General features: G+C 44.4%; 1 protein-coding gene and 1 pseudogene across 1 annotated transcript; one reads left to right on the top strand and one right to left on the bottom strand.

The window, feature by feature from the left end:
• Nucleotides 1-41,795: 41,795 nt before the first annotated feature.
• OPRK1 (opioid receptor kappa 1) lies at nt 41,796-68,727 on the bottom strand. The gene is made up of 3 exons (XM_066623816.1): nt 68,468-68,727; nt 50,812-51,164; nt 41,796-42,328 (listed from the first exon to the last, which is right to left on the bottom strand). Exons 1-3 carry the CDS (start codon nt 68,725-68,727, stop codon nt 41,796-41,798), a joined length of 1,146 nt encoding a protein of 381 aa, XP_066479913.1.
• Nucleotides 61,084-61,202, top strand: LOC136650269 (5S ribosomal RNA; annotated as a pseudogene).
• Nucleotides 68,728-72,089: the final 3,362 nt, after the last annotated feature.

Genomic DNA, 72,089 nt, shown 5'->3' with positions numbered 1-72,089 from the left:
ACTCTTTTGTAGCTTCTTTCCAGATTGGCTTACAGAACTTCCGGCAAGTAAAAGAGAAGGAGAAAGATCTTCTCTCCCTCCCTCCCTGGTTTGCTGACAAGAAATGGTTCCTGCTGATGCAAGGGAAGCATCTCCGATTGACTGGGAATGTTCAATGAATTTGTTTCATGAATTTTGAAGATTCATTACGGGGGCTCATTATGCCAATGTTTGGGAATCCTTGGCTTAATTCTCTAGTTCTCATTGTCGATGGGGGTCTATCTAAGCAGTGAAAGAATGTGCACCCACGTGCATGTAATGGTAGCCTGAAGGGTGTCATTGTTCTTTCTCCAGTGATACATTAATGTCAAATGAAGGTTTGCTGATAATGAACTTTCAGCCTCCACGTATGCCTTTACCTGCCGTTTGTGGTGCAGCCCAGACAGAGGTTTGCCACCTCAGTAAAAATGATAAGTGACATAACCCACAACTATATATATATATATATATAGCAAGTTCAAGGGATCTCTAAATATACAGTAGATGACAGACTCCTTTGGAGTGTGAGGCCGTCTGCCTGCCTGTTTGACCGTTGCCCAGCTTGGCTGATAAGAGCTGCCCGGGGTGGACTGGCTGAGTGGACGGGGAGGGTGGTCAACTCTTCTTTGGGGGAGGGGACATTGCCGCCTGCTTTGAAGCGGGCGGTGGTTCGCCCCCTCCTTAAGAAGCCCTCCCTGGATTCCACTGTGTTGAACAACTATCGGCCAGTCTCCAACATCCTGTTTCTGGGCAAGGTAATTGAGCGGGTGGTGGCGGCCCAACTCCAGAGGGTCTTGGATGAAGCGGATTATCTGGATCCTTTTCAATCTGGTTTCAGGCCAGGCTTTGGGACGGAAACTGCCTTGGTCGCCTTGGTGGATGACCTACGCCGGGGACTGGACAGGGGGAGTGCGTCCCTGTTGGTCCTGCTGGACCTCTCAGCGGCTTTCGATACCATCGACCATGTTATCCTTCTGGGCCGATTGGCCGAGCTGGGAGTTGGAGGCACTGTTTTGCGGTGGTTCCGCTCCTACTTGGAAGGTCGGTCCCAGATGGTGGTGCTGGGGGATGCCTGTTCGACACCCTGGCCACTGAGGTGCGGGGTGCCGCAGGGTTCAATTCTGTCCCCCATGCTATTTAATATCTACATGAAACCGCTGGGTGAGGTCATCCGGGGGTTTGGAGTGGGGTGTCATCAATACGCTGATGACACCCAGCTTTATCTCTCCTTTCCTCCAGACTCCAGGGTGGCGGTTGAGGGCCTGGAGCGCTGTCTGGAAGCAGTGAGGATCTGGATGGGGGCTAACAAGCTGAAATTAAATCCAGATAAGACAGAGGCTCTCCTGGTTCGGAAATCCTCAATGCAGGTGCTGGATTATCGGCTTGCTCTGAATGGGGTTGCACTCCCTCTAAAGGAGCAGGTCCGCAGCTTGGGGGTCCACCTGGACTCGCAGCTGCTCCTGGATTCCCAGGTGGCGGCTGTGGCTAGGGGGGCCTTTGCTCAGCTTCGGCTGGTGCGCCAGCTGCGTCCGTACTTGGATCGTGCAGACCTGGCCACGGTGATCCATGCTATGGTGACATCGAGGTTAGATTATTGTAACGCGCTTTATGTGGGGCTGCCCCTGAAGACGGTTCGGAAACTGCAATTAGTGCAGAATGCAGTGGCCCGTGTGGTCACTGGAGCTAGGCAGTTTGACTCTGTCAGCCTGCTTCTCCGGGGGCTGCATTGGCTGCTCATTCATTTCCGGGCCCAATTCAAGGTGCTGGTTTTGACCTTTAAAGCCCTATACTGCTCTGGGCCAGGTTATCTTAGAGATCGCCTACTCCCGCACAATCCGGCTCATCCTCTCAGGTCATCAGAGAAGGCCTTTTTACAAGTGCCGCCGCCCAAGGAGGTTCGTGGGGCGGCGGCAAGAAATAGGGCCTTCTCAGTAGTGGCACCAACGTTATGGAACTCCCTTCCCCTTGACTTGAGAATGGCTCCCTCTCTTGAGACCTTTCGGCGAGGCCTGAAGACCTTGTTGTTTAACCAAGCCTTCTGACTCTATGGCCTTTTTAACATCTTTTATACATCTTTTAGTTGCTTTTTTACAGGCCCGATTCCTCTAAGAACTGCTGTTTTATGCTCTTTTATTCTGACTTTTATCTGACTACTGTTTTTATGGGTTCTGCTAATGTGTTTTTTAATATGTTTTTATCTGTTGTGAAATTATGTTTCAATCTGTTTTATATGTTGTTAGCCGCCCTGGGTGCCTTTGGGGAGAAGGGCGGGATAAAAATAAAGTTGTTGTTGTTGTTGTTGTTGTTGTTGTTGTTGTTATTTTAATATACCCCTGACAGTGCATTAAAGATATTTCTTGGTGAAAATTGCACTTCTTGGTGAAAAGTTCATTTGGTGTTCTCAGAGCATGGAGTGGTGTTCCAAAGGTTACCTGCCTGAGCTGCACAACTCAAATTCATACTCAGGCATCAGTCATTTTTATTTTAGGAGCTAACGATCTTTTGCAATGGCTATTCCCAGTCCCCACACATGCCATGCCCCTCCACCTACAAAGAGGGCCTCTCCTGCCTTCCTATATTTCAAAGATTATGATTAATGCCTGCAAATTGTTGCTCAGGAAAATGTCACATCCCACCAGTTAACCTGCAGATTCAACTACATGTTTTCTTAGAACAGCCTCCAACATTCCCAAAATAGCTGGGTTAAGTTAAAACAACTATAGAATTTCTTTAAAAAATAAAATAAAATAAAAAACCTGAATTAAAGCGTCACTTTAAAGCAGACAGAAGGAAAAAGGTTGGTGGCTTTAAACTGTCTCAGTTTTATGTGAAAAGAATACTTCTGATTATGTAACTTGGACATTAGAGTAGCATTCTGATGCATGTTCACTGGCATGGTCCCTACTTCATCCTCACTAGAATCCTCTTCCCAACACTCTCTTCAAAGAGGTTGGACAGGCTGACACTGAAGAGAGAGTAGAAGGGGAATCCTTCCTCCATTTTCTCCCCAGGGTCTTCCTACCCAGCTTGTTTAGAAGACATTAGCTGGGTAAGAGGATTGTGGCAGGACCGAAGGAATAGGGAGGTCCCCGCCACCATGATCCTCTTCTCACCTGCTCGTTTCCCACAAAGGAGCAAAAGTAAGCGCATGATGTGATCTCTGTCGTACATTGGTGTACTCTCAGGGATGACAGAGAAAGAACATGAACATGCCATCATGTGTGAATATCATGTTAATTTTGCAGAATGTATATTTGTTGGTAGCAAAACTACAGTACAGTATATAGCAAGCTCACAGCAGAACCTTACCCAATGGGTTTATGCCTTACATGACAATGATCTTCACATAATAGTGTACATGACATTTTTCTACACCATTGTGCACACACTAGGATAGCAATCCTATACTCACTTACCAGGAAGTAAAACCCATTGAACTCAGTGGGACTTACTTCTAAGTAGACAAGCATAGGATTAGGCTGATAGAGAATAGACCTTGTATAAGGAAGATGGAAGCCAACACATTTTCAGTAGGAAGAAAGTTGTGTTCCTTAAAAATGTGCAGCACTTAACCTCACAAACACTAAATCAAAAGAGTTTTTCCCCAACTTATTACAAGAGGTGCAATCATTCCTAACATGACACAGAGCTATCAGTTCAGAATTCAAGAAGGGAGATCCACAGTAGACTGAAAGATTCATTGAGGGAGAGTTAATCCACTATCAATATTCTTCTCTTGGAGGTTTTTTTTAAATCTAACCCAACCCTCAGCATTATGAGGTTCACTGTGCTTCCAATAAGTCATTCATAAGTACATAAAATCCATTTGATGCAGGAGGTAATCAATCAGATGCTGAATCATCCATCAGTAGCCTCTCTGTGTAGGTTAATATTCTGGCAAAAGGCCTGAACCCAATGAAAATGCCACATCAAAGACAGCCAGACAGCCTGAACTTTACAATGTGACGGTGCACATATCCATTGACCTGAGAAGTCCTCATCCCATAGGCTGGTTTTAGGATCACAGCCAATGTTGAGTTCAATAGCGCCATTTTCTCAGTGCTCCCAGAGATCAAAGAAAGCTCTGCAGTACACATTACCCTGCTTGTTGCTTGTGTCATATTTCCAATGCAGTGACCTTGCACTTAGTGCCCTTTCCCACAATGATGTACCCATTTTCTTCCATTTTCACCCTATTGGGAGTTTGATGCTTTTGTTTATTTTATTGTTTTGTTTATTACTAATTGGTGCAATATATGGCTGAGAGGCTGGGCTGCAGATCAGAATTTCTCTGATTTGGATTTTGCTTCTGCCATGAATTCTGACTAGGTGGCCAAAGGCAAGTCACTCTCAGCTTCAGTCTTCCTCATCTGCAGTATGGGGGAAATAATAACGTTTACAGTGCAATCCAGTGCATATTTACTCAAAAGTAAGACCTTTTGAAATATTTTTCTTATTATACTCTACTAGTGGCTTTTTCAGTACACTCACTATCAGCCTACCTAACCCCTTCCCCCACCAATGCAGCTGGAATGCTACTTCTGGCAGTACAAGGCCCCACTAGGATTGGGCCATAAATTGTACTTTTAACTTTATACAGTTTTACCTTTAAGGAAGAAAGCCTTTACTTCAGCAAGCTGATCAATATACTGTCCCATAACGTCCAGCAAGTTCATTGTTTTGGCCTAATATAATTGTACAATGATCCAAACCTAGGGACCCTTCTGCACTCATTTTGGCCCAAAAGCAGAAATAAGGACACTATAAATGTAAACGCTTTTGTTTGGTATCAAGGTGAATTTGCACATTAGCTTTATGCACACAAATTGGTGTTGTCTTATGCGCATCATGTTCCCTACCATGAACACTGAGGCACCTGCAAAAGGGTTTGATTTTACAGCAGTTTTTGGTAAAACATTGACTGAAATCAAGCCAGCATGAAGTACATGAAGTACAGGGAGGGAGGTCTCTAATGTAGTAACTGCTAGCAGAAATACCTGCAGGCTTTCCACATTTCTCACTGTATGTAGTGAAGAGCACGATGCATGTAAAGTAAGTGGACTTTGGAGAAAAGGACCAGCAAATATTAAATTCTCTGTTGCGTCAGTTTATATTTAGTGACAACAAAACTACCACAATAGAAAAATCTTTCTTAGGGTGCAATTCAGACAAACGTGAGCCAGCTCGTACACTGTCGCAAATGTGCTGTAAGGCATGTCTCTGACCATTAGCGCAGGGCCAGAGTGGACACTGGGCCAGTACCGGTCAGGCGTTGGCAGACTGCTGCCTGGCACAAAGTGCCGGACAGTGGAGAGGTGAGAGGCGGTGGGGAGGAAGGCATGGGCAAGTGTTCCAGGACAGGGGAGGTGGGAGGGAAGGCAGGGAGGAGTGACCAGGAGAGGAGTGAGGCAGGAGGGGGTGGGACTGGTGGAGCTGAGCTCCACCAGATCCAGAGCCCTGTGTCAGGCCTTATGGCATGACATGAGGCATCTTTCTTCCTCTATGCTGGCCAAAGGACCAGCACAGAGTTGAATAGCCCATTGCTGGGTACTTTACTTACCCAGGGAAAGGGGACAAATATTCCCTTCCCTTGAGGAGCTGCCAGCGGCTGTCCAGCACACTCAGGCTTCTGCAGCAGCCATTTTTGGCACCACAACAGCCCCGTGCACCAGGCAGCTCAGGATCGGGCTATTAATCTGCCTGTCTATTTTTTTTTAACACCTGGTCAAATGTTTCACAACACAAAAGGTATAATAGTGACTCCAAATTGCAGCTGCTGGCATTTGTAACAGCTTTCAGTAACACATACACTGTGCCATGATTAAAGGACAGAATGGATAATTCTCTCTGCTGTTACATGAATTTGATTTTGCTCCTTCATTAGCCTGAGCGAGGCTATTCTTTACCCCTGTGCCTGGCCGCCAGTGATTTCATTTCACTGAGACTCAGATGTTAGGTTATTGGTTTTGAAACTTAGGAATGTGGCACTGGCAGAAATGAAATGTGACTTTCTAACTACAAAAACAAAGACCTGCACTTGGTATTATTTTGCCATATGCTATATAATCTGTTCATTGTTGCTATTTGATGCTTTTGTGTACATATTATGCCACACACCTCTTTCTTTTGTTATTATAAATTCTACATTGTGTCAAAATGCTCTAGAGTAGCCTTTTTCTACGTTTGTCCCCTGCAGTACCATTTTGCGTGATCCACATATTGGAAGTACCACTGGAAGTTATTTCGGTATTGGGAGGCCAGACGCAACATGACAAACACTGGTAAGAGACAGACAGGAGGGGTTTTTAGAGCATGCAAAAAGTGCACGCTGGAGCTCTGCCTGCCAAGCCAAACCTTCTAATGCTGCTTATTGTGTTGCATTATCGGTCTCACCGCCAGGTGATGGAGGTCTGGGGATCCTGCAAGTACCACCAGACAGTACCTCAAGCACCACCTCAAGTACCATGGTGGTACAAGTACCACTGGTTGAGAAACACTATTCTAGACCACCTTTTAGCCAATATGTTCAAGTCACTTAACACCGCAATACAATGAAACAATTTAGAAGCAGTGATTTTCTATAGGGCAGACTAATGCAACATAGGCCCCCGCCAAAGCAGGCATGCTGCATCCTGCGGAGGAGTTTTGAACACCAGAGGCCTCTTTGAGGTAAAGGAGGTTCCCTTGCCCCAAGCAATCCTCTGCTGCACTGATGGGTCTACTTGGATCCGTGCTAGCTATATGTGCAAGCAAGTCCAAGTAGACCTGGGTACGTTGATAGAGGCCAGGGATAGGGTATCGGCAGAGCCACTGCCACTGAAATCCACCTCCTTCCTGCCTTCAATACACATCCCTCTCTTGTTGCTTTGTACACCCATTGATGCAATCCTCTGGGTATAATGACTAGTTATGGCTAAGCATTTTTGAGTGATAACTTGGGTTGTTATGTTCCTGTACAAACTAGGATATCCCCATTTACTTCAAAGGAGAGAATTCAACACATCTAGATGGATGTATGCCTGGAGTTACCCACTGAAATGAATTGAATATTTAGCTCAAGCCTGGGATCAGTATGCACATCAGATTTGAAACACATGTGGCTTGGTCTGGGACCATAAAACCCTTACAAATGGAGTAAAAATGTAAAGGACACAAATGCTTTTAGTTTTATATTCATATTCCTAACTCCCCACATACACTGCAATAATACTGTAAAACCTAAGAGCAATAAAGGTTTCTTCGAAATGCTAATATGAATATTGATAACTGCAACGAAACCGGATAACCTTCAAAACTTATTTAATCAAAATATGAGTTAATTTTGTTTTCAAAGAACAAGCCATCAAATTAAGAAAAGATACAGTTGTCGTTAAGAATTTTTAATTTGCTTTCCATCTGATTATCCATCTTCTGCTTCTCAAAATTATGGTGAACATTTTAATTATATCCTGCCGTGCTTCGAGATGAATGTAGTACTAGCATCTACCCCCTTCAGCTGGCTAATTGAATCAGGATTGTTTGTGAGACCATTGCTGTTGAATGCTGCGAGCATAGAAGAGCTCTTTTGGATCAGGCCAAAGGTTCTCTGGTCCAGCATGTTGTTTCCATCAGCAGAAAAACAACCCAGTCACATGTAACCTTGAGAAAATGTTGGAAAGCTGTTGTTCATATTAGTGAAAGCCTTTAGAAGCAGTGAGAGCATAATGTGCTAACCGTGCAACCAACAGGTTTGCTGTGTCTGTGGTCTTTTTACACAGCATCTTCCTAGTGTGTTTGTGATAACGTTTAGATAAATGTGTGTACAAGTGTCAATATTTTGAACAGAGGATCAGTGTTACTGTTTTAGCAGGGGATGATACGGAATCAATCTGTTCCTTAAAACGAAATTACAGGTGTGGAGAATGTGAGTATGATGCCAACCATGGCATGTATTCTTCTAAAAATGGTTCTCCTACCTTGTGTCTGAGGAATAGCAGGGATTGAAATCTGATTGAAAGGTTTCCCAGCATTCCTTGGGCTGGAAGCACATGTGGAACATTGAGATGGCAGAGGCGGTTCTGTAGGGGGGGGGCGGCAGGGGGCAAAAGTTCCAGGTCCCGCAGCTGCCTCCATCTGCCATGCAGCCACCCCTGCCTGCCCTCCAGAGTTGTTCCACAGGTAGGCAAAGCCCCGCGCTGCATCTGCAGGGTGCCTTCTGCGGCCTCCAGGGTGTCCTTAAACAGTGCTTCTGATTGTCTTCCAAAAACCAGAAGTGCTGCTTAGGCCATTTCTGCCCAATGTTGCTTTTATGCAACAGGGACCAAATGCGTACACCTGTGGGCCACAATAAAATGGGTTAACGGTGCTCTGGAGGCCTCAGAAGGCTATTGGAGCGCCTAGGAATGTCACATGAGGCTCTGTAGGCTGGATAAGTATCCCCTGGGGGGGTGTTGTGGGGGAGTTGGCTTGTTGCAGTTCTGTGCCCCGGGGCAGCACAGGGGCCAGGTCTGCAATTGTGAGATGGGTTACCGATTTAATCCTTAAAGAGTTATGAAGCTTGGGAATATCTCTCTCTCTCTCTCTCTCTCTCTCTCTCTCTCTCTCTCTCTCTTTCTCTCTCCATGCAAAATATTGCTAAATATTTTTAGCAATTTATTTATTGCTAAATAAAAAATTTATTGATAAATGCTGTATTTGGATGACACTAGGTTAAACATAGCACAATATATTTTGTGTTGTGTGCTTAATCATCCTGCCTCCCTCCCAAGATACATTCACTATGATCTAGAAATTAGAGAACAGAAGTCACTTTTTTTGCTTGAAGTATCATTCTTAGCCTGGTAGAAGCCACGGGCAGACGCTCATGGTCTCTGCTGGCCTCAGAAGGCCCTCTAGAGGCAAGGGGAATGAAGCTTCCCGTGCCTCCGGAAGGGGCACGGGGGGAGGGGGGGTTGTGCAGACCTGATCTGTGGATAAATGAATCCACAGACACGGGATCTGTGGATACAGGGGGCCCCTATGCACACAAAGTTTTACTTTTCAAATGTTTCCTTAATTCAATCATTACAATAACCTGACAGCCCAATCCTATCTAGGGCTTCATGACAGCACAAGAATCTTCCTTTGTCATGAAACAGCTGCCAGTGTACTGTGCAGTGCTTCATCGCTGACCATTTTGGCATGGTTGGCAGCTTTCCAACCCCACTGCTGGACCCTGCTGTGGTCCAGGCAAAGCTGCTGACCTGGTACAGGTTTGAGGAGACCCATTGCAGAGCCGGAGGCCTGGGGGAGGGGGGTAAGGGGAAATAATTCCCATTTGCCCTCTGAAGCATCATGATCCCCCCATACAGTGTGCACCTTTTGGCATGGTTGTATTGTTGGGGGGGCTCCATAGTATATTAAAATACTCAGAATGATTTTTCAATGAATTTGTAAACAGAGCTTTGCAGAAGCCTGTGAGTTCATAGTTGCCACTGCCTGTTTTCTCAGATGTTATCAATATTCTAATGTGTGCATAAGATGTGCATAAGATGAAGGAAGAATTATTTCCCTGAAGCTGTTCCCCAGAACTGCAACATCAGTGGCAACTGGGTTTCTTTTCTGGGAGATTCATAAAACTGACATAATGGTATTCCTCATCTGCTTGCCCTTCCTCTTCCAAACTATCAACATCTTTTCATGGATTATTCTGGATTATGAGAGATGGAATATTCTTCATTTTTTTTCGGGTCTGACTATCTTATCTTTGATAACATAACCACAAAGGCTGGGGCCCAGTTAAGATCCTGAAAAGGGGTTGCCATGATCTTTCCAATCATTACAGCCACAACTGCCACATGGAAGCCATTATTCTCACCAGTGGTACCACGGTGCTATGGTTCACTGAATTAGTAACACACAGCCCCGTCCTTTGAGTAGCATTTCATTCATTGCACTTCCAATAATTCTTGGGATGCACAGATCTTAAGAGACAACATTTGTATTGACAGTACTTCATCTGTGAGTTCTATGCTGCAGACAATACAATGAGAACAAGGATCTGATGAATTAAGACAATAAACACATGAGACGGTAGGCACAGAGTCAAGAGATGCGTACACTTGAGAACACTCAAAATCCTGCCCTGGCATACATTTATCTCAGACTAAAGATGTTCAAAAGGAATAAAAGAATGCCTCTTCACATTTAAATTTCTACTAATTTGATGTTAAATAGGTAACATCAATCAAGTGAAAATGTTATATAATTGGAAATTATATAAAGATATTTAAGTCCTCATTCCTCCTTTGGCCCTTGACAGAGTACATGGGTTTTTGGTAAATCTCCCTAAGGTACAGCAGCATCACCTAACCTTTCTTCGCCACTATCAAGAGGTAGGGAGAGAGCATGAGTTTAACTCATGGACACAAATCGCCAAACTGCAATTTTCTGTTACTTGTGAACAGACAGCCCAATCTTATGCATGTCTACTCAGAAGGAAGTCCCATTATATTCAATGGGGCTTACTCCCAGGTAAGCATGGATAGGATTTCAGCCTAACAACCCAATCCTGAACTGCCCAGAGTGCAGGTTGCTGTGGCATTCTGAGTACAATCAGGCAGCTGCCAGCAGCTCCTGGGGGGAAGGGGATGCTTGTCTCCTTCCCCTGGGTAAGGAAAGGAGCTCCACAATGGGGTTACTTGATTCTGTGGTAGCTCTGGAGCTGCCACTGACTCAAAGAGTTCCATGTTGGGCCATGTGGCCCAGCCCAACACAGAGCTCAGGAATCTGGTGGAGCTTAACCCCCCTCCCATCCCACTCCCTCTTCCTGGCACGACTCCTCCCCACCCTCCTCCACCTACCTGCGCCTCCTTCCCGCCTCCCCCACTGACCTCTCCTCTGCCCTGCGGTTCAGTGACTGCCAAACGGTGGAGCACTGGCTTTCCACCAGCACTAACCCAGTTCTGGGCCACCAATAAGCCCCACAAACATGCCTTATGGCATGTTTTCAAAAGTGCGCATTGGCAGAGCTCAGGATTAGGCTCTGAGTCTCTGTGTTGAACTATTTTCAGAAAAGCTTATACAACACTAATTCACCAATGATTAGGGTTGCCAATCAGCCACAGTTTACGGTCCCAAACAAAACTGTACTTATGTATAAAGAGACGTATTTAAATTAATTTCTGCATTAAATCTTATAATTAAGTTTGAGACAAGGCATCAAGAAGCCATACAACACCCCCCCCCCCAAAAGCAGCAAGCATTTTTAATGTTTCAAAAATAGAGATTTCTCTCAACTTCTGATGAATCATCTCAATTACTACAAACAAAACTGAACAGCTTCATTATAATTAAATGACTAAGACAATGCATGAACAGAACCATCTGGTTCATCTGTTAGATCAATATCCTGCAGCTGCTTCAAAACTAAATATTTTTTCTCCAAGAAGTACAAACATAATACTGTATTTCCCTTCAAAACATTTTTGGTTAAAATGGGAAACCCCACTAACAGGCAATTCATTTCTACTGAAGCTGGGGAACAAAATGCCCTTGTATTTCCTAGACTATACTGCATGCTGATTGTTAAATAGTGGGTCCATGCGAATAAAGGAAGGCTAAGAGATAACAGCTCAACACATTTATTTCATCTTCAGAACAGAACCTGGCAATGAAAACACAAGGCAAACACCCCTGGCTTTGTACCCCTTAGCTCTGCCCAGATTCCACACAATTGGTGCTGTTGAAACTAGAGGGCCAATTGGATGGTTGGATTTTGATTCACCACCTGATTGGCCAGTCGTAAAACTGGGCCAATCGGTCATGCAGGATTTTGATCCTGCATAACATGCATACATAACACTGATGGTATCATTTTAATAATATCTTGCAGGATTTGAACCTCAGAGTACCATGTGCCAAGAATGTACTCCTCCACTAGGCCCTTGTCCTAAGCCCATCCACAATGAAGCCACATCCCACTAAAAGCCAATGGTTCAATTTTTTGTCTTCTCTTTTCCACCCTGGTTCTTTATCTTTTAACTTAGCCACAATCTTCCATCATTGCCTTACATTCATTTTGTTTCACAGGGCAGTTGAACCTGTTTGGATGTGCTGGGTGCCATCAATTAGTCCATGATAGAATAAATAACCAGCTTTTAAATGTCAGAACAGACTAAGAGATTTATTTATGGAGAAAGAGAGGTAGTATTTTATTTCAAACCTGATGAATGGTTCTGTTGCCTGAAGAACTTTGCGGCTGGGATATAAATAACACAAATTCAGAATGAAAAACTGTCGCCTTTGTCAGCGGCATTCCTACGTGCTGTAATTGAAAATTGCTAAGGGAACAAGTTTGAGGGAAATATTATGGGTTTAGATACTGTATGGCAGAATAACAAGTCAAGGACTTTTTCATCAAACTGAGTTTTGTGCTTAAATCCCTTAACTATTTGAAAAAAGCATTTTTTCACACATTTCAGCTGAATACATGGCTGGAGTGAACAGGATCATGCATCCGGCTTCACTCCTAACTTCCTCGTATTCAGCTGAACATGTGCAGGGATCCTACATAAAGGATGATTGGTCCACCTAGCTCAGTATTACCTATATGGGAGAGAAGTAACACTTCAGGGTTCCAAGCAACGACTTCTGCCTTCCCACTTATACTGGGGATTGAACCAGGGTCATTCTGCCTGCAAAACTTGCACATTTCCATGGTGTTGTGGTCCATTCTCCTCAGGGCTGGCCCAAGCCCTCCCTACACCCGAGGCAGCATGCCAAATGCTGTCCCCTTATCCAAGAAATGTGCCAGACTCTGTGCCTCTCACTTCCCAGTGTTCTAGCTCAGCACTCTGTCTCTTATTTCCTTTTCTAATAACGGAAGTGAAAAGCAGAGGAGAAGCAGTGGAGGCAAATAGGTGGACAGGAATGGGCACCCATACCAATCTGGTGTTGGCCTCACGTGTGGCCAGGCCCTGCAAGAATTTTCATGTGATTGGGAATCCAAGATTGCTGAGAGAGAGAGAGAGAGAGAGAGAGAGAGAGAGAGAGAGAGAGAGAGAGAGAGAGAGAGACTTTCATGCTAAATCTCCTTCAAACTGTATGCAAAGTGCATGAAATAGTATTCAGAACAGGGAGAAATCCAGCAAGTATAGCTCCTTGCTTCAGCAGTGTGGTAGGAGATGTCTCTGTTTTTAAATCTGGTGTGTTAACTTGGAACTGCTTTTATGTGGCTTAGCAAACGTATCATGTGGAGGGACACAACTACATAGGAAACTTTTGAAGCCAGCAAATTAGGAGAATCTCTGAACAGTACATTATGAGGGCCCCTTGAAGACCCACTTCTCCATTCACTGGAACACATAGAAATATGGCTCCTCCAATAAAACGCTTTTTCTATTTGGTAAGAAATTCACAGATACATCACTATACCCCCCTCCCCACATGCCCCCTTTCCCCAAACTACAGTCTCAGTACTGGCAAAGTAGAAAAAATGTTGGAATACTTGTTCCTGGCTGAAAGAACTTGGCCGAATTGACTGGGTCTTTATAAGAGATGTGCCTTCCTAGCTCGACTTTATGAATGCAGAGAGATTTAAAAAATAGAGGCCATAAAGTGTGTGCCTCATGAATGCTACATCATCATCTCACAGACATTCGAAAGGTCAATTGTCTTGTTTTATCTGATACCGTGTTATGAAAATCTACTTTTCAAAAGTTTCAAATGGACTGCCGTACATTTGCACTCAATTGATCATCAATATTATCTGTCATTCTTTGTGCTGTTGTGTAACTCTCCCTTCCAGAAAGCTGATATTTATAACTTTCACTGATGAAATGCCTGGGAATGGAAATCATGATGGATATCATCTTCGTGCTCGGTTTGCTCCCCCTCCATTGTATTGTCGGTGCACATAAAGATGTGCTTCAAAAGATGTTTCATTTCTTCTTGTAAATCTTTATCGTGGTAACATCTCTTTCACATTGGAAATCGTGTGTAATATGGATCACAGTGTTTCTGTCAGCATCAAATGTCTGCATATAATTGCTTTGCCAATCAGATGCCATTGAGCTGGTGGCTTAGTGGTTAGCTATTTAGTGGTTTCTTTTGCTATGTTTTTTGAGCATTTTTTGTTTAGAGTTAGGTTTATGAGTTTTGTTTTGTAGAGTAGAGTTTTGTTTAGAGTTAGGTTAGGTTCATACTGAGTCCATGCCCAATTCTATCCAACTTTCCAGCATGCTGCAGCCGCAGTGCAGCCCCAAACTGGGGGAACACATGTTCCCATACCTTGAGGAGGCCTCTGTGACTGCATCCCCACCAAAGGATGCAGTATATGCCCTCTTGGCACGGCTGCACCAGCATGGGAAAATTGGATAGGATTGGGTCCTCAGACCATTGATCCATCAAGCTCAGTATTGTCCACTCTGACTTTACAGCATCTTTCCAGGATTTCTGACAAGGAAAAGGACCTTTCACATCCCTTCCAGAAGATACTGAGGACTGGATCTGAGATTTTCTGCATGAAAGCATTTGCTCAACCACTGAGTGAGTCTCTCCTAAAGTAATTGTCTTCTGGTCCTGATTAGGGAGGTTGTGGGGGGAGGGGGGAGCCAGCAGCAATGGTGTGTACAGGATCATATTCCCTCTTTTGCAAGTCTCCTCATCCCCTTTTTCTCCTTGAACCTGCACCAGTTACAGAGATACAGAACTGGTTCAGGTCTAAGGAGACCCCCTGCAGAGCTGGAAGCTTACAGAGGAGAGAGGAGAAATTATTCCCCTTTACCCTGCCCTTTCTCTAATGGCAGTGAGTCTAGCTCCAGACATAATACTTAACATTTGTTTGGCACTTTTTTAGTGTGCAAGGTGTTTCATGTATATTATCTTGAGATAGATCCTACTTTCCGTTTCCTCTACTTCCCTTTCCCCTCTGAAGCTTCCTGATCTGCCCCCTCACTGGATACAGTGTGCCCTCTTTTGGTATGGCTGCATCAGCAAGGAGTAGAGAGGGTAGGATTGGGCCCTTACATAGTTTGTCCCTCCTCTTCCTCTTCCACCAGTGCTAGGTGAGAGCCAGGGTGGTGTAGTGGTTTGGGAGTTAGACCTGGAAGATCCAGGTTCAAATCCCCCCTCAGCCATGAAGTTTCCTGGGTGACCTTAGGCCAGTCACTTTATCTCAGCCTCACCTACCTCACAGGGTTGTTGTGAGGACAAAAGGGGAGCAGTTGTGTACACCGCCCTGAGCTCTTTGGAGAAGAAAAATGTGAATAAATAGGTGTCGTAAACGTGCCGTAAAGCATGTTTATGGCAGCCTCGGTGGAAGGAGCACCGTGCCAGATGGATCTTGCCTGGAGGAAGGTAAGAGCTCTGGATGGTCGTGCAGATTTTCAGGACAGGAGAAAGCATTCCAGGGACGGGAGAGGGTGGGCAGAGGGTGGGGAGAGGGTGGGGCAGGGGAAGGAATTTGCCTGGTAGGAGGTGGGACTGGTGGAAAAGTCCAACAAGGAGGTTCTCTCGTCTGAGCTGGTGCAGACGTGAGAAGCCCCATTGTGGGGCCTGGGGCCTTTCTCAGGGGAAGGGAACGAAAGCCAGCTTCCCAGCATTCACAGCAGCTTCCTGGTGCTCTCGAGATACAGGAGTTGCCACTGTTTCTCTGGGCACTGGGAAGGAAAAGATTGGGCTACCAGTACTATTATCCCCCTATTCAACTGAGCCTAAGGACTGGCTCATCTAAGGTCACCTAGTGATTTCATGGCATAGGCAAGATTTCAACCATGCAAGTTCTTATTGTAGCTCAGTACATTACAGTACGATCCTAACTTGCACTGGAACAGCTAGGCCAGCAGACCCGTACTGTATCCAGCACAAGTTTTTGGCTGTCTGAGGCTTGGCCTGAGGCAAGGGGAAACTTTTTCCCTTATCCTGGGGAGAGCCGCAGCAGTCCCAATGGGACTACTCAGATCTGTTCCACTGAAATCAGTGGCGCAAATCTGAGCAGCCCAAGACTGCCACAGGTCACCTAGGAACGGGGTTAGGATTCAGCATAAGTGCTGGATGCTGGCCCCGCCTCCTGCTCCGTGCCCACCCTGGGAATGCCCTCTGCCTGCCCTCCCTGCCCTGAAATGCCTCCCTCCTCTCCACCCTCCCCACACACCCCCAGACCCCTGCACCAGCTGATGCAAACTTACCCATCCCCAGGGTTTGCTTTGGTGTGGGGAAGCCGGTGCACATCCATGCACTGGCTTATCTCTCCATAGAATGGCGCGAAAGTGCTCTACAGCTCTTTTGCGACATTCTTCAGCCGGCCCAAGGGACTTGCACCAGCCAAAGGAGCACCAGCCCTTAGGTTCTAATCCTATCCAGCTTTCCAGCCTTGGTGTAGCTGTGCCAATGGGGTTTCACTGCATCCAGTGGTGGGAGGGTACTTATGAAAGTCTCCTCAAGGTAAAGAACGTTTTTTCCCTTATCTTGGGGCTGCATTGCAGCTGCACTGGGCTGGAAAGTTTGATAGGATTGGGCCCTCAGTCGCTATATCAGCTCTCGGATTAGCTATCTTTTAACTTCAGTTCAGAATGTGCAGTTGATATTGTGGCATGTATCTCAGGACAGAAGAAGAAGAAGAAGAAATTTGTTATAAGCTACAGTGACATTTTCTAAATTTCCGACTAGCACATAAATGTCATCATGATTTGATGCAGCTTCTTATTTCCTCTCAACATTTGTTCATTAAATATATCACTGCATAGGAAAACAAAGCCTCGTGTTCTGTTTCCGTTACCAAGTAACATATTTTTGCTAAGGGACAAGTGGTATGTAGTGCTTCTATTTTCTTTACGGTATTATGGACTCAAGTTACCTTGACTTTTCCTTTACGAAATGCACATTGTTTCTGCTCAACAGGGCTCTCAAACTTCTGCCTAAACAGTAACCTTGGAGTTGAAAACCTTAGTTATTATGCAACCAGAAAGAAATGCCAGTCAGAGAAGACAGATTATCACACTGATGGAATCTGTCCAGCATCTGGCATACTTGTTGAATGCCATTATTGTCATTCCAGAGATAAAACACAGGTAGGTATTTGATGAATAGCGCACCAGGAGGAATAACTACAAATATGACACATGTTTATTTTTAATTATGTATATTTTTCCCACATCTTCACAAATATCATTTGACAAGTTGGACACAATGCATAGTCCCTGATCAGTTTTTTGTCTCCATGTAGGGAAAAAGAATATTTTGACTACCTTTACACTGGAATGAATTTGAAAAAAAAGTAAAAAATAAAATAAAATTGGGAGTGTTGTTACCACAGACAGGCAACGAAGCATAAAACACAACTGACAATATATGTTTTGAAAATCTTAACAAGGCTTAATCAAGTCTAGCAGTTAGAGCAATTATTAGGAAACATGATCCTGGATTTTATTCCCAGTTCTCACAATGACACAGACAGCCCAATCTTATTCTTTCTGCCCCCAATTGAGGTAGGAAAATGGTGACCACTGCATCCTATGGTGAGGGAGCAGTTGCGGAAGCCTCCATGGCTAGGGAGGGCTATTCAGACCTGCAACAGCTAAATACTGTTGCAAGACTACATTGACTCATGCCGCAGGATCAAGACCACCACCGCTGGTCCTGCCTCCCTCCCAGGACTGATCTGCCGAAACCCTACCCCTACCCTTCCCCTGAACCTTCCCCTCCCACCCACCCAACTCCGGCCTTCTGCCACCCTTCCCACCTCACTCTCTGACTTACCTGCTCTGATGATTGGTAGGAGATATGATACAGGCAGGAAGGCACAGGTGTTCCTGCCACTATTTTCAGCAGTGCGCTAAGTAGCGTACAGATGGAGTGCCTTTTGCAACTGGCACTGACTTCTCTATAGCAATCAGCACCTGCAGGGGACCAGGCGCAATGATGGCGGGAACGTTTAAGATTGGGCTATAAGCGGTATTATATTGATTTCTGGTCATCTGCCATCTTGTTCACAGTGTCAATCGTCTCTGCTTTTATACTAAGTAGAGCTCTACACAGTGATGAAAAAGCATCTTTTCAAGATAACTGCTGGGCAGTAACAAAAAGACATTTTATTATTTTATTTATTTAATCACATTTACCCCAAATATCTGCCTGAATGGGCCCATAAGGTGGTTTTGAATCAAACAATGAAAATATTCAATCTAAAACAATTCATTTGATAGCATTCAAAAGACTTCAAATTTCTATACAGTTACAGAGTTTCCTCACATTCATGTGGAAAACTAGCACACAATGGCCCCTTAAAACAAAGGAGCTTAACTTTCTTTCAAAAAATCAATAGGGAGTTGAGCCTATAGGGTTTGGGGTGAGGTGAGCATTCAGTAAATAAGATGTTGCTGCTAAAAAGATCCTCATCCACATTCACCTAGGAAGGCACCTACAGGGGACCCCATCTGAAGTGCTTAATACTCAGGGAGACATATATGGCATCCTCTAACTCAGGACTTTCCAAACCTTTTAGCACTGGGACCCACTTTTCAAAATGACAATCTATCACAACCCACTAGACAAAAATAATATATTTGGAAAATAATATTTATTTTTGGGGCATATTAATATTTATATTTATATGCCCCAATATTAATATTTTGGGGCATAATTAATATTAAATAATATTAATATCTGGGGCATTTGGTGGGCCGCTGTGAGATACAGGAAGCTGGACTAGATGGGCCTATGGCCTGATCCAGTGGGGCTGTTCTTATGTTCTTATGTTCTTATGTTCTTATGTTGGCAACCTTCAGTCTCGGAAGACTATGGTATTGCGCTCTGGATGGTGGTTCTGGCACAGCGTCTAGTGTGGCTGAAAAGGCCGATTCGGGAGTGACAATCCCTTCCACACTGGGAGCAAGTGCAGTCTGTCACTGGTCTGTCTCCCTGGCTATGGGCCTTCCTTCTTTGCCTCTTTGCCTCAGACTGCTGGCCAAGTGTCTCTTCAAACTGGGAAAGGCCATGCTGCACAGCCTGCCTCCAAGCGGGCCGCTCAGAGGCCAGGGTTTCCCACCTGTTGAGGTCCACTCCTAAGGACTTCAGATCCCTCTTGCAGATGTCCTTGTATCGCAGCTGTGGTCTAGCTGTAGGGCACTTTCCTTGCACGAGTTCTCCATAGAGGAGATCCTTTGGGATCCGGCCATCATCCATTCTCACAACATGACCAAGCCAACGCAGGTGTCTCAGTTTCAGCAGTGCATACATGCTAGGGATTCCAGCTCGTTCCAGGACTGTGTTGTTTGGAACTTTGTCCTGCCAGGTGATGCCGAGGATGCATCAGAGGCAGCGCATTTGGAATGCGTTCAGTTTCCTCTCCTGTTGTGAGCGAAGAGTCCATGACTCGCTGCAGTACAGAAGTGTACTCAGGACGCAAGCTTCGTAGACTTGGATCTTGGTATGTTCCGTCAGCTTCTTGTTGGACCAGACTCTCTTTGTGAGTCTGGAAAACGTGATAGCTACTTTACCTATGCGTTTGTTTAGCTCGGTATCGAGAGAAAGTGTCGGAGATCGTTGAGCCAAGGTACACAAAGTCATGGACAACCTCCAGTTCATGCTCAGAGATTGTAATGCAGGGAGGTGAGTCCACATCCTGAACCATGACCTGTGTTTTCTTCAGGCTGATCGTCAGTCCAAAATCTTGGCAGGCCTTGCTAAAATGATCCATGAGCTGCTGGAGATCTTTGGCAGAGTGGGTAGTGACAGCTGCATCGTCGGCAAAGAGGAAGTCACGCAGACATTTCAGCTGGACTTTGGACTTTGCTCTCAGTCTGGAGAGGTTGAAGAGCTTTCAGTCTGATCTGGTCCGGAGATAGATGCCTTCTGTTGCAGTTCCAAAGGCCTGCTTCAGCAGGACAGCGAAGAAAATCCCAAACAAGGTTGGCGCAAGAACACAGCCATGCTTCACTCCGCTTCGGATGTCAAAGGGGTCTGATGTGGAGCCATCGAAGACAACAGTGCCCTTCATGTCCTTGTGGAATGATGATGCTGAGGAGCCTGGGTGGAAATCCGATCTTGGGGAGAATCTTGAAGAGGCCGTCTCTGCTGACCTGTTCGAAAGCCTTCATGAGATCTATGAAGGCTATAAAGAATTATTATTAATAATCACAAACAAATAAGAATCAGGGTCCTTTGTTCCTGAGGATGTTAAAGATCTTACATTTAGTCTCTGTGTGTAGACATTTGCTAGACTCTCCCTAGAATCTGAATTTAAGAGCTGTTCCCCCAAACTTTTACAGTCGTTGCAGGATACCCAGAAGGCTAAACTGCACAGCAAGACGTTCAGTTAGGGACGTTGAGGTCAGACAAAAGGCCGAAACTGGATTCACTCATGATCTACAGCAAGATTATTCTACAGTCTCGTATCCCTCCCAATACCATTTGATTGTATTCTGGCAACAGCCAGGATCCATCCTATTTTTGGCAGCATTTATCGGGAGAAAACCAAACATTCAATTCTATTTCTTTGGAAGAAGTATACATTACAATTGGACAGAAGCTGACTTTTCCTGCCTGTCATTAGTGCTTAGAATGATGCTTTTGGCCATGAAGGCCATTTCTCTGGTTTCATTAAATGGACCAAAAATATTGGATGCAAAGGGATGACAACCAAAAGGAAACTGCTCAGAGGATAAAAGGCTTGTGGTGCCTTTCTCTTAAATATATATTGGTAGACAATGTTTACTATTTCCACTGCTGAATGTGGAAGGTTCCGAAATGAATGGTTAGTAATCCCTACCCGCATTTATTATTTTTCTTATTCATTCACACATTCACATTCATGTTTATAGCAAATTAAATAGTTACAGATACACAATGGTATGTATGTTTAATTATTGTGTGAGGATGTGCATAAGTGGAATTTCTTTTGTGGTTTTTTAATATCAAAATGCATTAAAATGTTCAATAGAATGTAGTTGCGGATGCATGGAAAATCTTAATCAGGTCTTGCTTTGGTCTGTGTCAATCATCTTGTATTTGGGGTACTTCTAGAGGGTTATACTCTCTGAGGGCCCAATCCTATTGAACTTTTGAGCTCTGGTGTAGCTACAGTGTAGCCCCAAGGTAAGGGAACACATGTTCCCATACCTTGAGAAGGCCCCAATGACTACCCCTCCACCACTGGATGCAGTGCACACCCCACTGGCACAACTGCACCAGCACTAGAAACTTGGATAGGATTGGGCCCTGAGTTGCTTTTCTTCCCCTCCACCCATAAATGACTTCACGCAGTTCTGGTAGCTTCTTGGATCTGACCATCATTTCATCATTCCACTCTCAAGGAGGTTTTCTAGGAAGCTGGAGGTTTCTTGCTGCAGTTGTCTCTCCAAGGGATTTGCCTCATCACATATTAGCATGGGCCCTTTAACAAGCCACTATTTCCTCTTTTGTGATTTAGAGGAATGATTTCAAAAAAATCATTTTTTTATCATTTTTACTTTAAAAAAATGATTTAAAAAATCTCTTTTCACTCAAGATTGATGGCTCCACATCAGACCCCTTTGACATCCAAAGTGGCATGAAGCAGGGCTGTGTTCTTGCACCAACCTTGTTTGGGATTTTCTTCGCTGTCCTGCTGAAGCATGCCTTTGGAACTGCAACAGAAGGCATCTATCTCCGGACCAGATCAGACAGAAAGCTCTTCAACCTCTCCAGACTGAGAGCAAAGTCCAAAGTCCAGCTGAAATGTCTGCGTGACTTCCTCTTTGCCGACGATGCAGCTGTCACTACCCACTCTGCCAAAGATCTCCAGCAGCTCATGGATCATTTTAGCAAGGCCTGCCAAGATTTTGGACTGACGATCAGCCTGAAGAAAACACAGGTCATGGTTCAGGATGTGGACTCACCTCCCTGCATTACAATCTCTGAGCATGAACTGGAGGTTGTCCATGACTTTGTGTACCTTGGCTCAACGATCTCTGACACTCTCTCGATACTGAGCTAAACAAACGCATCGGTAAAGCAGCTACCACGTTTTCCAGACTCACAAAGAGAGTCTGGTCCAACAAGAAGCTGATGGAACATACCAAGATCCAGGTCTACAGAGCTTGCATCCTGAGTACACTTCTGTACTGCAGCGAGTCATGGACTCTTCGCTCACAACAGGAGAGGAAACTGAGCGCTTTCCACATGCGCTGCCTCCGACGCATTCTCAGCATCACCTGGCAAGACAAAGTTCCAAACAACACAGTCCTGGAATGTGCTGGAATCCCTAGCATGTATGCACTGCTGAAACTGAGACACCTGCGTTGCTCGGTCATGTTGTGAGAATGGATGATGGCCGGATCCCAAAGGATCTCCTCTATGGAGAACTCATGCAAGGAAAGCACCCTACAGGTAGACCACAGCTGCCATACAAGGACATCTGCAAGAGGGATCTGAAGGCCTTAGGAGTGGACCTCAACAGGTGGGAAACCCTGGCCTCTGAGCGGCCCGCTTGGAGGCAGGCTGTGCAGCATGGCCTTTGAAGAGACACTTGGCCAGCAGTCTGAGGCAAAGAGGCAAAGAAGGAAGGCCCATAGCCAGGGAGACAGACCAGTGACAGACTGCACTTGCTCCCAGTGTGGAAGGGATTGTCACTCCCGAATTGGCCTTTTCAGCCACACTAGACGCTGTTCCAGAACCACCATTCAGAGCATGATACCATAGTCTTTTGAGACTGAAGGTTGCCAACGTAGTCAGGAGACTGGTATTCAGAAACATTATTAAAAAGATTGAATTGAAGACTTCAGCAAAGCAAACCTTTGATTGGATTCCAGAATGTGCAGCTGTGACATGCGGAAATCAAACAAGCACAAAATGAAAATGGGCAGATGAGGAGAATAAGTGGTTTCTGAAGTGTGGAATGAGTGTGATTTCTATGATGAGGGTAAACATACCTAGTGCCAAGGAATAGCAATTGACAACTTTGTGATAGTAAGGGTTCTACCTGGCTGACCCCAGGGAAAATGGAGCTCCAATCTTTCTATCCAGCCTAGTCCTCTTCCAGGTTTCTTTCTCAAGTGAAGAGAGTAGGACTGTCTCCTTCATCTCCATCACAGATCATCTTCAGTTCCTCCATTACTTCTATTTCCATACTTAAGTGGCTTCTACCTATCTCTTCTATTTTTTCAATATGACTACAAGATTCACATTACCATATCATGATCATAAGTGACTTCCAATTTTCTCCACACCAAGAGAAAGATGTGGCTAGACCCCTTTTAGGGCAGAGAATGATAGGATAGTAGAAAGGACAGTTGCAAAGATGCCAATATCAGTACAGGTTGAGCATCCCTTATGCAAATCTTTTAAAATTTAATGCTGTGTCTCTAACAGCGTAATCCGATCTAAATCTCTGTGCATTGCAATGCAGTGCAAATTGTCAATGCAGTGGTGTCCTGCAGGGGATTTTCAGATGCTGGAAGTCTCCTCGGGGCAAGGGGATATCAGTTCCCTTGTCTGGGGTAAGCCTTAGCAGCTGCTATGGGTAAACTCAGACATGTGCCATCTCACTTTGCAAGTCTGCATTGACCCAGAAAAGTGGATCAGACCCAGGAAGGGGGTCAAGATTTGGTATGCACAACTGCTGCCAATCCCACCCAGGCCTGTTCTGCCTTTCCTCCACCACCATCTCTGCCCTGTTCTGCCCACCACCTCCGCATTCTGCCCAATTCTTGCCCTGTTCAACCCCCTCCCTGCCTCCCTCCAACCCCTTGTATAGGCTTACCTGCTCTGTTGGGTCTCCATTGATCTGCCGGTGAATGGAAAGTCACTTTGCCTCCTTACAGCAGGCCAGCTGCACAGGTTGGAAGAAGCTGCTTTGCAACTGCCATGTCTCTAAGTAGCCTCCACCAGCACAATTAGTTACATCTGCATGAGAGGGGGGAATAGGATTGGGCCATAAGTTCTGAACTTCCCTCTCTCTATCTATTGCTGATAGACTGTCTTTGTCCTTTCATGGATAAGTTCCTGACCCCTCTTGCTTGCTTGCTTGCCTTCCTTCTTCTGGCAGGATCTTCTTTGGTTAACTCACAGCCTATTCTATTCAAATCCCCCCCCCCCACCAATGCTGCCATGCCAATGGAGTGTGTGCTGTATCTTGTGAGGAGGCAGTCCAGAGCTTTCCTCAAGGTAAGGAAACTTCCATTCCTTACTCAGGGGTCTCAGTGGGTCTCCTTGGATCTGTACCCACTATTTTCCTTGTGCATGTCTGAGGAGAGTAAGGGGAAGGGAAGAGGGAATGGAGTTAGGAACTGGCACAAGCTGGTGCCACAAGGATCCACCCTCCCTCCTGCCCACCCATCCCACCCCCAAAACTCCATTATTCCTTACCCCCCCCCCGTCCTGCTCACTGCCAGAGGTAGCTGGTAATGGCAGCAGGCCTCCACCACTGCCACTGTTTTCAGCAGCAGACCCAAAAGGTCAGTAGCAGTGTGTGCAGCACACTGCTGTATGACCATTTATGACAGCAGAACTGTGTTCCTTTGTCAAAAAGGGGCAGCCTAGTCCTGGGTAGGATTGGGCTGTCAGCTAAGCTCACCTTACTTGCCTAAGGCTGCAATCCTAACCACACTTTCCTGAGAGTAAGCCCCATTGAACAAAATAGGACTTACTTCTGAGTAGACCTGGTTAGGCTTGGGCCCTAATTCTCGCTAATTTAGTAAACGCTGACCTCTCTGAAAGGAAAGCCTATAGGATGTAATTCTCCCCAGCATCCACTGCCCTTTCTTGGCAAACATTTCCGCCTATAATTAGGCTTTTCATCACTTTGTTACTCAACGTTTCTGAACAAACTACATTATATAGTAATTTTAGCACTTGTCAACAAATAAAATGATTTCTAAAAAAACTTACCCAACACATATTTTTTCCATTCCTATTTAATCCTTCCAAATGCCACTCTTACCCTGTCCTCCAAAACAGCCATTAAAAACAATGGACACTTCTTTTTTATGATGAGCTGTTTGCACTTCTAATTGTCATTCATATTTCAAACACACACAAGAAAGAGGCAATCAGATAAGAAGGAAAGGCTGATCAAGTAAATGAGAGGGAAGGGGAGAGAATAGAAAAAAATTAAAGAAAGAAAAGAAAACTGATTCTTTTAAACCCTTCTTTTTGTTGCATACATTTGCAAAATATCCCAGTATTTCTTTATAGCTTCTCTTCATGCCTGATTTTTATATTCTACTTCTTCTTTGGCTGCTAGACCCAGACATACTGATATTCAGATATTTATGTCCAGTTTAGCAATTAATGATCTGCCGAACTGCCTTAATGAAAATAACTCTTTGAACTGATATGGGAATAACAACCTTCTGTGTGCAGTGCTTGGCTTGTGATGGGTTATTCACACACACAACTCACCATTGTGATATTGTGTCTTATCACCCCAAATATAACTAGGTATAACCATCTCCCTTCACATTCTGATATATACACAGACACGGACACACAGACATACACACTGGGATTTTTGTACTTCTTGTAGCACCCTCTGACATTCATGTCTGGTGAATATATGCTAGGGCAAAACCAAGGAAAGTTAGAGGAAGAGACCTGTTAGTCTAAATCCCTCTGAAGTCATTTGAGAATCAAAACCTAAAAAGTGCTTTGTTTCTGAGCTGATAAGAGATTCTATGGTGATGCTATGAAATGAGCCACATGAATGCAAGGGAGGCATACTTTCAACCAGAAGGACACCTGCTTTTTAAAAAAAACAAAAAACAAAACACTGTGAGAAGTCGAATTCTGATTGAAACTGTGATGTCAAGCAAGGGAAACTCAACTCTCTTCCTATGTTTGCTTTCCAGCTGAATATCATCTCAAAGGCTTTTTGCTCCCAGGATGGCTACATAAGAACATAAGAACAGCCCCACTGGATCAGGCCTTAGGCCCATCTAGTCCAGCTTCCTGTATCTCACAGCGGCCCACCAAATGCCCCAGGGAGCACACCAGATAACAAGAGACCTCATCCTGGTGTCCTCCCTTTCATCTGGCATTCTGACATAACCCATTTCTAAAATCAGGAGGCTGCACATACACATCAGGGCTTGTACCCCATAATGGATTTTTCCTTTAGAAACTTGTCCATTCCCCTTTTAAAGGCATCTAGGCTAGACGCCAGCACCACATCCTGTGGCAAGGAGTTCCACAGACCGACCACACGCTGAATAAAGAAATATTTTCTTTTGTCTGTCCTAACCCACCCAACACTCAATTTTAGTGGATGTCCCCTGGTTCTGGTGTTAGGTAAGAGTGTAAAGAGCATCTCCCTATCCACTCTGTCCATCCCTGCATAATTTTGTATGTCTCAATCATGTCCCCCCTCAGGCGCCTCTTTTCTAGGCTGAAGAGGCCCAAACGCCGAAGCCTTTCCTCATAAGGAAGGTGCCCCAGCCCCGAAATCATCTTAGTCGCTCTCTTTTGCACCTTTTCCATTTCCACTATGTCTTTTTTGAGATGCGGCAACCAGAACTGGACACAATACTCCAGGTGTGGCCTTACCATTGATTTGTACAACGGCATTATAATATTAGCCGTTTTGTTCTCAATACCCTTCCTAATGATCCCAAGCATAGAATTGGCCTTCTTCACTGCTGCCGCACATTGGGTCGACACTTTCATTGAGTTGTCCACCACCACCCCAAGATCTCTCTCCTGATCTGTCACAGACAGCTCAGAACCCATCAGCCTATATCTAAAGTTTTGATTTTTTGCCCCAATGTGCATGACTTTACACTTACTGACATTGAAGCGCATCTGCCATTTTGCTGCCCATTCTGCCAGTCTGGAGAGATCCTTCTGGAGCTCCTCACAATCACTTCTGGTCTTCACCACTCAGAAAAGTTTGGTGTTGTCTGCAAACTTTGCCACTTCACTGCTCAACCCTGTCTCCAGGTCATTTATTAAGAGGTTGAAAAGCACCGGTCCCAGGACAGATCCTTGGGGCACACCGCTTTTCACCTCTCTCCATTGTGAAAATTACCCATTGACACCCACTCTCTGCTTCCTGGCCTCCAACCAATTCTCAATCCATGAGAGGACCTGTCTCTAATTCCCTGACTGTGGAGTTTTTTCAATAGCCTTTGGTGAGGGACCGTGTCAAACGCCTTCTGAAAGTCCAGATATATAATGTCCACGGGTTCTCCCACATCCACATGCCTGTTGACCTTTTCAAAGAATTCTATAAGGTTCGTGAGGCAAGACTTACCCTTACAGAAGCCATGCTGACTCTCCCTCAGCAAGGCCTGTTCGTCTATGTGTTTTGAGATCCTATCTTTGATGAGGCATTCCACCATCTTACCCGGTATGGATGTTAGGCTGACCAGCCTATAGTTTCCCAGGTCCCCCCCCTTTCCCTTTTTAAAAATAGGTGTGACATTTGCTATCCTCCAATCCTCTGGCACCATGGCCGTTTTGAGGGACAAGTTGCATATTTTAGTCAAGAGATCTGCAACTTCATTCTTCAATTCCTTAATGACTCTTGGGTGGATGCCATCAGGGCCCGGTGACATTGATCTTTAATTTATCAATGAGGTCTGAAACATCTTTTCTTTTAACCTCTATCTGACTTAACTCCTCGGTCAGGAGGGGCCGTTCGGGCAGTGGTATCAGCCCGAGGTCTTCTGCCGTGAAGACAGATGCAAAGAACTCATTTAATTTCTCTGCCATCTCTAAGTCTCCTTTTATCTCCCCTTTCCCTCCCTCACCATCCAGAGGGCCAACCATCAATCCTCTGCAGTTTTCCAACTGTGGCCTCAGTTCATCTGAAGTTTATTATTAACAGTATTTATTAACAGTATTTATATACCACTTTTCAACTAAAGTTCATAAAGCGGTTTACAGAGAAAAAGCAAATAACTAAATGGCACCCTGTCCCAACAGGGCTCACAATCTAAAAAGATGCAAATGAATACCAGCAGACAGCCACTAGAACGGACACTACTGGGGTGAGATGGGCCAGTTACTCTCCCCCTGCTAAAAAAAGGAGCACCCACTTGAAAAAGTGCCTCTTACCCAGTTAGCAGGGGTTATCAAAGGTTTTGCACTAAGACAATCAGTAACAGTGTCAGAAGTTCCACTGAAATACATCTTTCCCACTACTATGGATATTCAATATATGCATATTCATATATTTCCCTTCAATATATGCAGCAGCATTAGAAGTGCTAGGGATGGCCCATAGCTCAGTGATAGAGCATGTTTGTTGTGTTGGATGCAGAAGGTTCAATTCCAGGCATTTCCAGATAAGACTTTTTGTCTGCAGTCCTGGAGAACTGATGCCGACCAGCGCAGAGGAGACAGTGTTGGCCAAGATAAATCAGTGGTGTGACTCAATGGAAGCTTGTAATTCTCAGTCAATATGGAAGGACTAATACTGTCGGTATTTATATACCACCTTTTCTGTTTTTTAGACAGCATTAAGGCATTTTACATACTAAGCCACCATTTTTCAATGGGATATTTGCAATATGGTCCGTGGAAGACTCATAGAGCCCTCAGTCACCAGATGTTGCTTTCACACTGTGATTTTCTCTTCTGGCTCTGTACCATCAAGCTTCAGCAGGCAATCATATATTATCAAGCCTGGACAGATCCTTCAAAGCTTTTTCTGTTCTTTGCCGGCTGACCTTCACAAACTCCCAGTAGCTAATCACCTCATTAGCTGGTACAGCGGCTTGTTCAGTCTCCCGTCCAGAAACAAGACCACAGTTTCTCCTGTTTAGCTCTTCAAGCGGAACCAACTCAACCATCAGACCACACCTCCTGCCCAAGGAACTTTTTTCATGACAATGGTGCCACTCTTCAGGCTTCCAATGATAAATGACTGATTAAGAACATAAGAACAGCCCCAATGGATCAGGCCATAGGCCCATCTAGTCCAGCATCCTATATCTCACAGTGGCCCACCAAATGCCCCAGGGAGCACACCAGATAACAAAAGACCTGCATCCTGATGCCCTCCCTTATATCTGGCATTCTGACATAGCCCATTTCTAAAATCAGGACAATGCACATACACATCATGACTTGTAACCCGTAATGGATTTTTCCTCCAGAAACTTGTCCAATCCCCTTTTAAAGGCATTCAGACCAGACGCCATCACCACATCCTGCAGCAAGGAGTTCCACTGACTGACACATGCTGAGTAAAGAAATGTTTTCTTTTGTCTGTCCTAACCCACCCAACACTCAATTTTAGTGAATGTCCCCTGGTTCTGGTGTTAGGTGAGAGTGTAAAGAGCATCTCTCTATCCACTCTGTCCATCCCCTGTATAATTTTGTATGTAGCAATCATGCCCCCCCTCAGGTGTCTCTTTTCTAGGCTGAAGAGGCCCAAATGCTGTAGCCTTTCCACATAAGGAAGGTGCCTCAGCCCAGTAATCATCTTAGTCGCTCTCTTTTGCACCTTTTCCATTTCCACTATGTCTTTTTTGAGATGCGGCTACCAGAACTGGACACAATACTCCAGGTGTGGCCTTACCATCAATTTGTACAATGGCATTATAATATTAGCTGTTTTGTTCTCAATACCTTTTCTAATGATCCCAAGCATATAATTGGCCTTCTTCACTGCCGCCGCACATTGAGTCGACACTTTCATCGACCTGTCCACCATCACCCCAAGATCTCTCTCCTGATCTGTCACAGACAGCTCAGAACCCATCAGCCTATATGTAAAGTTTTGATTTTTTGCCCCAATGTGCATGACCTTACGCTTACTGACATTGAAGTGCATCTGCCATTTTGCTACCCATTCTGCCAGTCTGGAGAGATCCTTCTGGAGCTCCTCACAATCACGTCTGGTCTTCACCACTCGGATTGTACAGCTAACCAACATGAGCCAATTAAATCTTAACATAATGAAGGGACTGAAATTCCAGTAGCTTTTTGGCCTGTGCCTCTTCTCCCAGGTCAAGATGAGAGCATGCCCAACCACTCTCCAAGACCTCTGCCACAGGACTGAACAGTTAGACCATGCACTCATTTTTTTGGCCTGCCTCTTAGAGCAAATAACCAAAAAGCCTGACAGGAGCCCCATATGAACTGTGTACCTGGAACGCCTCCCAGAATCCTCTGAAAGATGCAGGGTTTCCTTGTAGAGAGGAATTCTTCAGAATAAAGTAGAACACTGAAAAACCACTTGATTTTGCATGCTTAACACAAGCCAAATGGTGGAGGTAGGCAATGCTATTGTAGGAAAGGCTTTTAGAAACAGGAAAATGTATCTTTAAAAGTTCTGGTTTGGGGGGGGAGGGACACCAGCTGTGGCTGTTTTAGTCACAAAAGCAGTTGTGACTAATGAGCTACATCCACGTCCTGCAGGAAGCTGTCCATTACTTCCATGATTGCAATCTGACCTTGCTTTTCAAATGTTCTTGCCCTGGGGAAAAAGCAGTACATAAGAAAACCATTTTTCTCTCACTCTCCTTAAAATAATTGCCCTTAGCTGTGAAAAGAGATTGTCATGACAGAAAGTCTTTTTCTTTTCAAAGAATTCTTGCAGCATTCTTGGAGACATCACTGTTCTTCCACAATTACAGTTCCAACCTCTTGTGAAGGACACTCTAGCATTGTGTTGAGTCATATTTTGTGGAGGGAGGGACAGCAGATATCCCACTCCGGGCCGCTGTGCATGTGCTCAAGAGCTATGGCACAGCTATTCAATGGATTGCATTTCCAAGCCCTTTTGTCACTATGGGTATTAGAGACCTCTGCTTAATTTAAGAAAGCAAGAACAAATGTCCATTTATTGAAATGTTCTGTGATGGTTCCAAGAGCAGCAGATCACATGGTTCTGGAAGCCCACAAACAGAGCTGTCAGGGAAAGGAGCTCCCAGGAGAAGGCCAGCTGGCTAAGGGTGCAATCATAACCTGCGCTGGTACAGCCAGACCGCAGTGGCCTGCACTGTATCCAGCACAGGTTCAGAGCAGGCTGGAGGTCATTAGGGTGATATATTTTCCCTTACCCTGTGTCAAGCCCCAGCCTGCCCTATAAGGCCACTTGGATCTGCACCAGCTATTTAGCTGGTACAAATCCTAGTAGCCCATGTAAGGCTGCCAGACCTGGGAGTGGAGGTTCGGATACAGTATGCACTGACCCCTCCATCACCCCTTGGCCTAATACTCCGTTCCACCCTACCTTCCCAGAAATGCCCCTTTCCTACCCCCAGAATGTCCTCTCACCACCCTCTCCCACCCCCTGCTCCACCCTGCACAAATTCACTTTCTCCAGTTGGTGCAGAGTCCGAATGCAGCTCTGCCAAGCCAACACAGGCCTCTGCACTGGCCCTGCTGATTCCTGGATGTGCTTAATGGATCTGGGGCAGCAGACCTGTGCCAGCACAAGTGGATGTTAGTACTGGGTGGCCTAGGATGTCATTCCTACTGCCCAATCCTATGCATGTCTACTCAGAAGTAAGCCACATTACAATCAATGGGGTTTACTCCCAGGTAAGTGTGGATGGGATTGCAGCCCTAGTTGTTCATATGAATGCATCACTTCCTGCTTCCACTTTCCCTTTACCAGACCAGCAGCTAAAAGGGGAAAAACCTGGGTAGTTTCTATCCACTTTTTCCATTCGAAGCTACAAAGACCAGGCAGAAGGTGCACATCTGGGAAAACATTCCTCCCAGAACAGCACTTAACCCCAGGGGTTCTTATTAAAAATCAATCCTACAGTAGCATCTGCTGGGCAAAGAGACATGTCAATCCACTGAATTTCCCGTAAACCAGCAGATGAAGGGTCGAAATGTAATGTTTATTAAAAGCCCCAAAGAAAAGAGAATTAATCTTGGCTAGTAAGCACAATGAAACGTTTTCACCAAATGGATGCAGTAACCAGTAAAGGCCAACAGATGGAGCTCAGCTGCTATGCAAACCTCAGCCTTCCCACCCACCACTGTGTTAACCCCCTGTGTTAAATCTGGGGCAGCTTGCAACGGGCTGGAGTCACTTAGCTGACAAAGCAAAAAAATTCCTTAATGCAATCAAGCTAGACAGTCTTTCACTTAAGCTATAAGCATTGCTCAAGCAAGCTCCAGTCCCTGCAGTCATAAGTGAACGAGAGGGTGCTTTTTTTTTAAAAAAAGCCATCAAAGCCAGAGTCCATCTTCACATATTGTGGCAATGAATTCCATAAGCAGATTATACATTTTATGAAGAAGTATCAATGTTTTTGCCTGTCCTGAAACGATCAACAGGAGTAACAGTAGTTAGCATATCACTGTATGCCCATAACTAGGAATTTTATTCCTGCTGTTTATTTTTCCCATGATATGACTCTATTAAAATCATACTAAAAAAGTTGGCTACTCTCTCTCCTATCAAGACCTACAAATACATGCAACAAGGTAGTAACAAATATAACAAGACAAATTATTTTCTTCTGCTAAAAGTTGCAATTTTAGTGCTTGATACCCAGCTCCGTACCTAGCAGCTTGATGAAATATTCCATACCTACCTATCAAAGAGATACCTTTTTGAAAAAGAGCATCTGGTTACTTCCTGGCATTGCTTGCTGCAGACATTAAAATATCTCTAGCATCCAGGAAGAAAGTAGTAGAGCACCAACCAGGCAACGGCCATGCTGCACCTACCATGAGAAGATACCTACAGGAGAAGAGCAACTGGTTCCTGCTTGGGCTCCTGGGAAGTCGTTAAAATTGCATTTTAACATGATGTAAGTCACACGGAGGACTTGGTAACTGAAACGTGGGATTTAAATCTAGGTACTTATGGATTGAACAGCTTCAATCCATAAATACATGTGGATAGAAAATTTTACTTGGAGGCAGAAAAAAATCCCAATATTCAGGCTGGTCAACGCTCAGCTTCCCATATTAACGAGCTCTGGAAATGGCTACATTAGGTGTAGGAACAAGGAGACACTTGGGTGTGTAATCTGGAAGAGATCTTAGCCTTCTAAACCTTCATGGAAGGGAAAAGAGGATATTACAAGAAAAAAGAGGCTTCTTCAGGTGCCTTGCCTTCCCTGCCTTCCCATTCACCCACCCACCACCCCCACAGTATTATGCTTTCTGAAGTAAATTCACAGCCATGCCAACTTGTGTGCATAAGGTCGATTCATGTAGCTTCAGAGCAATGGGTAGAAAGGGTACCATCTCATCATTCCCTGCCCTCATGCTCGTACCCCTGGATGCATTGCATATCTGTGGTGTCCCTCCCTCAGAGATGGCTTTATCAGCAGCAATTCAGAGGCACAAGGGAGTTTTACATCTCCAGTTCCTTCCATTCACATCAGGTCTCTGTTTCTTCAAAATTAAGGAACTGTTATTGAAAGCTTACTAGTGTTTCGCCTGCTGGTAAAATGACTGGCAATGAAACTTTCCTAAAGTCTAACATTGCTTAAGGATTATGGCGCATGAACAGTGCCTTTATTATACCCAAGAATGAAAATTCCACATCTGCTGCCTGCCAGGGTTTTTGTAAATCTAACAGCTCCAATTTCAGCTGTCATTTTTATAGCTCCCTACAGCTCAAGCAGCTATACGTTTTACCACTACCCATAAATTGTGAATCACACTGGGCTACTTGCAGGTTTATGATTCCTAGTGACCCTCTGTACTTCGGAAGCCCAGGGGCTATGGCCTTATAAATTGAATCCTGCTTAGTTCCCTTGAGATTCCAATGCAATGAAGAGATGAGCATGGCTCAGATAACAGAAGCTTAAAGTGGAAAAGTTGAATGTAAACTTCATAGAGGCGCATAATTATTTCCATATTGCAAGGAACTGCAGTTGGGTGGAAGCTGAGAGACAGTGACTTGTCTAAAGTCATCTAATGAGTTGATGACAGAGGTCAACTTTGAACTTCCTGGATCACAGCTGGCAGTTATACTGAGAATTGACTGAGAACACCATATAGTGGATGACTACAAGGACAGAAAATTGGGTCCTGATTGTCAAATGGCAAATACCCAGCACTGAATACCAAATGGCAAACAGGGAATTTCAAATTCTTCATAGATATTCAAGGTTGAACCCCCCCCCCCAAAATGTTTCTGAGGGGGTGATTACGTTTTAGAATACACAAAATACTGAGACTCACTATGGTATAATGGTTAGCCTAGGTTCACCGCTACTCAGTGAAGAATGAAGCTCACTGGGCAACCTATTAGACATGGAGTGCCCAAACCCCGGCCCTGGGGCCGCAGGCCTCTCAATGCAGCACTCAGGGATATCCCAGTCTCCAATGAGCCTCTGGCCCCCCAGAGATTTGTTGGAGCCCGCACTGGCCTGATGCAACTGCTCTCAGTGTGAGGGCGACTTTTTGACCTCTAACGTGAGCTGTGGGATGAGGGCTTTCTCCACTGCTTGCTGTTTCATGTCTGTGATGCACTAGCAGCAGCAAAGGAAAGGCCAGCCTTGCTTTGTGCAAGGCCTTTTATAGGCCTTGAGCTATTGCAAGACCTTCATTCATTCATATAAGTTCATCTTTAATATATTCATTTATGTATATTTACGTAAATGTATTCAAACTTTAAATGTAAATTAATTCTTTTTTTCCCCGGCCCCCGACACAGTGTCAGAGAGATAATGTGGCCCTCCTGCCAAAAACTTTGGACACCCCTGTATTAGACTAACCTATCTTGCAAGATTGTTGTGAGGAAAAAATGTGGGTGGCAAGGAGATCTGTGTTGGCTCCCTGAACTCCTTGGAGAAAGAGCGGCATGCAGACAAACCAATACAAATAATTTAAATTTAAATGTTTAAATATAATGTCATGCTATGAGGAGGTGTAGGCAAACTCTTCCAGGCCCTTGTTGTATTATTTATTTACAAACTGAATGGTGTTGGCAACCTTCAGTCTCGAAAGACTATGGTATCGCGCTCTGAATGGTGGTTCTGGAACAGCGTCTAGTGTGGCTGAAAAGGCCAATTTGGGAGTGACAATCCCTTCCACACCAGCAGCAAGTGCAGTCTGTCCCTGGTCTGTCTCCCTGGCTATGGGACTTCCTTCTTTGCCTCTTAGCCTCAGACTGTTGGCCAAGTGTCTCTTCAAACTGGGAAAGGCCATGCTGCACAGCCTGCTTCCAAGCGGGCCACTCAGAGGCTAGGGTTTCCCACCTGTTGAGGTCCACTCCTAAGGCCTTCAGATCCCTCTTGCAGATGTCCTTGTATCACAGCTGTGGTCTACCTGTAGGGCGCTTTCCTTGCATGAGTTCTCCATAGAGGAGATCCTTTGGGATCCGGCCATCATCCATTCTTACAACATGACCAAGCCAACGCAGGCGTCTCTGTTTCAGCAGTGCATACATGCTAGGGATTCCAGCACATTCCAGGACTGTGTTGTTTGGAACTTTGTCCTGCCAGGTGATGCTGAGGATGCGTCGGAGGCAGCGCATGTGGAAAGCGTTCCATTTCCTCTCCTGTTGTGAGCGAAGAGTCCATGACTCGCTGCAGTACAGAAGTGTACTCAGGACGCAAGCTCTGTAGAGTATGTTCCATCAGCTTCTTGTTGGACCAGACTCTCTTTGTGAGTCTGGAAAACATGGTAGCTGCTTTACCGATGCGTTTGTTTAGCTCGGTATGAAGCGAACGAGTGTCGGAGATCGTTGAGCCAAGGTACACAAAGTCATGGACAACCTCCAGTTCATGCTCAGAGATTGTAATACAGGGAGGTGAGTCCACATCCTGAACCATGACCTGTGTTTTCTTCAGGCTGATTGTCAGTCCAAAATCTTGGCAGGCCTTGCTAAAATGATCCATGAGCTGCTGGAGATCTTTGGCAGAGTGGGTAGTGACAGCTGCATCGTCAGCAAAGAGGAAGTCACGCAGACATTTCAGCTGGACTTTGGACTTTGCTCTCAGTCTGGAGAGGTTGAAGAGCTTTCCGTCTGATCTGGTCCAGAGATAGATGCCTTCTGTTGCAGTTCCAAAGGCATGCTTCAGCAGGACAGCAAAGAAAATCCCAAACAAGGTTGGTGCAAGAACGCAGCCCTGCTTCACGCCGCTTCGGATGTCAAAGGGGTCTGATGTGGAGCCATCAAAGACAACAGTGCCCTTCATGTCCTTGTGGAAGGATCTGATGATGCTGAGGAGCCTGGGTGGACATCCAATCTTGGGGAGGATCTTGAAGAGGCTGTCCCTGCTGAGCAGGTTGAAAGCCTTCGTGAGATCTATGAAGGCTATATAGAGTGGCTGTCGCTGTTCCCTGCATTTCTCCTGCAGTTGTCTAAGGGAGAATACCATATCAGTGGTGGACCTGTTGGCTAGGAATCCGCACTGTGATTCTGAATAAACACTCTCTGCAAGTACCTGGAGCATCTTTAGTGCAACTCGGGCAAACAACTTTCCTACAACACTAAGGAGAGAGATGCCACAGTAGTTGTTGCAATCATCCCTGTCGCCTTTGTTCTTGTACAGCGTGATGATGTTTGCATCCCTCATGTCTTGAGGTACTCCACCTTCTCTTCATCAGAGACAGAGGATTTCATGCAGCTCAGTGATGATGATCTCTTTGCAGCACTTTAGGACTTCAGCAGGGATGCTGTCTTTTCCAGGTGCCTTGCCAAAGGCAAGGGAGTCCAGGGCCATGTGATGTTCTTCTAGGGTTGGTTCACTGTCAAGCTCCTCCAGCACAGGCAGGCACTCAATGTTGTTCAGTGCTTCTTCGGTGACTACATTTTCTCTGGAATATAGCTCAGAGTAGTGCTGCACCCAGCGTTCCATCTGCTGTGCCCAATCCTGGATGACCTCACCTGAGGCAGACTTCAGAGGGGCAATTTTCTTCTGCGTTGGACCTAGGGCCTGCTTGATACCATCATACATTCCCTTGATGTTGCCCGTGTCCACTGCTATCTGTATCTGGGAGCAGAGCTGGAGCCTGCTGAATATAGACCACCTTTCACTGTTCGTTTCCAATGCACTTTACAGATTAATATAACCAGTAAAAAAAATTCTAAAACTAGTAATTTACAGTTAGGTACAAACATGAAAATAAAACACTAGGGCTGCAATCCTATCGCTACTTTTTTTGAGAGTAAGCCTCACTGATTTCAATGAGACTTACTTCTGAGTAGACATTCATAGGTTCGGGCTGTAGGTTGACTCCAGTTAGTATTGCTCACAGAAGCCAAACTGCTGGAAAGCCACCTCCTTCCTTCCTACTGAAGTTCCTGAACCTCTTCCAATGGTGTATGGTATGGAAGGGGTGGGGCTTCAGAATAAGGAGGAATCTATGGAAGCGGGGGGGGGGGGAGAATGATGAGGATCACACAGACCTAAATCAGATCTGTATCTTCATTCACTCTTCCTCTTCATTCACTCCCTGTACATATCATGCCTCTGCTGAGGGTCGCCTAACCCTTAGCAGTGATTTTGGAGTAGGGGTTGGGAAGGAAGTGATGGGAGAGGTGGCTTCCACCAGTGGATTTCTGTGAGCACTATGCTGTGGATGCATGGCATCACTGGGGGGGGGTGCGGGCCACACCAGGTGACATGCATGGGGGGGTGACACCACTACTTGCCCAAATTTTTAAAATTTTGGTATTTTCAAATAATACCAGCATGTTATATATCAATTGATGTGTAATTTCATGCTGAATACAATGAAACAAACCACATTGAAATATCTCTATTCAATCAAAAGTTCTAGCCAAAATACCAGTGGGGGTGGGGTGATTGTACATCAGCCTGCCCACCATCCAGGGCGTTGCCCCTTCCACTGCATGGGAGGCAGTCCATTATAGGGCTAACACGCCAGCCTCTCACATCGGGTGACACAAACCATAGTGACCCCACTGTCTGGATGCAGCCCACTATCAACAAGATCAACAAATAATCCCTTCTTTCTAGCATGACTTGTGTTATGCATTTCCATCCATTTTGTAGCAACAAAATACGTAATTATTAATCACAATATATTATTCTCCAGAGTAAGCTTACCCTCTCTGCCTTTCTGCTGCTAAGGGTGTCATATCCAGAACTTGCTTACTTGTAAAGCATATGCCATCTGAGTCTCTCTGAGCTGCTAAACCCCTAAAGCCATAATGTGCAAAATTCTGAGGTTTTTTTCACACTACTTACCATGATCTTGCTGCTTTTCTCTGTGGCTGGCTTTGCAGCACATTTCTTAAATGTTGCAAGGTATTAATTTGTTCAAGGTAGTGAAGGAGCCAACACTGCAGTGGTTGCACTGCCAGGTGATATGCCAGGTGATATGATGGCAATAGTGTAAAAATTCAGTGGCATCACTGAGGGTGCAGGGGGCGTGGGCCACACCGGGTGACATGCATGGGAGGGTGACACCACTACTGGCCAAAATTTTTAAACTCTTGGTATTTTAGAAGAACAGAATCATGTTATATATAATTCAAGGCGTAATCTCATGCAGAATGCAATGAAACAAACCATGTTGAAATATCTCTATGCCAGTGTTTCTCAAACTTTGAGGGAGCTTTACTCCCTCAGAAAGTTCTTGCGGGGGAGGGGCTAGGGCAGCGACACAATCCCCAGGATCGCGCCTCTAAGGGGAGCGAAGGGGGGTGCTTGTGACTTACTTGGAATGGTGTAGGGCTGCAGCAGGCTGCAGGAGGTGCAGGGAGCCCTGCGCAGCCCCCCACAGCACTCCCTGAGGCTTGGAATCTAGAATGGAAGCCGGCGCAATGCACTTCCATTTTTCAGGAGGTGCTTTGCGCCCGCTTCAATTGAAGCTTCCAAGCCTCGGGGAGCCCTGCGTAGGGCTCCCTGCACCTACTGCAGCCTGCTGCAGCCCTACACCATTTCAAGTAAGTCGCAAGCACTCTCCCTCGTCCCCCCTTAGCGGTGTGATCCTGGGGATCGTGTCGCTGCCTCCCTCTCACCCCTTAAAGGGACGGGGGAAGCGTTACATGAACTGGTGGGTCGCAACCCGCCAGTTTGAGAACCACTGCTCTATTCTATCAAAAGATATAGCCAAAAAAACAGAAGGGGAAGAGCGATAGTGCATCAGCATTCTCACCGACTAGGGTGCTGCCCCACTCACGGCATGGGAGGAGATTCATCATGGGGGTGACGTACTGGACTCCTGCATTGGGTGACAAAAACTCTAGTGACACCACTGTAAAAATTGTCTAATAATTTGGTCAATTGTTGGTCCCTTGTCATTCTCCTGGCAAAAGACCAAGATAATCATGTGTGACCTCTTTCCTCATTGCCTTGTTTAGTATGGATCATGTCCTTTTAAAAAATAATTAATGTATTTTTTCTATGTTGTTTCATATTTTATATAAAACTTCTTATATAAACTTCTTTTCTACAGAAAATGTTATGTTTTTCATGCAATTTCAGAAATGGCAATGCACAAATTTCACCCTCTCCCCTTGTACTAGTAAAAAGACTGAGGGGATGAGTGGATTGAGACCAGGAGGGGGCGGGATCAGCAGCGCTGGTGCCACTGATAGGCTATCCCCCTCCCAGACCTGATCCCATGGCATGGGTCTATGTGTTAGCTAGCACAGGTCTGAGGGGAACCCACAGCACCAGAAAGCCTTACCCAAAGGAGGCCTCCACAATTACCCCTGCCATAGGATGCAGCAGTTGCCATTTTGGCATCACTGCATCGGCAGGAGGGGGGATAGATAGGACTGGGCTATAAGTATTGCACTGTGGGTGACAGCATTAAAAAGCACTACAGTTCTATGCAAATTCCCTTTGTCATAACACAAGAAGAACACTTTAGGGACAGCACAATAAAAATGGAAAAGGGCTTGCAAGACTTAAAGATTTTTTTTTAAATGTGCTTCATTCAGCAAAAGTTTATGTAAGAAATATTTTTACCATGTTCTACTGTAATACTTCTCAAAAATTTCTTGTTAGTGAAAGATATGCCATCACTCTCACAATCGGAGATATTTTTGGAGATTCATACAAAGACGCACTGATCATGATGATGCTTAATATATATGCTCCTGTATTTGTCAGTGCTGTTTAAAAAAAAAACGAACATTGAAATGCATTTGCTGTAGACAGAGACAAATACAAAAGTCACTTTAGTGATACTGCTTAAACCAGAAATCTTATAATACAGAGAAACACATACAGATAGTCCACAATGTGATTGCCAGAAATTCTTAAAGGTGAATTAGTTGGCAACCTTCAGTCTCGAAAGACTATGGTATAAAGGTGAATACACTACACATATTGTTATACTATATTTTGGCTGCAAGATTTGTGTGGTTTTGGTGTGAGCCTGTTTTGGAACTTAATGGAGAAAAAAGTCAGATAGGAGGCTAGGGTAAGAGAGAAATGTGTATCTTGGAGGATAAAAGACTTTATTTTTATTTTTTACAATTGGCACTTTTATTTTAGTTTCTTTTAACCCATTTTTGTCTGGCCCACAGGTATACACATTTGAGTATGTTCAACATTGGGCAAAATAGCTTAAATGTGTTTTACTGTTATTTCAATGTAATTGATTTGTGTATGAATGTCTATAAGTTTTATCTAAAGCACAGACATAGAAAAGAGGCCCTGGTCTCCCATATCCAGAGTAGTGGCATGGGACAGTGTCACTAGGGCTGGCCTTTCCTTGAGGTCAACTGAAGCTGTTGCATCAGACAGATGACAGAAGACTGAAAGTTTTGTTCATCCACTTGCCTCTACTGATCATCCTCCTTCCATTCCTTGGATAGCAAAAAAAAGAGAGGAGCAAAACAGAAGTATGGAGAACAGGAAAATAGTAGACGACTGCACTGGGGAAACAGAGGCTGGCACATTACCAAGAAAGGGGGGGCAACATTTGACATTCCGTAGCAGGCACCTAGGGGGTTGGCCCTGGTTGCCACACACTAATGGTTGCATGGACAGAAGTGCCTTGAGTTTATGCAATATCAACTCAGGATTGTCAAGATTGTTAACAGTGAATGTCCAAAATCTGATGAATTCTGATAAACTCAGACCAATTTTGTGAATGACTGAAAACCCAGAAATTCACTGGTGAACTAACAGTTATATTTAAATTCCGATCAACACACTGAACTTTCCTAAATAGAGAGAAAAGTTTGCATATTAATTGAATAAATAAATTACATTCACACAACCCATTACTGCTGCAATTCAATGACAAGGTTTTCACATACTGTATATGGTTTTCTTGGCATTATGACTATTAGTTGCACATAGTGAAAGTGCAAAGTGCACATTTGATCAGTCTGTCAAATAACAAATGCAATCAATCCATAGTAAAGCATGGCTGTGAGAATCCACCGTTGGGATTCTAAAGAAACTCCAAGAATTCTGAAACAGAAAGCTAGATTTCATAATTCACTAAATGATACATAGCCACGTAGATTTCTGGAAATATACTTTTCACACAATGGATGTAAAGAAAAGTTTGATTCTGCAGTTCTGTCCATGACTAGAGCTGCAGAATGAACAACATTCATTGCTTTAAAAGGTACAGTAAAATAGGATCTCTACTCTTAGTTTTTCTGCAGTCACAAAAAGCCACATTTTAGCTTCCGTATGGAATTCAAGTTGCAGCAGAAAGGTGCTATTAAAAACATGTTATGCTTACCACAAACACAATAGCATTATAAAGAGCTTTTCCATTTTTTGCCAAAATGGGTATTTTGCTATGTACAGAGACTTGTTAATATGATCCAAAAATTGATCACCAGTGAATGTAACAGAGGAAACTCTTATTATCAGAAATGGCCATGTCAGTTTATGCTATGGGAGTTCTTACATAGTATCAAATAGGTCTAACTGTCCATTTCACACTGCAGTCGTTATCTGAGTTAGTCCAATGTCATTGGATTCCTCTTGTCCTGCAGGACAGTAAGACGACATTTCCACGACTAGTCATACTGGTTTGTTTGTCCCGTCAACGTCTCCTGCATGAGCAGAGTCCCGAATGGTATTTCGGACTCTTGTGGTGCTTTGCCTGTCTCTTGTCATCTTAAAAGGAAAGCAGAAATCTTTGAAGCATCGCTTGAAGTTTTCATCCAGAAAAGCATACAGGATGGGATTTAGACTGCTGTTAGTGTAGCCCAAAGCAATGCAGAAATAATAGCTGGAAATGGCGGCAGTGCTGTGGGACACATCCCCGAGGGCCTCAACCAGTACGAAAATGTGTATCGGGGTCCAACAGATAATGAAAACTGCTACCACGACAAGAACCAATCTGGTGATGCGGCGGAGGTTTCGGTCTTTTTCTCGAGATCCAGAAAGAAGTCGCACGCTCTTCAAGCGCAGAATCATCAGAGTATAGCAGACAACTATGATTAGCACTGGAATAATGAATGCAAAGACAAAGACACAGATTTTCATGAAGATGTCCCACCAGACATAATCATCATCTGGAAACTGCAAGGAACACTCGGTACTGCCTGTATCTGTAAATGGAAGAGCCAATAAGAAGAAAACACAAAAACAAGTTAAACAATCACAATTTTGCAGTGAAAGTTGGTACTGATGTTACAGAGTCTCAAAAACAACCTTCCAAGATGCTGGTACTTGATTCAGAAGCCCTGCACACCATTTACTCTCTGGATCACTAAAGACAGAACACTAGGCACAGCAGATCTGCAGATTGTTACTGACACCACAGCCTAGGGAAGTAAATTACCAAGGATGGCCATAAGAACAGGAGACCTGCATCCTGGTGCCCTCCCTTGCATCTGGCATCCTGACATAGCCCATTTCTAAAATCAGGAGGTTGCACATACACATCATGGCTTGTAACCCGTAATGGATTTTTCCTCCAGAAACTTGTCCAATCCCCTTTTAAAGACATCCAGGCCAGATGCCGTCACCACATCCTGCGACAAGGAGTTCCACAGACTGAAATAAGCTAAGTAAAGAAATATTTTCTTTTGTCTGTCCTAACTCTCCCAACACTCAATTTTAATGGATGTCCCCTGGTTCTGGTGTTATGTGAGAGTGTAAAGAGCATCTCTCTATCCACTTTATCAATCCCATTCATAATTTTGTACGTCTCAATCATGTCCCCCCTCAGGTGTCTCTTTTCTAGGCTGAAGAGGCCGAAACGCTGTAGCCTTTCCTCATAAGGAAGGTGCCCCAGCCCAGTAATCATCTTAGTCGCTCTCTTTTGCACCTTTTCCATTTCCACTATGTCCTTTTTGAGATGCGGCAACCAGAACTGGACACAATACTCCAGGTGTGGCCTTACCATCAATTTGTACAATGGCATTATAATATTAGCCGTTTTGTTCTCAATACTTTTTCTAATGATCCCAAGCATAGAATTGGCCTTCTTTACTGCCGCCGCACATTGGGTCGACACTTTTATCGCCTTGTCCACCACAACCCCAAGATCTCTCTCCTGATCTGTCACAGACAGCTCAGAACCCTTTAGCCTATATGTGAAGTTTTGATTTTTTGCCCCAATGTGCATGACATTACACTTACTTACATTGAAACGCATCTGCCATTTTGCTGCCCATTCTGCCAGTTTGGAGAGATCCTTCTGGAGCTCCTCACAATCACATCTGGTCTTCACCACTTGGAAAAGTTTCGTGTCATCTGCAAACTTAGCCACCTCCATTCACCCCTGTCTCCAGGTCATTTATGAAGAGGTTGAAAAGCACCAGTCCCAGGACAGATCCTTGGGGCACACCACTTTTCACCTCTCTCCATTGTGAAAATTGCCCATTGACACCCACTCTCTGTTTCCTTGTCTTCAACCAGGTCTCAATCCAGGAGAGGACATGCCCTCTAATTCCCTGACGGTGGAGCTTTTTCAGTAGCCTTTGGTGAGGGACCGTGTCAAACGCCTTCTGAAAGTCCAGATATATAATGTCCACAGGTTCTCCTGCATCCACATGCCTGTTGAGCTTTTCAAAGAATTCTATAAGGTTTGTGAGGCAAGACTTAACCTTATAGAAGCCATGCTGATTCTCCCTCAGCAAGGCCTGTTCGTCTACGTGTTTTGAGATTCTATCTTTGATGAGGCATTCCACCATCTTACCCGGTATGGATGTTAGGCTGACCAGCCTATAGTTTCCCGGGTCCCCCCTCTTTCCCTTTTTAAAGATAGGCGTGACATTTGCTATCCTCCAATCCTCTGGCACCGTGGCCGTTTTGAGGGACAAGTTGCATATTTTAATCAAGAGATCAGCAACTTCATTCTTCAATTCCTTAATAACTGTTGGGTGGATGCCATCAGGGCCCAGTGACTTATTGATCTTTAATTTCTCAATGAGGTCTGAAACATCTTCTCTTTCTACCTCTATCTGACTTAATTCCTTGGTTAGGAGGGTTTGGGCAGGGGTATCTGCCCGAGGTCTTCTGCAGTGAAGACAGATGCAAAGAACTCATTTAATTTCTCTGCCATCTCTAAGTCTCCTTTTATCTCCCCTTTCCCTCCCTCACCATCCAGAGGGCCAACCGCTTCTCTGGCGGGTTTCCTGCTTCTAACATATTTGAAGAAGCTTTTATTATTCCCCTTAATGTTGCTGGCCATGCGTTCCTCATAGTCTCACTTGGCCTCCCATATCACCTTCTTACATTTCTTTTGCCACAGTTTATGTTCCTTTTTATTCTTCTCATTAGGGCAAGACTTCCATTTATGGAAGGAAGCTTCCTTGCCATTTACGGCCTCTCTAACTTGGCTGGTTAGCCATGCGGGCACCCTCCTGGACTTAGTGGAGCCTTCTTCCTTTGCAGTATACACTTCCGCTGGGCCCCTGTTGTTTTAAGCAGCCTCCATGAGATTGGACTCTTTTTACCTTCCCTTTCAACCTCCTTCTAACCAGCCTCCTCATTTGAGGGAAATCCGCTCGTTGGAAGTCAAGGGTTTTTGTGAGAGATTTGACCAGTATTCCTCCCCCAACATGCATGTCAAAACGGATCGAAGCATGATCACTGTTCCCCAACGGTTCCATAACATTGACATCTCATAACATTGACATCTCTAACCTGATGTCCTGAGTACCGCACAATATTAAATCCAGAGTCACCTGTACTCTGGTGGGCTCCATGACTAGCTGCTCTAAGGCACAGTCATTTAACATGTCAAGGAATCCGGTCTCCTTTTCGTGACCAGAACACAAATTGACCCAGTCTATATGAGGATAATTGAAGTCCCCCATGATTACAACCCTGTCCCTCCTTGTCACCTCCCTGATCTGTTTCCTCATTTCAAGGTCCCCTTCCAGTTTCTGGTCTGGAGGACGATAGTATGCCCCCAGTATTACATCGCTCCTGAGGCCTGATAATTTAACCCACAGAGATTCTATGGTGGAGTTGGACCCGCCTTCAAACTCTACTTTGCTGGATTCTATCCCTTCCTGAACATAAATGGCCACCCCACCTCCAACACGCCCCTCCCTGTCCCTCCTGTAGAGTTTATAGCCCGGGATTGCGGTAGCCCACTGATTTTCCGCATTCCACCAGGTTTCCGTTATGCCCACTATGTCAATGTTTTCCCTTGTCACCAGACATTCCAGTTCTCCCATCTTTGCTCGGAGACTTCGGGCATTTGCATAAAAGCATTTGTACATGGAATGCCCCAGGATGGGCTGCTTATTAGCTCCTTTGTCCCAGCATCCTTTCACTGTACCAAACCGTCTATCTCATCCCATCATGCTACCATTCCCCATTTCTTCTCCTACTCTGCCTTTACCTTTTTCACTAACCTCCCCATCCTCATCCCATAGAGATGAGGAGTCCCGAACTGGATGCCCCTTGGCTCCTGTCGGTTTTCCCTCAGGGATCAGTTTAAAAGCTGCTCTGCCACCTTCTTAATGTTATGCGCCAGCAGTCTGGTTCCATTCTGGTTCAAGTGAAGCCTGTCCCTCTTGTACCGGCCCTGCTTGTCCGAAAACGTTCCCCAGTGCCTAACTAATCTAAACCCCTCCTCCCTACACCACCGTCTCATCCACACATTGAGACCCCTGATCTCCACCTGCCTAGCTGGCCCTGCGCGTGGAACAGGTAACACTTCAGAGAATGCTACCTTTGAGGTCCTGGCTTTCAACTTCCTACCTAAGAGCCTAAATTCCTACCTAAGAGCCTAAGTGTAGCCTCCAGAACCTCCCGGCTACACTTGCCCATGTCGTTGGTGCCAACATGCACCACAACCGCTACCTCCTCCCCAGCACTGTCTACCAGCCTGTCTAGACAAGAAGTAATGTCCACAACCTTTGCACCAGGCAGGCAAGTCGCCATGCGGTCCTCACATCCATCGCAAACCCCCCTCTCTATGTTTCTAATAATCGAATCCCCCACTACAAGAAGCCCCCGACCCCCCTCCCGCCGAGGAGTATCCTGAGTGCGTTTGGATATGGGCCCGTCTCCTGGAGAAGGGGACCCCCTTAGGGGATGACTATGCTAATTTGCTAAATTGCTAAGTTTATGACTATGCTAAGCTAAATTGCCCTGGCTGGATGGGAATGGGCCCTTCCTAGGTTCTTACCATTCTAATTCAGATGTCTTAGGCTGGACTGTTTTTTAACCTCAAGCTGCTTTTTATTTGAGTTTAAACTGCACTGGTTTAAGAGATTTTTGGGCTTAGCAGAACTTACACACTAAAGGTTTAAATCCTGTTTTGCCCTGTTTCTAAAATAGACACCAAGTGTACTTTCTCCCCCTATTACCCTCTTCTTTGTTTAGTTTGGGCTCTAGCTTCCGATCTAAATTATACCTCCTGCTTTTATTAAGTGTGCACCTCTATTTAAATTATTTATTTATTTATTGCTCTCACCTAGATCCTGTGTCCCAATTTACTGAACCTTTAGATTATGTTCTAACTTGCATTAAATTTAACTTGGGTTAAGTATAGGGTTAATTTAAAGGAAGTAGAAAAACGCTTTCTACTTTATCCTCCTATGTTTTATTTACTCCTTATTAATATTTATTTACTTATTTATTTACATATTTATAAAAATGTTTTATTTTACTCCTGCTCAGAGTAGACCTATGTACTCACTCACATATATATTTTTATTGCCCTCACCTAGCTCCTGTGAACAACTTGCTGGACCTTAAACTCCCTTCCTCTGGTTAGATTAGGTGCTAACTTAGGTAAAGGTAAGCTAAATTTCAAGCCAGTCCCATGCCTCTGCCTACAATATAGTCTAGATCAGGGGTTCTCAAACTACTGACTTTGGTGACTCACTGCATTATCTGCAGTGGATCTGAGGTCTGCTGAGGCCTCAAAGCTGCAACCTAAAATGGTGTGCAGCCCACTTCAGTGGCCATGGTATGATGTGGTTCTCAAACTATGCTTTGCAATCCACTGGTGGGTTATGACCTGATTTTTGGACAAGGAAGCAGCATGCTGTGGCCACTGAAGCAGTTCACATGCCAGCACAACTCAGATGTGACTTTTGGGGACCCAATCCTATCCAATTTTCCAGCACCGGGTGGGGGTGCAACCACAATGCAACCCCAAGGTAAGGGAACAAATGTTCCCATACCTTAAGAGGGCATCTGTGACTACCTCCCCACCACAGGATGCAGTGCATGCCCCACTGGCATGGATGCACCGGCACTGGAAAATTGGATAGGATTGGACCCTGAGTCATGTACCATTTGAGGTTGCAGCTTTCTGGTTGCAGAGTCCGCGACCCACCAAAAATCAGTTTGTGGCCCAGAGTTTGAGAAACACTAGTCTAGATCTACTATGCTATCTTAAAACACGATCCGATGCATGTTTCTTGGAAGTATGTACCATTATATTACGTGGGGCTTAGTCCTAGGAAAGTCTGCATAGGATTGAAGCTTCAGGCCCAAATCCTTTTGGGCCCTTGCATTGCCAGAACTAGGCCCTTTATGGTGGCACAAATGCCACACTGTCATGTGCTTCCAGGCTGCTGCCGCAAATGTGCAGTGGCATGGTCCATGCACCAGCAGTTCCAGAAGCCTCTATTGAAACCAGTGGGTTGATGGCAGAGGTGAGTGGGAAAGAGGGGCAGGGAAATTTGGGGGTAGTTTGGGGAGGCTGGATACAGGGAGGGAAAGGGAGGGAGGAGATAGATCTCAGCAGTACCGACATGTGCCAGGATCCTATCTCCTATTTCCTAGACCATCCTGCCTCTTTTCTTTCACTGGACATACTCCAGCAAATGGATAGCAGAGGGACCTCTCCTCAGACACCACAGGCAATCAGCATACTGGAGGATAAGTAAAAAAATTTTCTACTTACCTCCTGGTGGCTGCCTTATCACCTGCCCACAAATGGATGCAGCACATGCACCATCAGTGCAGCAGCATCAATGCCAATGGTGAGAGATAGGATTGGGCAATTAATCAACAGCCCAGTGATAAATGCATGCTAAAATTATGCATACAAAATTATATACAAAATTATGCAGGGGATACAAAACATTTTGTATCCCCTGCATAATACAAATACAAAGACATACAAAATTATGCAGGGGATGGACAGAGTGGATAGGGAGATGCTCTTTACACTCTCACATAACACCAGAACCAGGGGACATCCACTAAAATTGAGTGTTGGGAGAGTTAGGACAGACAAAAGAAAATATTTCTTTACTCAGAGTGTGGTTGGTCTCTGGAACTCCTTGCCACAGGATGTGGTGATGGCGTCTAGCCTGGACGCCTTTAAAAGGGGATTGGACAAGTTTCTGGAGGAAAAATCCATTATGGGGTACAAGCCATGATATGCATGCGCAACCTCCTGATTTTAGAAATGGCCTATGTCAGAATGCCAGATGCAAGGGAGGGCACCAGGATGAGGTCTCTTGTTATCTGGTGTGCTCCCTGGGGCATTTGGTGGGCCGCTGTGAGATACAGGAAGCTGGACTAGATGGGCCTATGGCCTGATCCAGTGGGGCTGTTCTTATGTTCTTATGCTCTGTATTCAGAAGATTCCAAGTTCAGTATCTGGGATGTCCAATTAAAAGGCTGTGGTCTGGAGAGTTCCTGACTGTCATAGTAGACAATACTGGGCTGGATTATGGACCACTGACCTGACTGAGTGTAAAGCAGCTTCATAAGTCCATATAGGTTTATATATATATATATATATATATATATATATATATATATATATATATATATATATATATATATATATATAGTCATTGCTTTGTCTATGCATGTTCTACAAAATGCATCATGTATTAGGTATCAAAAGCTGTTCAAGTATCTGGACTGAAAGAACAGGGTGCAGTAATGATGTGTATGGTCTGTATACTATCTCTAGGCCACAGAAGATTCACATGAAATGGTGTATTTTCTTCAAAAAGTCAGATTGTTGCTGTTTTAATCATTTAGTCAAATATAACCAGCTGTACAGGACAGCTAGCATGTTCAGTGCAAACAGAAGGATAATCTCTTCAGTTCTGCACAGGGGACTCTTTGCTCATGAATAACAAAAGCAAGGTCCCCAAAACAGGATCACACACAAGTCCACTGTATATGACAGAAATTGAGTTAGGGGCTAGGGCAGTAGTTCCCAATTTTTTTTGACTGGTGGCTCTTTTGACCTACTGAGCCATTGGCTGTGGCTTCCCATTACATTGTATAGGACAGTACAGTTTTCGTGAGGATTCTGCTGCCCCCCGGCTAGTTGCTGCAAGTCTACGGAGAGCCACAACTCAGAGTTTGGGAACTACTAGGCTAGGGCCTAGAGTTAGGGGCTGACCAGCTAGGTTCTTTCTTTCTAGTAACAAGACCCTATCTTGCAATTTATAAAACTTCTTGCTTCAGTTTTGAGATTCCTTCTGATTGTAGTGGATGAACCATAGAATGAACTTGCAAAAGTACAGTACAGGCATTCCACACACATTTGACTGGAGCTGTGGTGAAAAGTGGAAATGGATGAAAAGTGAAACCCGGTCTTTTTTTAGTTTAAAAATGTTGCTTCCAATGCTTTTTCAGCTAACAAATTGCAAATGCCTTTTTTAGCTTGCAAATTCCTGCTGTCACACAAAGATTTCTGCAAATGAACTATCTTTAATTCCTTCAGGAATGGGAATAGACATGGAGCTAAAGCTGGCGCACACTCTATCTCTCACACACACATACCAAAACAGTTTGGATTACCATGTCATATGCAGATCAACATGGGAAGAGCAATTGCAGCCTTTAGACCAGCAGAGAGAGGTTGAAAGAGCAGAGCCTGTGTTGAATGAATGACTTCTGGGTATAACTGAAATGTGTTGAAAGAGCAGATCATCGAAAAACAAACCATCAAAAAGTGGGGGATACCTGTACTTCAAAGAGATCATTTGTTGTCTCTACATGCAGGCAACTGTGTATCTCTCTAATGGACAGGAGTACTTACAATCACACAGATTAGAAAGACAAGCAGTAGATTTCAGAGGGCTTTTTTTTTTGGTATGTTAGGAAGAACAGCTGAGAGTGCAGATGCATGATTTATTGAGATATAAAATTATTTGATGTGGAGGAAAATTATTCTGCAGGGTTCTGTAATGCTCGAAGCCCACTTGATTGAATTGATGACCCAATAGTCATTGCTTCTTTGCAACGTATTGTGACTTATGCTGACATTAAGTTGTCAAGAAAACTTAAGGCCATCCCATGGAAGCTGCTGGGAAAAAAACCAGCATAGTGACTACTCATCTTGACGAACATAAAAATGATGAATTTAACAAGTTAGTAGAAAACATATGTGGAGTAGCGAAGTTTTTAATAAAAATCTGACAAGTGTACAAGAGTATCTACAAAAGTAGGCAGTAAATTTGCAATCCGAAACACACTTACCACAGAACAAACCTCATTAGACACAGTGGGATTTACTTCTGAGTAATCACGCATTGGATTGCACTTATGCATAAGTTATGCATCATTATTGCATGCTAATTTTGAAAAGGTTATTAAGATATAGAAAAATGCACCTGTAAAGAACAAAGTCCCTACTCACCTTCCCTGACCTTGGTACCTCCAAGGACTATGGCTGATATACCAACCGATGAAGATAAGAGCCAAATACATATATTGATAATCTTAGCCTTCAGAGGTGTGCGGAAGTCCAGAGCCTTTACAGGGTGGCACACAGCAACGTATCGATCAACACTCATCATAGTCAGTGTAAATATGCTGGTAAACATGTTATAGTAGTCAATGGAAATTACTATTTTACACAGCACATCCCCAAATGGCCAAGAGTTCATTAAGTACTCGGTACTTTGGAAAGGCATGGTTGTGGTAACGAGAGCGTCTGCTAGTGCCAGATTAAAAATATAGATGTTGGTTGCCGTCTTCATCTTGGTGTACCTGGAGCACAAAAAGAAAAGAAAAGCCTTCACATCTCCCCATAGTATCAGTCTAGCCTGGAAAATGTCATGAAATAGAAGTTTTTCTTAAAAGCTAAACTGACATGGGGGGGTCAATTTTTAAGACAGTAGCCCCCCCAGAAAAATGGTATCTCCTTTCAACACATTTGGAGAGATGTGTACTAATTCCATTATGAGGAACACAGTGGAAATGAACACATCCCTGCATTAGAAAAGCCACTAGATAATGTTCCCTGTTTTCGTATGGTGCACTGCAATGGTTTTGATGGGCACGTGTTCTGCACTGTCTATTAAAGGCACATTGTCACGTTGTCCTCAGTAAAATGGCATATAGTCCAATCTGATTGACTGCATAGTATTGTTATTTTGATCCCAGATTGGCTGAGATGATGCAGGGAAGAGGAGAAAATGCCAGGAAGGAGCAGCTGAGGGGCTGGGGAATCATGGCTGTAAAGGACCAGAGCAAAAAGCTCCAAAAGGAACACTGATGTGCTTTAGGAACCATTGATGCCTTCTAGCAGTCTCCTTTTCACACCAAAAAGGTTTTGCAGGGGGCAAAAAAAATTGGTGAAGCTCTAGTTGGCTAGTTTCTACTTCCCAAACAGAACTGTTACCATTTACCAAGCACTTATTAATCGAAATTCAAATACAGTATTGTATTTTATTCAGTCCTTTAACTTATTTATTGGTACATTGCGATATTAGCAATTCAGGTTTCCTTGTCAGGCAGAACTGTATTTATATGTGATTTTAATTAGAGTACACAAATCAGCCAAGCCTTCTTAAGATTTATTTTCACCAACTAAGATTAAATAGCAGTTAAATGAGAGTGTCGTTTTCACCACTGATGACAGGTAGAATGCCCTATTGTTCCAAAGAATTTCACTTGTTTGAGCAAGGAGTTACCCTCATCCTGTCATCATTAAATAGCATTAAAAATATCCATTTATTACCCTGTATTGTTGCACAGCCAGGTGCTCAATGAACCTGAAGATTGAGCACTGCCAATCTTAGCTGATTATTTACATTACCTCAGCTCAATGGCATACCTAGAGGGGGTGCAAAGCACCAAGTTTTGCATGGAGTCTCACCGTGGTGTACAAGCGGCTGTCCCCTTCAGAGCCATTCCAGGGTATTCCACACGTATGCCTCTGTTTTGCGCCCAATGCCCAGAATGGGTCTAAAGGGGAGGAGGAGTGGCCACTTGCATGCCGTGGTGAGGCTCCCTGCAAAACTTGGTGCTTTACACCCTGTCTAGTTATGCCACAGCCTCAGGTTTGGGACCCATAATATTTAGAAAGAGGCCCAGTTCACGCACAAAAACGGCCACTGCCAATGCACACAAGCAGAAGATTTATCTGGATATGTTGTATCTTGCAATCAGTTTGCTGCCCCATTCTGTTAGTTTTGCACATGTCAATATGCAATTGGTAGTAATCACCACCGCAATCCTCACACACAATTTGCATTCGTATTTGCCATTTGTATTAGTGTACCGCTGGAACAACATGGTGCACTGTCACATGCATGGCTTGTCCTGTGGTTCAGACTGCCAATGAAATCAAGGAGGCACCACAGCACTGGTTGCATATGCGAACATAGGCCTTAGGAAACACGCATGCCTCTTATAATCCAGGTGGTCATGTGGTCATGGATGAGAGGGGAGAAAAGCAAAACAAGTAAGATGCCCTTCTTTCTGTTCCTGTTTTTTGGACACAACCACTGCTGCCAAGAGGAAGTCGTTTTAGAGCTGGCTGCCCACACTCACTCAATTTTGTAAGATATGTATTTTTTAATCCAGCCAGTTCATTTGTACCAAGTACAGTGTGATGGCATGTATGTCAAGGTTTGTGCTGCATCAGGCGCAAAAGGAATTTGTTCACCCTGGATAATGGTAAAGCTCTGTGTTTGCACCATGTGACCAAGACAAAAGAAAAGTGCTGAGTCAGCATGAATGTGCACCTGTGGAGTTAGCTGATGCAATACTATGAAATAGTGGTCACAAGACAGTGAGGTCACCTGCTCTGTGATTGGTTGGCTCAAATATATAAACAGACACTGGAAGCTATGGGTGTGGGTCCTTCGTGGATGGTGGCTGGGCAAGGCGCTGCCGGAGTCATTCCTGGTGTGTGATATTGTGCCGTTTCTGCTCTGCTCTGCTGCTTGTCATTATTATTCTTTTGCTATGTTCCTGATAAGTCTTTTGTTTTGCTGAAACTTTTCTTCAGTATAAGTCTACTTGCTGAAAGGAACATGCAGCTGTGTATTAGCAAGACGGCATACCCCTAACATTCCTGACAATGTAGATGTAGGGTGAAAAACAAAGTTTAGAGGACAAGGGACTGAACAGCAAAGTTACATTTTTGTTAAATATCTAAAATGCCTCAGTAAAAAGGTTTTACTAAAAAGGACAGTGAAAAGGGCAGGAGGTCTGGTCTAGAGGGTAGAGCCTCCATTAGCCTGAAGATAACATCAAAAGGTCGCCAGTTTGAGGACACCGGCAGCTCCCTGAACAGCTGACAACGGCAAGACCTTGAAGCAGCTGACAAGCAGAGCTGAGTGATTCCACCTGCTCTTGGTGTGAGCAAGAAGCATCTTGGCTGCCCTCCATGTGAGAGATGGAGCTGCTTGCCAGCCTGCTGGGAGAAATGGAGGCCAGAAGTGAGACCAAACCAGGAAGATCCATTCTGAAATGTTGTTGGTTCTTGAAAGAGAGAACCTCTATGTTTGTAAAAATCCCCTTGAGGGATTTAGAAATGCCTGCCTATGTAAACCTCCTTGAATAAAGCCAGAGGAGTAATCCAATGACCAGAAAGGCAGTATATAAATACCTAGTTATTATTATTATTTTACAAAACATGTTCTAAAGCATCTTCTGCAACAACCCATAAGAACAACGGGGGAATGAAAACAAGGGGAAAAGGAATCCAACGACGGCTAAATGGACTGCTTTCCTACTTCAGCCAAGTTTTAAAACATAGCAATTTCTTTCAGTTCATATGTATTCCCTTTGCTAGCAACTTCTCACCTCTCTCCAGTATTCTGTCCGGAGTATTCTTTATGGTCTGCTCGCTTTTCTTTCTGGCTCAATCTACCATATTTTATATAGTTTAAGCTTTCCACAGTTTGGACAATCTGAGGTCTGTAAATTAAGTTTCCTTTTCCTCAGAGTCTTACATTTTGGTAACTATTTCCCCAGAGCTTGAGGTTTCAGTTTCTAATTTCTGGGCTGAAATGGACTAATATGAAATAAACCCCAACCATTTCACAACACTTTATAACAGCAGCCTCTCTGTATTGGCATTGGTTAGGATTGGACTGTCAGTCTCATTGCTCATAGATAATGGGCTGCTTTATGGTGGATTTACTCTGACCCCAAACAAAATTAGTTATACTTACTTTCCATTTAAATGAACAGGAATTGAGTTATTTATTTATTTCCTGTATTTCTACCCTGCCTTTCTTCCAGAAGGGACCAAGGCACTGAAAAACCCAATGCGGTTGTTATTCACAACAAACATTCCTCTTTGGCTTTCTGTGGTCAAAACTAATGTGATTCAATTGATGATTAGGTACTGTAATCTATGAATTTGTACTACTAGTCTGCAACACTGTTCAGTAGCTGATAAGAATCATTCAGCACAAAATCTAGTAATCTGCAGTTTTTATACGTAGTTGCCATTTCTGGAAACAGTGGGGGTCTGTAGTCTTTCAAATCTTCCTCCCTCTCCCCCCTCTCAGTGAGCTCCTCCCTTGATGCTCCCCAGTCTCCCAGCAGGAAGATGGATCATTGGCTGTACAGCCAAACTTATTGGTGCTTGCATGCAGGTGCATGCTTCACCGACCTCAGGAGAGCTTGGGCATTCCAGCTGCAGTGGCAACACTGTTGCTGCTGAGCTTAGACCAGCCCAACAAATTTTGACTAAATAATTCCCTCTCTTTCTCTTTGAGGTGGACATCAAAGGGCCTGCCAACATGTCTTTCCAATAGCACCTTCAGGCAGCTCCACAAATCATAGTGTTTTTCTTTAACTAAAAAATTACAAAATCACCATTAAGCTTAAGGCTTGCAATTGCTCACTCAAATGGGCTTCAAAGTAAACATTTGGAAAGGGTAATAATGAACATTTGTTCACAAAATACCATCTCGAGAAGCACAGCCAATTATTTGCTCAAAAAATCCCGAGGCAGGCAGATAAAGACAACTGTAAAATGTCATTCAGTTGCAAATGAAACATATGACCAGTGTTGGCAAAGCAGATACTAACTTGAAGAGCCATTCATTTACATTAACATGGTTACATAACTCATCGCAAGTATTATACCGTATTTTTCACTCTATAAGACGCACCTGACCATAAGACGCACCTAGTTTTTAGAGGAGGAAAACAGGAAAAAAAATATTCTGAACCAAATAGTGTAATAAAATATGTCTCTCCACTGTTCTGTTTCCATGCTCCTTAGCATATTTTACTACCTCTAGTTTAAAAAGAATTTTATATACTAGCCTTTTCTGCTTTATCATCCTTGCACTGGTAGAATGAGGTACTGTAGTATTTTTCTGCAAGTGCATTGTCACTAAGCGCTGAACATTTGCATTACCATTGAGCGCCGGCATTTGCATTACAATTTGCATTTGCATTACCATTGCATTTGCATTTGCATTACCATTGAGCGCAGGCAGGACCCTGGTCAGGGGCAGAAGCACCTGCCAAGGAGGCTCTGCTGCCCTGAGAACGCCTGCAGCTTTGCAGTATTCGCTCCATAAGACGCACACACTTCCCCCCATGTTTTTGGGGGGGAAAGTGTGTCTTATGGAGCGAAAAATACGGTAAGTCTCCTTCCTGGTTAACCAACACAAAAATAAAGCTCTTGCCAACTGTTTCTGTAATATTTTGTTGCTTGACAAGTAGCTTTCGGTTCTGCTTTCTAATATCATTTTCATCATTATTTGCCCATCTGTCGCTTTTTTTTTTTACTGCAACATTTTTGTTATTCTAAAAGGCTTTTCTAGGAGAGAATGGCAACCAGTAGCATAGCTAGGCAGGGTGCAAAGCACTAAGTTTTGCAGGGAGCCTCCTCGCAGTGTGCAAGCACCCCTCCCCCACCCCTTCAGAGCCATTCCGGGCAGGGGGGCAAAATGGAGGTGTCCACCTCCATTTTGCTCCCCCCACCGGAATGGCTCCAAAGGGAAGGAGCTGCTTGCACATCAAACAAGCAGGGGAGGCTTCCTGCAAAACTTAGTGCTTTGCACCCCACCCAGCTACACTGCTGATAGAAACAACTTGTTTTCTAAGAATATTTAGCATTTGTATAGTGTTTTTGAGTCTTCAAAGTGTACTATGTGTTTGCTCACGTTATAATCCTTATAAAAACTCTACAGAGGCAGTTATGTGTCATATACCCATATTTGTACTGAAAGGCTGAAGAAGTAGCCTGCCTAAGGCAACCTAGTAAATTCATGACAGAGGTGAGATCAGAACCTAGACCTCTCTGAACTGAAGCTTTGTTTCTTAGCCGCTAGAGTACAACTGCTCAGATTTTGCAGAGGGTTCCACTTTCTCCAAATTAATAATGAAGGTATGGAACCTACTGTCAATCCACTGGATGACACTGAACCTTGAAAAGAAATTTATTTTATTTTATTTTTTGCAGCCATGCTGTGGATTAATTAATTTTGTAAACATGTATTGACTTCCCTCCCTTTCCAGACAAGTGTAACAGGTATACTTGTCAGGGATTGTACTGGGAGAAAACTGGCTGACTGAGGGGAGCAGTGCCCAGTAGTTGGTGCTTATGCCCTTCCTCCTCCTTCCCTCTTTCCCTTTTTTACTGATTCAGCACTTGAATAGGGAAAATCTGGTAGTTTCTATCTGCTGCTACCATCCCAGGCTACAGAAACCAGGCAGAGGGTCTGAGTTAAAAAATAAAAAATAAACTCTCTCAGGAGAGCACTGAGCCCCAGTGGTTCTTATTAAAAATCTACACCACAGTAGTGTCGGACATGACAGCCCACTGAATTACCTGTGAACATGAACTAGGCAGGCAAAGAGTCAAAATGTAACTAATTTATTAAAATCCTACAGAAAAGGAATTAAACCAAATGGGGAAAGGGGGGAGGGAAGTACAAGCAGGGTGATGGAAAATGCCTGTACTTGGTGCTATGCGCACAAAGTAAAAACTTAACCAAATTAGAAACAGTAGCCAGTAACACCCGAAGATGGAACTTGGGATGCTACTCTCAAATTCTCAAATTACAGTACATTCTCAAATTATGTAGACAAATTACAATATATGCATGAAGGCAGTCTATTTTTCCTAACAAAACAAAAAAAAAGTGCTTCTGTCTTTCCTTGAATGAAAGGTATTCCACCCTAATGATAAATCTGGTGTCCTGTTTTGTACCTTTTCCCACTCTCTGATTCTTTCTGGGATGGCAAAAACAGGACAACACACTGTACTTCTAAATGGCAGTCACATTATAGACACATGCAACCGAGTTTCGTTCCTTGCTGTTTTATTCTCCCTCCACTATGACCCCAACAGCTACATTCTGAGCAATCTCAGTCAATTTAAACCTCATTAGCAAAAATATAAAATGGGAAGGGGGTTGTCACAATGTGCATCACTTTGCAGTTATTTTCAATTTATTATCAATTACCCATCTCCTGGACAATAAGATCAAAATAGGGCAAAATAGGATCTGATCTCCTGCCCATTAGAGATCCTTTTGGCAAATAGGATTTTGACAGCCTGAATAACTTGATGTCAGCTGCCAACCTGGCTACTTCCATTATTCACATCTGGCTAATGAGCACATTAGAAATGTTACACAAAGCACCTGTCCCAATATTCTGAAAACTGTTCATTCTCCTTGCCCTCCTATTCCACTTTTCAACCTGCTACTGATCCATAAGAGGATCTTATGTCACTTTATTCCATAATGAAGTTTTGTAAGAGCTTTTGGGAAGTGGCTTTGTAAAACTATAAAAGCTTGACCCCATAAGCAGATAGAATAGCCATATAAGAATCATCTGCTCTGTGCTTTCTAGAATATGGAACTCAGTTACCAATCCTGTCAAGTTTCATGATTACTTGGTTCAAACTATGAATTTGTCTAGCTCATCATGTTTGGTATTATGAACCAGCCCATTCTAGGACAAACCCATTCAGGCAACAAATTGGTGGGGGTGTCCACCTCCATCCACCCATTCACCTCTCCTCCTCTTCCCACTCCCTGAACTGGAAAAGGAGGAGGAAAAGGAAGAGGGAGGGGAAAGAGTGATAGGAAAGAGTGTTGAAAGCTCTAGCCCACCACTCTCTTCTCACCCATGCTTCTTCCACTACATCCTCCTCCTCCTGTCCAGTGCATGGGAGTACTGGAACATCATCAGGAGAGACCAGCATTTGGCATGCTGCTTCAGGCATCAGGAGTTCTTGGGCCGTCCACGGTCCCATCCCATAGAAGCTCTCACGTTCAGAATGCAGAAGTCACTGCACTTTCATAGCTAGAACTCAGCAACCAGGCAGTGCCTGCATGAGAAGGTTTTCATGCGAAGTTCTTATTTCAAATGGAAGTGTTGCTAACTGTTGTGAACGGGGCAGCCCAGAGATGGCACCAACTTGAGCAGTGGGTTGTGGGAGGCAGCAAGTAATCAGGAGATGGCTTGCATCCTGTGCCCATCCGCCACCTCCTCCAACCTGCTGCACCACCCAGTTTCTGCCCTTGAGAAGCAAGCAAGATGGGGCGGGTCAGGCTAAGTTTCTGCTCTTCTGCTCTGGTCAAGGATTTTGGCTGAAGAGCTTAAAGAGAAAGAAAAAAAAACCTGTTGTAATCTTGTTTCCTGGGAACATCTCCTCCTTCTTACATTCTCTTTTTGCAGACAGTTATCCAAAACAGACCAGATGGGGAGAATCTTTCCCATGTGCCTCCACTCCATCCTAATGTTGGGCAGTTTTGAAGTCATTGAGGAGACAAGCTGCAGTGGTGATGGAAGGAAGAATTGGCATGGAGAGTGGAAAGGGGAAAAAAGCATGCAGAGAAAGCAGAACTGAGTTGCCTCAGGCAGCCTCCCAGCTTTGGTTAGGCTTGCTGTAAACTAAATGAATTACACAGAGATGAACAAAGAGTTATTTCATGGTAACCACTTCCTGTCCATAAGATTTGCAGCACAGATTGCTGGGAATATATGATCAGAACACTCAACCAAGACACTTTTTGTTTGGCAAGAATCAATCATAGTTTCTTGGAAACGTTTTATGTGGTTAGTTTTCCCTATCCATATCAAAAATCCTCTCTTGTGATTGGTTGGGGGAGGGGGTGGTTGGGGGAGAGGGGTGGTTAGATTTCTAGGTGGATCACCACAATGGTTGGTGCTATAGCATGACTGCAGGGCCAATGAAATCAAACCAAACTACCATTCCCTTTGGGCAATATAGCACGAGCACACATAGCACCATCATTGTGCAAGTCAAGAGAGAATGCCAGAAAAACAAATGAATACTCACTGGATGAGCTGATTCTGAATTTGCATATGCACTGCATGAATATTTACAGTTTGTTGATCTCTGTGGTATTTTCAAATACTACAGCACAGAAAAGGATGAAGAGCCACAAAGAGGTATAGACAGCAACATCCCTGTGGCATAAGTTATGTGCTCCAGGAATGCTTAGAGAATTGGCAATGGAACACCCGTCAAGGAATGGGTTTTCTGCCTTGGTTTCCTGGTGCCCTCATTTTGCTGCTGACCAACAGCAAGGCACACTGCCAGGTTTTGAGGAGGCTGTGCCCCAAAGAGATATAAACATCAGGCTGCCCCCTGTTACATTGTCCTTATGAGAGATGAGAATAGCTTGGTCAAGTGAGAGCTGGGTGGTCTATCCAAGGAGACCTGGAGCCCAGGATAGCTATTTAGGTGGGAGTTGTATCTAAAGGCATGGAAATAAGCCTTTGGAGCATGCAGTAAAAAGCAAAGCTTACAGTCTAAAACAATTAGTACCTAAATCAGATGCAGCACAAAGATGCATCTGATTTAGGTATTAACTGCTTTATTTACTATTGTAATCTGATTTTTATTTGATATGAGTGGTTGAGTTTTTATTGCTTACCAATTGAATGTTAAGTATTTTTTAAACTTTGATATAGAGTACCATTTGTTTTGCTGCTGGCTGCAGCATTTTTGAACTGTTGTATTTGTTTCTTGCAATTAACTTCATTTGAATTGTAATGAATTTATTTTTATCATATTGAAATCAGTGGGATGAGGCAGGCTCATCTTCACATGGGATTGGGATATTAACTGCACCTGTGAGTGTAAGCATGAAAGAGGGTTAGTTTTTTCTTCCTGAAATATATTGGGCACATCAGAGAAACAGCAGTACATTTGTCATGCCCTCAGGACTGCATCTGTAAAACTGCAAAAGAGCTTCATTTTTACCTAGAAAATTATTCAAATCACTGCAGGTTTGCCAGATGATTTGAAGAAGTGACTATCTTGGACCTTAGTGACAGTCAGCTATCTTTACATTTAAATAGCATCCTGGGGCAATGTGGAGCAGATATACCAAAGAAAATGCATCCAGAATTACTGGATGAATCACACTCAGCCGGTGATGGCTTTTACCAGTTCAATGGCATCATCTTAATGGTAGAGCCATAATGCTGAAGCTCAGTTTCCATCCATAACAAGATGAAATTGGAGTTCATCTTTAGACTTTTTAAGTAAACCAAAGACATTTTCAGCAAAGTCCCTATAGGAAATAGAATTGGTCTACATGTGTGCTTAAAAAAAAAAAGACTTTTTTTTCCTCTGATGTATGCTTTGCAGAGTTAGAAATGCATTAGAACAGTGGTTCCCAACCTGGGGTACGTGTACCCCCCAGAGGTACTTGACAGGTCCCCTAGGGGTACTATTACCCTGCACATGCCTGATCTTGTCTGATCTCAGAAGCTAAGCAGGGTCAGGCCTGGTTAGTACTTGGATGGGAGACCGCTTGGGAATACCAGGTGCTGTAGGCTTATACCATAGTCTTTCGAGACTGAAGGTTGCCAACCAACTAGGGGTACTTGAAAAAGATGGTACTTGAATGGTGGAAAAGGGCAGGTCTGTATTAGAATGCCTTGCGGGACTAATATGAGGGGTACAATGTATGGAAATGGGCTTTCAAGGGGTACACATGTGAAAAAATGTTGAGAACCACTGTAATAGAACAATGTCCTAGGATCTGGGCAGTGCAATCCTAACTTGCACTGAAACAGGGAGGCTGGCAGGCCTGCCCCATATCCAGTACGAGTTTCAGGCTGCAAGCAGCTCAGCCCAGGGCAAGGGAAATGCGCAGGGAGAACCGCCACAGGCCCATTTGCTCTATTCAAATCTGTACCACCTAAATAGGTGGCACTGATCCGAGCAGAACCAAGCGGCCTAGAACTGCTCTGTGATGCCTGGGGTCATGACCTGGCATAATTGCCCACTCCCTGGCATATTTCCCACTCCCTGCCTGTCCACCACCTTCCCTCTCTCCCCTCCTCCCCAATCTTCCCACACCCCCAGACCCTCACGCCAGCCAAGCTTGGCCATCATGGACTTACCGTCTGTCAGCACGGCAGAGGCTGGATGCAGCCTCTGCGGGCTGGTGCATCTCTGTGTGCTGGCCCAGCTGACACCTTTACAGCATGTTTGCGACCCTCCTGGGCTGGTGCAAGGGACTTGTGCCGGCCCATGGGCACAGTTAGGATTGCTTCCTTAAACATTTTTCCCAGTGTTTCCTCTTGTTCTTAATTCTGTAATGATTCAGTCAGATGTTTAACTTCACTTTTGCCTTCCCATTCTTTATACTAGGAGCCATAAGCTAAGGAGAGGAGATGAACATGATCTCTTGCTTATGCTTCCAACTCCCTCAGCTCCTTTTGTAGGGGCTGTGCTCAGAATGGAAGTCACACTGGTGTTTCCCTTCTAGGCAAACATAAACCCAACAGCCAAACAGCCCCTGGGGTAAAGCCCTGTACTGGGCCTATGGCATTCTCTCTTGTCCCGATGTAGTGTTATGTTTCATGAGAAGGAGGCCACACTGAGAGTGCATAACCAGTGCTAACTTTATGAGAAGACTGCAACGAATCCCCAAAACAGCACTAAATGGTAAGTACAAGGCTAGGTGAGAACTAAATTCAGATATTTCCTGGTATGGCAAGCCAGGAAGGACAAAATATGTAAACTAAATTGGACACTGATCAAGAAACCATGCTCCTCAGAGGATCTTTCTGGTCAGGCTGATGCCTGAACTCTCATTACTGGTGGGAACACACAATGCTCAGTTGGACAATGCCAGGTGTTGCTCCAGTGCCCCAGAAACTTGGTCCCAGCATTGCCATCAGTAGTGGAAGGGCAAATCAAATGTGTAAATAAACTGCTCATGATTTTAAAGAATGAGGAGGCTGCGAGGATGTCACATGTAGTCTGAAGCACACATCTCCCATTTATTATGCTTGTGGCATGTGACCCAGTGGCATAGCTAATGATCGTGTAGCCCGGTGCCAAGCTCAAAATGTTGCCCTGGAAGTGATGTCACAACCGGAAGTGATGTCACATCCAGGTTTTTTTTAAAAGGAGAAAATTGGGAGGAACCCACCTCCTCCCCCCAGCAGCTCACCACCCACTTGCTCTGCTGCCTCCCCCCAGTCAGTGGCATAGCTAAGGCACCTATCTGCTACCTGGGGTCAAAGAAGATTTTGTAGCTCCCCCTCCATGACAAAATCAGATTTAATTAATTAAGTAAATAAAAAAGGATATTGGTTCCATGCTGTATCATCATAACATTTCATTGGCACTCAGAACAATCAGTCTCATAGGTCAGTTTTGAGTTGATCCACTTTTTGTTCCATAAAGGCAGTTCTGTTTTCATTTTCTGGTTAACTGGCCATAACTTTTGATAGAACACAGATATTCCAATGCATTTTGTTCCAATGTATTCTGCATTAAATTACTTTTCCAATGGTATATAACAGGGGTGCCCAAACCCCAGCCCTGGGCCACATGCGGCCCTTGAGGCCTCTCAATGCAGCCCTCAGGGAGCCCCCACCCTCCAATGAGCCTCTGGCCCTCTGGAGATTTGTTGGAGCCTGAAATGGCCCAACACAACTGCTCTCACTGTGAGGGTGACTGTTTGACCTCTCGCATGAGCTGTGGGATGAGGGCTCCCTCCACTGCTTGCTGTTTCACGTCTGTGATGCAGTAGCGGCAGCAAAGGAAAGGCCAGTCTTGCTTTGTGCAAGGTTGCAAGACCTTCATTCATTCATATAAGTTCTTCTTTAATATTTTCATTTATGTAAACTTATGTAAATTTTATTCAAATTTAAAATGTAAATTAATTCTTTTTTTCCCTGGCCCCTGACACAGTGTCAGAGAGATGATGTGGTCCTCCTGCCAAAAACTTTGGACACCCCTGGTATATAACATGATGGTAATATTCATACATACCAAGATTTTCACAATTTGGTCACTAGTATCAAGCTCAGCTTGTTGCCCCCCTAAAGCTTGATGCCCAGTGCAGCTGCTACCCCCTGTATGCCCTTAGCTACGCCACTGATGTGACCTACTCAGCCAAATTCTTTGACAACATTTTAGACCCAACCAACTTTCCTGTGACAAACATTCACCTGTCATGACATTTGTAGCTGAGTTTGATGTATGTTTACTTCGAATTAATTTCTACGAATTGTAATTAATTCTTGGAATTAATTTCATTGAAATTCAGTTCAATGGGACACATTGCACAATCCCATGCATAATTACTTGGGAGGAAGCCCAGTGCACTCAGTAGGAAATCCTCCTGAGTAAACAAGCACTGGATTGCAGTGCTAGATCTTCACAAAAGTGCAGGTAAGTTGCAGTCCTATGTACAAGCACCTTAAAGTAAATCCTACTGAATTCGGTGGAATATCTTCTATAAGTAAATATGCATGAGATCCGGTTCTTAACTGTGCACAACCACACTGAAGAAAAATATTTCTTCAGCCTATGGTTGGAGTTCCAGCCCTGGTTTTCTATCTTTCTAATTTTCCATCTGGTGCTCTCTCATTTGTACAGTTGCTGTTATAGAAAGTAATTGTCCATATACATTTGAAAAATCTCTTTTCTCCGCCACTCTTCAATGATTCAGCATTTAAAGATAATGAGGCAAAACCATTTTTCCTTCAGAGGCAACTAAAAGGAATGTGGAAGCCTAGCCTTAGAGCTGGAGAATTAAGGGAACACAATGTTAAGATTTTTATAATTTTATTCCACTTTAAGTGACATCTGCTAGAGGTAGGTGGACAGCCTCCAAAGGAAAAAAAGAAAAGCAATTTAAAATTGGCAGGCTATTTAAATACCATGCGAAGGGGAAGGAACAGACTTCTGATATACCTGACAGTGATGTTACAGGTACTGTTCACAACATACCATAACATTAGCATAACTGCCACCTCCATAGACAAATACGGGCACAATCCTAACCCCTTATGTCAGGGCTTTCCAGCCAATGAGGTGTGTGCTGCATCCTGCAGTTGGGTGTCACGGAGGCCTCCTCAAAGTAAGGGAATGTTTGTTCCCTTACCTCAAAGCTGCATTGCCCTTATGCCAGTGCTGGAAAGCAGTGACATAAGGGGTTAGGATTGCACCCTAAGTTTGATACCTGTACTTCAGGAGGCAAAAGCGGATGTTTCCTAATAGCAGTCTGAGCATTGGGTAGTTGACAGTAATTGACAGTCAGCAAGAGTGCTTACTGGGGTAGTGTCACTGAGGACACAGTGCAATGCCTTAAACCATGAGGCAGGGTGAACCAGGTGTTTCAGAGCGTGGGACGGAGATGGGAACAAGTTAGGGTGCCCCACGTGCCTCCCACAACAGCCCACTGCCTTTTTTCATCATTTACCATACCCTGCTGGGGCTCATCCTCTCTCTAGGCTTATGTTGGACCCTTGCGAGTGGCCTGGAGGTGATGGCACTGGCTAGTCCTGGATGGTTCACTTGCTCATACGGGAGAGAGGAAGGCAGCAACCACCACTGCCAGTCTGAATGTTTTTCTTCCCCACTTCCTTTGCCAGGCCCTGCCTGGCTGTTATCACACAAGCTACCTGGTAGCATAAGCTGCCACCTCTTCCATGCTGGGCCATTCACATTCACCCCCTCTGTCAGCCATACCCATTCCAGATGACACAGAAACCCCAGAGCCAGCAGCAGCAGTAGCAGCTGCTGCTGCCACCACCTGGTCTTCCCTCCCCTTTGCTCTTCTCCCATTAGCGCAGGGGTGCCAAACCCCGGCCCGGGGGCCACTTGCGGCCCTCGGGGACTCCCAATCCGGCCCTCAGGGAGCCTCCAGTCTCCAATGAGCCTCTTGCCCTCCGGAGGCTTGCTGGAGCCCATGCTGGCCTGACATAACTGCTCTCAGCGTGAGGGTGACTGTTCAACCTCTCACGTGAGCTATGCGCCCCCTCCACTGCTTGCTGTTTCATGTCTGAGATGCAGCAGTGGCAGTGAAGGAATAATAATAATAATAATAATAATAACTTTATTTTTACCCCGCCTTTCTCCCCGAAGGGACTCAAGGCGGCTTACAACATATTAAAAACAATTTAAAAACAAATAAAAACATATTAACACATCATAAAAAACAGCAGTCAGAGTAAAAAAAAAAATAGGTAAAAAGAGCATAGAGCAGCAGCAAGTCATAAAAGAATCAGGCCTGTAAAAAACATTAAAAGATGTTCAAAAGATGTTAAAAGGCCGAGAACTCAGAAGGCCTGTTTAAACAGAAGGGTCTTCAGGCCTTGCCGAAAGGTCTCAAGAGAGGGAGCCATTCTTAAGTCAAGGGGAAGGGAGTTCCATAGCGTTGGTGCCACTACTGAGAAGGCCCTATTTCTTGCAGCCGCCCCACGCACCTCCCTAGGTGGCGGCACTTGTAAAAAGGCCTTCTCTGATGACCTGAGAAGGCGAGCCGGATTGTACGGGAGCAGGTGATCTCTAAGATACCCTGGTCCAGAGCAGTATAGGGCTTTAAAGGTCAATACCAGCACCTTGAATTGGGCCCGGAAACGAATGGGCAGCCAGTGCGGCCGCTGGAGAAGCGGACTGACAGAGTCGAACCATCTACCTCCAGTAACCACGCGGGCCGCCGCATTCTGCACTAGTTGCAGTTTCCGAACCGTCTTCAAGGGCAGCCCCACATAGAGCGCGTTACAGTAATCTAATCTTGATGTCACCGAGGCATGGATCACCGTGGCCAGGTCTGCACGATCCAAGTAAGGAAAGGCTGGTCTTGCTTTGTGCAAGGCCTTTTAGAGGCCTTGAGCTACTGCAAGACCTTCATTCACTCATATAAGTTCCATCTCTAACATATTCATTTATGTATATTTATTCAAATTTTAAAAGTAAATTAATTCTTTTTTTTTCGCCAGCCCTCGACACAGTGTCAGAGAGATGATGTGGCCCCCCTGCCAAAATGTTTGGAAACCCCTGCATTAGCATATGGTAGGGAGGTGGGGCAGTGGCCCACAGCATCACCATCATTATCCTGTGAAGTCTTCTGTTGTCAGCCTGTCTCCTCCTCCATGCACTTTGTTTGCTGCCCAGTTCTGAGGCTTTTAAAATCAGAAAGAAGAGGGGAATAATAAGGAAGGCAACCTGGACCAGTCCATCCACAAGGCCCACTGAGGTACTTGCCTTAGACAGAAATTTGGTGGGGGTGCCCTCATACACCCACCCACTCTCTGCCACTGCTCCTGCCAGTCCTATCTGCAGAGGTGGCATGTGATCCCCACCACCTGAAGCCTCGCCCAGTGCCACCGCTTGGCACATGCGCACCTCTCCCATGCAGAGTGGGCAGGCAAGTGACCGAGCAGGCATGCCCTATTTCCCCATTGCCTTTACTCACAAAGACCACACTATGCAAACTTCCTGCTCTTCCTTCCACACTATGCAGACTTCCTGTGGAGGTGCTACATGGAAGGGGGAAGGGTGCAGAAGGAAAGGGAAGGGAGTGGACTCCAAATTGCTTGCCAACTTGCACAGCAGCTTGCTTTATTTATTCATCAAATGCACCACCTGCAAGCTATTGGAGAAGCTTCACCTGTTGAATTTCTGCCTGGACATATTCAACTCCAGTCTAATGTCAAGATGAAAGACCAAAACAAAATGTGAATGCAAGCATGGAGGAGCTTAATTTGTAAAGTCAGCCTAATACATACTCCTGTACAAAATCACTGCACTTTAATAACATCTAAGTGACCACCTTAATTTCAATTTTCCATGTTTTTTGGAGCACAAGCTAAAATTGGAAGCACCTTAATACTTACTGATCTTAACCCAAAATGTTTTTAAAACATTTCCATTTTGGTTTGAATGCAGACAATTTAGATCACAGAAATGGGACAGAGAGGAGGGTTCAATGCCTCAAAGTAAGAGGGGGCTGAGTAGAAACATGGGAGGTTCACAGCAACCTCACGTTCACCCTGATGGCCTTTGTGTTCTCTGCGAATATGCCTGTGTGCATGTTAAAACAGAGCTGTATTGAGCCTTTAAGAGAAAACAGAGCTCTACTGGGCCTTTAAGAATCCTTGCACAGACTGAATTGTGCCTCTTATTAGGAAATAAAATTATAGACTTTGTGAAAACTTTTAAAAATCCAGTTCCTTTGCTAGCTGATGGAGCTATGGACATGGTGTGTGTGTGCATACATGTGTTATATAACATTGGTAAAAATACAGACAACATTAGCTGCTTCTTATCCCTGGGGGGAGCTCTACCCACAAGTTTCCACAGTACTTTCAAACTACTCCACCATATCAGGCAAGCTGTATAACTTGAAACTTCCAAGTCCGTTTTCTGTTTCAATTTCTCTAACTCGTGTCTCACAGTCACAACAAAATATACATAGTCTCTCACATTTGGCTGTCTGTCGCTGAGCTATGGTGCTGTTTAGATCGCCGTTTTCTCATGGATGGTTTACCGTAGTAGTGCTAAACCAGAACTGCGGGCACCTCAGGGAAAAATAATATTGTTTCATGTGAAAAATTTCTCCTCCCATTTTTTCGCTTATGCCATCTGCACAGACCCTGCAAGACCCAATTTCTCCAGGAGACATCCCAGAACTGTTAAATGCAACAGACACTGTGATCCATCACCTGCTTGTAATTATGCATCAAAGAGCTTTCTCTCATATCCTTTCCCCCTTAGTTCCCTTCTTATCTCTGCTATATGATCTGTCCCTGTTTATGCTACCTGAAAGACCCACCATAAACCTTCCTCTTACCTTATGATGACAAACATGACCAGTGAGTTGCCAACTAAGCCCACCACAAAGACCATGGAGTAGACAGCAGTGATGATTATGGGAATGGCTGGAGAGATGTTGGTGTGGTTCTGCTGGAAGTCCTCATACATGCCACTGCTGTTGTTGCTATATTTTGCCCAGTCCACAAGCCAGGTGCTACTGCTACCACTTGGAAGTGGGCATGGTCCTGGGGAGCAGGTGGAACTTGGTTCCTCTCGAAAAATGTACACTGGATCCATGGAAGCCACCTCCAGCACAGCTACAGAAGAGGGAGAGGGGAGCAGATGACTACAGTGGAAAGAGAAGACAATGATAATATAATATGTGTATGACTGATGTGCTAAATCTACTGAGGCTGTAATCCTACACACACTCACCTGGGAGTAGGTCCCACTGAATTTAATAGGATTTACTTGGAATAGACATGCATAGAATGACACTGTTTCAATTCAAACAATCCTGAGCAGCTTCAGAGACACTATTTTGTACATAGAACGAGAGAACAGACTGAGAAAGAGGAAGTCACTAAGAGCATTCATCAAGGCAAATGCAAGAACATCTAACAAAAGAAGAACCTCATCAACATCCCTGCAGTGCCAAAGTGCTTGAATGTAAACTAATTTAACCCTGTCAGAATCAATAGGACAAAAAATGGATGAACCGCAAGCATTTCAGGTACTAGATTATAGAACAGAAGCACAGTAATTAAACTGTGTGAAACCCTTTGGAACTTTAAAATACAGGGTAGCTTGATGAGTTGTCTAGATAAGTTTTTGTTCACTTTAGACTATCAGCCCAATCCTATGCAGGTTTACTCAGAAGCAAGCCCTACTGAGTTTAATGCAATTTATCTGCAGGTGCATAGGACTGCAATCTAAGGTACATTAAATTTTCAGTTTCGGACCTGAAATGCATTCCCATCTACAAGTGGCCATTTCTGCCCCTTCCCCTTAACCCCTTTCTCCCTCTCTCATCAATCCTATACAGGGTGACCAGATACAATGGAGAACAGAGCACCTATACCTTTGACCATTGTAGCGACAAGGTAATTTTGGCAGGCGCAGTTCAACATGGAAAAGTTTAAAAAGCTGCACCTTCCAAAAAACCCTCTTCTACGCTATGGTTAAAGGTATAGGCACTCTGTCCTCCATCTGGTCACCCTGATCCTATTGCCTGTGTGACCAAACTGTAAGCAATGGTTTCCTTTGTGGTATGATAAGTGTAGCATCTTTGAATGAATAAAAATACAACTTCATGAACTTCATTAATGCCTTTTGAAAGGCATGAATTCTTTATCAGAACTAAATAGAAGAAACAAATTGAATTTCAATGAAATGGAAGAAAAGGAAGAAAAAGAAGAGAAACAACATTACCTGCAACAATTCAGAAGACCAAAGTCTCTCAAGGGGTGTCCTCAGAAGTTAAAAAGCATCCCTTCCCTGTCCGTCTCTTGGAAGCAACATTTATCTTCTTGAAAACTGGAAGCTGTGCTCTCCTGGGGAGTACAGACCAGACTGGAACCCAAGCTGGATCACAGGTATTCACTCTATGACTGCTGAAGCAGTCACTGCTGCTTGCACTTTACCTTTGTACCAAGCAATCGCTCTCACACACACTGTGTCTCCTCTCCCACTCTTACTCTGCCAGCTCTGTGCTCTGGCAGCCTCGCACACATTCTCTTCCAAGCTCACATGACTTTTCTCTCAACACCAAAAGGCAAGCATCTCAGCCAAGAAGCAGCAGTCACTCCTATAGCACCTGGACGATTTTATAGCATCCTCCAAGTCATTTTCCCAGCCTGTCCTAATCTGTCCTTGGCTTTTAATGATGCTGAAGCAGTTGGGGTCTCTCTTACTGTTAATTTACTTACAAGTAATTAGCATGAAAGACTACACAAAGACATTTCAATGAAAGCATAATTGACTGCCCACATGATACATTCAGAATGCACTCAGGATTGTTCTCTGGTGGGCTAATATGTTGTCTCCTGTTTAATTAAATCTACATCAAGCAAGTAAAGCAAAAGGGTCTCCCTCTGGAAGCTGCAAAGGGAATAAGTTTGAATCATTCTAGATACTGTTAGATATAAAGTGTTCTATCTTAAGAAAGTTAGTCATGACTGGGCACTGTTGAAATCAGTGGGACAAGTTCATCACGATTAATGGTACATCTGCTGTAGCTGGAAAAAAAAACCCTTAAAAATTTATTTTAAAAGTCTTTTTTTTAAAAAAAAAAACCTATTCATTTCACTGCCACACAGGAATCCTAAAATACGATCCATCACATTGCAGCATGATAATGATCTCATTTCTTTTATTATACTGTACGGGGAATTGTAAAAAAGAATAACACCCTCCTGCCATTCTTTCCTTGGTTACTTTTTTAAGGAATCCTACGAAGGTTTGGGGTTTTTTTTTTTGTCATACACTTCAACAAGAAAGGGCCAAAATAGTTTGATCCTTCCCAATATGAGAAAAGCTATAGCTGCACCCACCCTGGGGGGCCTCAGCCTGAAGTCCCACAGCACCAATAAGCAAAGAAATGCCAACACACATCACCTCAGGCAGGGAGGCAGCAGGGCGAATGGTACACCAACAGAATCCCTACTCTATCTTGACTGCTCAACACAACACAGACACTCTCAATCCCGGCAAACTACTAGACAGGGTATCTGGTAAAGGGAATGTTCTTGTAATAGACCAGCATAACCCCTGTCCCCACCCTGCCTGCCATGGCTGTGGCAGTATTCAGAAACCTGGTTGACAAAGCTGTGAGAGACCCACTCCCCAAGCTGCCTCCAACCAGGCAGGAACCAGGAACTAGCTGCCTCCAACCAGTTCTCTGTAATGCCCACCAGATCAGCTCTTTCATCTCAGATTAAATCCTGGATAAGGCTAATCTAATTGTTTACCGATATGGCATTCTACAGCACTAGCTTCAGGCTAGCAGGTCACCATCAAAACCACCAGTGGACTTTGCAATGGGAGAAGGGTTGGAAAGGGGGATATGACTAGTCCCCCATCCCTGGAATGGCGTGCCTCATTCCCACAAGCATATCTCCTGTGGCCCGTCACTTTGAATGGCAGCATCCCCTCTCCCTCCCCAATACTCCCAGCACATTGTCCAACAGGTCTTTACCACCACCAAATTAGTAAGATATAGATAATCTACAACCCCACGTTCATTTTAAAATATCACCTGCCTCTGTCTTACTAAAGCAGAGGAAAAAATGATGCACACACATACACACCCCATTATGAGATACAAACCAACAAGTCTACACCCCCCTTCATCAGAGTACTTGTCCCCTCTCACAGGGGCAAGGTCGAATAAGTAACACACATACACATAGAAAAAGAAAAGAGAAAATCACCCAAGGATAAAGTGAAAAGGGGGAGAATGCTCTGCAAGGAGCACACAGCAATCCCTTACCCTCCCCCCTACCATCTCCAGCCCCCTTCTCACTGGGGTGCAGAAGAGCAGACTGAGAGGACCCTAAGTCTCAACCCTAAAGGAGGAAAGAAATTTCCACCTCAGGCCCTGCTCTCACACAGGCCCATTTTGGACTTATTTCCTTCCCCCCCTCCACCTCTAAGGATAG

Source organism: Tiliqua scincoides, chromosome 4 (genome assembly GCF_035046505.1).
Source record: "Tiliqua scincoides isolate rTilSci1 chromosome 4, rTilSci1.hap2, whole genome shotgun sequence".
Classification (NCBI taxonomy): domain Eukaryota; kingdom Metazoa; phylum Chordata; class Lepidosauria; order Squamata; family Scincidae; genus Tiliqua; species Tiliqua scincoides.
Note: the sequence above shows the minus strand (reverse complement) of the source record. Positions and strands in the feature narration are given on the sequence as shown.

Bases quoted from the DNA above. Each gene is read 5' to 3' on its own strand.
- OPRK1 (XM_066623816.1), bottom strand. From the start codon at position 68,727: ATGGATCCAGTGTACATTTTTCGAGAGGAACCAAGTTCCACCTGCTCC. The intron at 51,165-68,467 runs GTAAGAGGAAGG...TTTGTGCTCCAG, and splicing joins GTCATGTTTGTCATCATAAG to GTACACCAAGATGAAGACGG. The intron at 42,329-50,811 runs GTGAGTAGGGAC...TTCCATTTACAG, and splicing joins AGGTACCAAGGTCAGGGAAG to ATACAGGCAGTACCGAGTGT.